The following is a 72089-nucleotide window of genomic DNA, read 5'->3' on the forward strand; positions in this document are numbered from 1 at the left end:
TCTATGGCCTTTAGTACTGTAGAGGTACCACATCTATGGCCTTTAGTACTGTAGAGGTACCACATCTATGGTCTGGCCTTTAGTACTGTAGAGGTACCACATCTATGGCCTTTAGTACTGTAGAGGTGACACATCTATGGTCTGGCCTTTAGTACTGTAGAGGTACCACATCTATGGCCTTTAGTACTGTAGAGGTACCACATCTATGGTCTGGTCTTTAGTACTGTAGAGGTACCACATCTATGGTCTGGCCTTTAGTACTGTAGAGGTACCACATCTATGGCCTTTAGTACTGTAGAGGTACCACATCTATGGCCTTTAGTACTGTAGAGGTACCACAGCTATGGCCTTTAGTACTGTAGAGGAACCACATCTATGGCCTTTAGTACTGTAGAGGTGACACATCTATGGCCTTTAGTACTGTAGAGGTACCACATCTATGGCCTTTAGTACTGTAGAGGTACCACATCTATGGTCTGGTCTTTAGTACTGTAGAGGTACCACATCTATGGCCTTTAGTACTGTAGAGGTACCACATCTATGGTCTGGTCTTTAGTACTGTAGAGGTACCACATCTATGGCCTTTAGTACTGTAGAGGTACCACATCTATGGCCTTTAGTACTGTAGAGGTACCACATCTATGATCTGGCCTTTAGTACTGTAGAGGTACCACATCTATGGTCTGGCCTTTAGTACTGTAGAGGTACCACATCTATGGCCTTTAGTACTGTAGAGGTACCACATCTATGGCCTTTAGTACTGTAGAGGTACCACATCTATGGTCTTTAGTACTGTAGAGGTACCACATCTATGGTCTGGCCTTTAGTACTGTAGAGGTACCACATCTATGGCCTTTAGTACTGTAGAGGTGACACATCTATGGTCTGGCCTTTAGTACTGTAGAGGTGACACATCTATGGCCTTTAGTACTGTAGAGGTACCACATCTATGGCCTTTAGTATTGTAGAGGTGACACATCTATGGTCTGGCCTTTAGTACTGTAGAGGTGACACATCTATGGCCTTTAGTACTGTAGAGGTGACACATCTATGGTCTTTAGTACTGTAGAGGTGACACATCTATGGCCTTTAGTACTGTAGAGGTGACACATCTATGGCCTTTAGTACTGTAGAGGTGACACATCTATGGCCTTTAGTACTGTAGAGGTACCACATCTATGGTCTTTAGTACTGTAGAGGTACCACATCTATGGTCTGGCCTTTAGTACTGTAGAGGTACCACATCTATGGCCTTTAGTACTGTAGAGGTACCACATCTATGGTCTTTAGTACTGTAGAGGTACCACATCTATGGCCTTTAGTACTGTAGAGGTACCACATCTATGGCCTTTAGTACTGTAGAGGTACCACATCTATGGCCTTTAGTACTGTAGAGGTGACACATCTATGGTCTGGCCTTTAGTACTGTAGAGGTACCACATCTATGGCCTTTAGTACTGTAGAGGTACCACATCTATGGTCTTTAGTACTGTAGAGGTACCACATCTATGGCCTTTAGTACTGTAGAGGTACCACATCTATGGCCTTTAGTACTGTAGAGGTACCACATCTATGGCCTTTAGTACTGTAGAGGTACCACATCTATGGTCTTTAGTACTGTAGAGGTACCACATCTATGGTCTGGCCTTTAGTACTGTAGAGGTACCACATCTATGGCCTTTAGTACTGTAGAGGTGACACATCTATGGTCTGGCCTTTAGTACTGTAGAGGTACCACATCTATGGCCTTTAGTACTGTAGAGGTACCACATCTATGATCTGGCCTTTAGTACTGTAGAGGTACCACATCTATGGCCTTTAGTACTGTAGAGGTACCACATCTATGGCCTTTAGTACTGTAGAGGTACCACATCTATGGTCTTTAGTACTGTAGAGGTGACACATCTATGGCCTTTAGTACTGTAGAGGTGACACATCTATGGTCTGGCCTTTAGTACTGTAGAGGTACCACATCTATGGTCTTTAGTACTGTAGAGGTACCACATCTATGGTCTTTAGTACTGTAGAGGTGACACATCTATGGCCTTTAGTACTGTAGAGGTACCACATCTATGATCTGGCCTTTAGTACTGTAGAGGTACCACATCTATGGCCTTTAGTACTGTAGAGGTACCACATCTATGGCCTTTAGTACTGTAGAGGTACCACATCTATGGCCTTTAGTACTGTAGAGGTACCACATCTATGGCCTTTAGTACTGTAGAGGTTACACATCTATGGCCTTTAGTACTGTAGAGGTGACACATCTATGGGCTTTAGTACTGTAGAGGTACCACATCTATGGTCTGGTCTTTAGTACTGTAGAGGTTACACATCTATGGCCTTTAGTACTGTAGAGGTACCACATCTATGGTCTTTAGTACTGTAGAGGTACCACATCTATGGCCTTTAGTACTGTAGAGGTACCACATCTATGGCCTTTAGTACTGTAGAGGTACCACATCTATGGCCTTTAGTACTGTAGAGGAACCACATCTATGGCCTTTAGTACTGTAGAGGTGACACATCTATGGCCTTTAGTACTGTAGAGGTACCACATCTATGGCCTTTAGTACTGTAGAGGTACCACATCTATGGTCTGGTCTTTAGTACTGTAGAGGTACCACATCTATGGCCTTTAGTACTGTAGAGGTACCACATCTATGGTCTTTAGTACTGTAGAGGTGACACATCTATGGCCTTTAGTACTGTAGAGGTGACACATCTATGGTCTGGCCTTTAGTACTGTAGAGGTACCACATCTATGGTCTTTAGTACTGTAGAGGTACCACATCTATGGTCTTTAGTACTGTAGAGGTGACACATCTATGGCCTTTAGTACTGTAGAGGTACCACATCTATGATCTGGCCTTTAGTACTGTAGAGGTACCACATCTATGGCCTTTAGTACTGTAGAGGTACCACATCTATGGCCTTTAGTACTGTAGAGGTACCACATCTATGGCCTTTAGTACTGTAGAGGTACCACATCTATGGCCTTTAGTACTGTAGAGGTTACACATCTATGGCCTTTAGTACTGTAGAGGTGACACATCTATGGGCTTTAGTACTGTAGAGGTACCACATCTATGGTCTGGTCTTTAGTACTGTAGAGGTTACACATCTATGGCCTTTAGTACTGTAGAGGTACCACATCTATGGTCTTTAGTACTGTAGAGGTACCACATCTATGGCCTTTAGTACTGTAGAGGTACCACATCTATGGCCTTTAGTACTGTAGAGGTACCACATCTATGGCCTTTAGTACTGTAGAGGAACCACATCTATGGCCTTTAGTACTGTAGAGGTGACACATCTATGGCCTTTAGTACTGTAGAGGTACCACATCTATGGCCTTTAGTACTGTAGAGGTACCACATCTATGGTCTGGTCTTTAGTACTGTAGAGGTACCACATCTATGGCCTTTAGTACTGTAGAGGTACCACATCTATGGCCTTTAGTACTGTAGAGGTACCACATCTATGGCCTTTAGTACTGTAGAGGTGACACATCTATGGTCTTTAGTACTGTAGAGGTGACACATCTATGGCCTTTAGTACTGTAGAGGTGACACATCTATGGCCTTTAGTACTGTAGAGGTACCACATCTATGGTCTGGCCTTTAGTACTGTAGAGGTGACACATCTATGGCCTTTAGTACTGTAGAGGTACCACATCTATGGCCTTTAGTACTGTAGAGGTGACACATCTATGGTCTGGTCTTTAGTACTGTAGAGGTGACACATCTATGGCCTTTAGTACTGTAGAGGTACCACATCTATGGCCTTTAGTACTGTAGAGGTACCACATCTATGGCCTTTAGTACTGTAGAGGTGACACATCTATGGTCTTTAGTACTGTAGAGGTGACACATCTATGGCCTTTAGTACTGTAGAGGTGACACATCTATGGCCTTTAGTACTGTAGAGGTGACACATCTATGGCCTTTAGTACTGTAGAGGTACCACATCTATGGTCTTTAGTACTGTAGAGGTACCACATCTATGGTCTGGCCTTTAGTACTGTAGAGGTACCACATCTATGGCCTTTAGTACTGTAGAGGTACCACATCTATGGCCTTTAGTACTGTAGAGGTGACACATCTATGGTCTGGCCTTTAGTACTGTAGAGGTACCACATCTATGGCCTTTAGTACTGTAGAGGTACCACATCTATGGCCTTTAGTACTGTAGAGGTGACACATCTATGGTCTGGCCTTTAGTACTGTAGAGGTACCACATCTATGGCCTTTAGTACTGTAGAGGTACCACATCTATGGCCTTTAGTACTGTAGAGGTACCACATCTATGGCCTTTAGTACTGTAGAGGTACCACATCTATGGCCTTTAGTACTGTAGAGGTGACACATCTATGGTCTGGCCTTTAGTACTGTAGAGGTACCACATCTATGGCCTTTAGTACTGTAGAGGTACCACATCTATGGTCTTTAGTACTGTAGAGGTACCACATCTATGGCCTTTAGTACTGTAGAGGAACCACATCTATGGCCTTTAGTACTGTAGAGGTACCACATCTATGGCCTTTAGTACTGTAGAGGTACCACATCTATGATCTGGCCTTTAGTACTGTAGAGGTACCACATCTATGGCCTTTAGTACTGTAGAGGTACCACATCTATGGCCTTTAGTACTGTAGAGGTACCACATCTATGGTCTTTAGTACTGTAGAGGTGACACATCTATGGCCTTTAGTACTGTAGAGGTGACACATCTATGGCCTTTAGTACTGTAGAGGTACCACATCTATGGCCTTTAGTACTGTAGAGGTACCACATCTATGGCCTTTAGTACTGTAGAGGTGACACATCTATGGTCTGGCCTTTAGTACTGTAGAGGTGACACATCTATGGCCTTTAGTACTGTAGAGGTACCACATCTATGGCCTTTAGTACTGTAGAGGTGACATATCTATGGCCTTTAGTACTGTAGAGGTACCACATCTATGGTCTGGCCTTTAGTACTGTAGAGGTACCACATCTATGGCCTTTAGTACTGTAGAGGTACCACATCTATGGCCTTTAGTACTGTAGAGGTGACACATCTATGGTCTGGCCTTTAGTACTGTAGAGGTACCACATCTATGGCCTTTAGTACTGTAGAGGTACCACATCTATGGTCTGGCCTTTAGTACTGTAGAGGTACCACATCTATGGCCTTTAGTACTGTAGAGGTACCACATCTATGGCCTTTAGTACTGTAGAGGTGACACATCTATGGTCTGGCCTTTAGTACTGTAGAGGTACCACATCTATGGTCTGGCCTTTAGTACTGTAGAGGTACCACATCTATGGCCTTTAGTACTGTAGAGGTACCACATCTATGGCCTTTAGTACTGTAGAGGTGACACATCTATGGTCTGGCCTTTAGTACTGTAGAGGTACCACATCTATGGTCTTTAGTACTGTAGAGGTACCACATCTATGGTCTGGCCTTTAGTACTGTAGAGGTGACACATCTATGCTTAGTATAAACTTAACAGAGACCAAGGCCAAAAATAGACTCAGTGTTTCAGTGAACTCATTGCCTGGTTGTGAAGAAGACAGCTGGTGTGTCAGAGTAAAGAACGACACTGAAATACATTGTTCTGTAGTCTTTCGTTTTTATGTTTTTTGTCTTCTATTTTGCAAGAGACTTTCTGTCTCTATTGTTCAAAGTTGAAATAATGTAATTGTTGATTGAGATAATATAGGTATTTTGTCAGGGGGGCAACTTTCAGAGTCGTGTCTTGAGTCATATCAATGAGATAAAATCTCTTTGTTCACTGTTGAAATTATTGAATGTTAATTGCAGGGAAAGTTATTTTTGTAAGAGGGCCAACTTTCAGAGTCATATCTGTTTTAACCTCTTGTAGTTTTGCATTTTAACCGATGTCATCTTTGGGAAATGTGATTGTAAACTAACAGCCACTAAAGTTTTTGTCTCATCACATACGCTGCTTCTATTGTTTATTATCTGTCACTTTATTCCTAGTTATATGTACATATCTAGCTCCATTTCCTCATACCCCTGCACATCCACTCTGTACTGGTGCCCCGTGTATTTAGCCAAGTTATCATTACTCATTGTGTATTTATTATTACTTTTATTGTTACATGTTTTACTTTTCTATTATTTCTCTATTTTCTTTCTCTCTGCGTTGTTGGAAATTTAAGCAAGCATTGCACTGTTAGTCCTCACCAAATCATGTGACAAATACCATTTGTTGTGATTTGATTTGTAAGTCATGAGGGCAACAATAATTCTTAACTATGGGACAGGATGAAATGTTGTAGGTTAGTAAGTTATCCCAGAGGGCTATGTGCAGCCTACAGGGGCAAGGCTTTGATATGGAGTCTTTACAGCTGGCTACCCCTCCCTTTAAGATCAACATGACCTCCTCTTCAGAGAAGGAATTAGTCTGTAAAATAAAAACATGAAGGTCCATGGCCCATGCCCTTCTGACAGCCCTCCCTCCCTGGATGGATGGATGGATGGATGGATGGATCTACTCTGTGTCTATTACATTTCCATGGACTTGTTTGTGTGTTTTTCACATGGACTGTTCCCCGACATGTATTATAAACAAAATTACAGATTCATATCAATCCGTACAATTCTTTATTTTTGTCTTATTACAGTGAGAATTCAATATTCCGGGGCATATTATAGGCCTGCTATGATTAAATAGCTTAGGCAAAAGGAAACATTTTCCATGGATGAAAGGCATGATTAGGTAACTTATTATTTGCGTTGTAAATCATTGTATTGTCTGATGGGTCGTGTCTTCGGTGTATTACGGTAAACTTTCAAATCAATAGACTTGAAACACCCACGAACCTAAATTGTGCGCAACAGGATGCGCAATCCACTGACCTTTACACTGTTCCCCCTGCTTGAACGTGGGTATTTAGGTTCGTCCAGATTGTTTTAAAATCAGTGTTTGTGGTTTTGAAAAATAACCGCCCATCTGGTAGACTTGAGTGAGTTGTTGTGAGTGAGCTGCACAGAAGTCTTGAGAGACCCGACCACATCCCGGCGTTCAGAAGAGTTGGTAACTCTAGGAAAGGACTGGTAGGGTTGACGAGTGGACCCGGGGCAGGCATGGGTTGCAGCCACAGCAAGGTGTGTGGCGGAATTTGCAAAAAAAAATAATTGTATTTATTCATATTTGTTGTGAAATCATCTAGGAAGTTAATTAGCGAACCAAGTGGTATTTTGTTATTGTAGCTGCGGTTGTCGCACCGATTCCTGGCACAACACAGCCGTGTTTTAAAAAAATAGATCACGCAAAACTGTTTGTTAGTTTAGCCTAATTTCCCACGTGCATTAATCTCGTGGTTTTTACAACCGAGATAACACATTCATTAACATCAATGTTTTGAAACGCGTGATTTCGGCTATCAGTCAATTTGTGCAAAGTGTTCTACGTTTTGAAACAACTGAAAATAACTTAAGATATGTAGTCGATTCTCTGATACTGACTATCCCACGAGTTTGAAAACTACTTGTCTATTGTAGCGGTGCAGGGAACTCATCTGATGTAATTCTTCCGAATTACTTATAAGAAATTGCAGTTTGGCCAGACATTGACAGTCAGTGATGACACTGAAGGATGAGATCATTGATACACTGTGTGATTGTATCATCATCACCAGTAAATTGTACATTGTATTTATTGACACCCTGTAGCCTGTGTAGTCATTGGATTACATCTGTCAAAGTTTCTACTTTCTGGTCATATGAGTTGTTGGGTTTTTCTACATGGTTCACATAATCAGTTCATGTTTTCTATGACGTCTACCAATGACTAGAAACTGCACTGTTTGATAGAACGGAAGTGACTTGAGGATATAGCAATTGTAATATTTAATATGCAACTAAATGTAGTTTTTAGGCTACAGTTAATTCATGTACTAGTACTGCCTCTTTGACATTTACAGCCAGTGGCACAGGTTTATATTACATCCAGATATGATAACCCAGATTTGTACCGTCCAGATATGATAACCCAGATTTGTACCGTCCAGATATGATAACCCAGATTTGTACCGTCCAGATATGATAACCCAGATTTGTACCGTCCAGATATGATAACCCAGATTTGTACCGTCCAGATATGATAACCCAGATTTGTACCGTCCAGATATGATAACCCAGATTTGTACCACTTCCCGGAGGCATAGAGTAGGTAGACTAGATAAATTGTTGAGTTGAAAGGGATATCATTTCAATGTGTCTGTTTGCCAGATAAGTGAGACCACTTGCACAGTTTAAAAGCAGAGGGAATGATTTGATTGTTTAGCCAGTATTCTATGTGAGTGGATTCCTTCATTTATCAATGGTACCTGGTGGTGCTTGATATGAACACTCCTAACTCTCCTTGAGATTGCAAATATTTTTCTTCTACAAAAAGTAAGCAAGGACTTAGAGGCAGTGCAAGCCACTGGCAAAGCTGTAAGGCAGCTTCTGCAGGGCAGATCACAAAACCATCTGTTTGGCTGGTTGACGTAAGCAACTGGAGACGTGTGAAGTTCTGCTAGAGAGACACACACACACACACACACACACACACAGCAATATGGCTCCATATGGACCATGATGAAAATGCCACATGAAGAGACTCAGCCAAGTGTTAATGAAATCTCAAGGAACATTTGTTTCTCTGCTAGACCCAACCACAGTCTAAATTAAATATCCCTTAACTAAGTCTGAATGTCCTTTGTTGTATTGAAGATGTGGTTTTAGTTTTCTGAATTTCCTTTTGAGTTTAGGGGCTGTTTTTCTAGTTCTATCAGCCTGGGGTACATGTCTGTCTCCTATGTATGGCCCTTTGAGAGGACACGTCTTTATTCTACACTCTTCTTGGAAAGTTTCTTTCAACTCTTGTGAGCTGAACTAGATGTTTCTCACAAAACATTCAATCTTAACCTTGTACTCTTGGGGCCAGGAAGAACTTGTAAACATTAGGAGTCCGGTGTAGGCTACAGTTTGCCATGGGGCTAGGATGTTCCCTGTGAGTTTAGTCAGTGAAGACATGCCTCCACGTTGCAGTTTCTCCTATGTTTAAAAAGACTGTGGAGATGGGCCCTCTGTCCCAAATGGTACCCTATTCCCTCTGTAGTGCACTACTTTGGGCACTGGTCTATGGGCCTTGGTCAAAAGTAGTGCACTGAATAGGGTGCGGTTTGGGATGTGCATACTGAGAAGGAAGTGAAGATGTGATTTATGGTGGTGTTAAAGAGAGCCTTTCCAGCCCCTCTTCAACATATGCTCCTGGACTTGTGTGTTTAACATCCTTTACTGGGACTTAAAGAAGGTAATAAAACAAACCTCATGCTGTACTGTTCTCTACATTGTCTTCCTGGAGTCACTTGTCTTATTGGAATGTTAGATATTATAGTATTTATTGGAAAATTAGATTTTTTTTATTTATTGGAATGTTACATATTATGGTATTTATTGGGCTAGTGTCCAAAATGACACACTCTTCCCTTTGTAGTGAACTCCCTATGAGACCAGGGTCCATAGGGCTCTGGTCAAAAGTAGTGCACTATATAGGGTGTCATAGGGCTCTGGTCAAAAGTAGTGTACTATATAGGAAATAGGGTGCCATTTGGGGGACATGCTCTGTTTTCCAGGCACAAATAAAACTGGTACACCATGTTGTTTGGTGTGTTTCTATGTGTTTATACAGCGTTAGTGGTGGTGGTGGAATAATGTTGTGTTATGTCAGGAGGTGGCTGGCCTCCATGGACCGCCATACTATATTGTGGCAGGTAGCCTAGCGGTTAGAACGTTGGGCCAGTAACCGAAAAGTCGCTGGTTTAAATGCCTGAGCCGTCAAAGTGAAAAATCTTTCTGTGCCTTTAACTCTAATTTGCTCCAGCGCACCTATCATACTACTATGGCTGACCCTGTAAAACAACACCTATCATACTACTATGGCTGACCTTGTAAAACAACACCTATCATACTACTATGGCTGACCTTGTAAAACAACACCTATCATACTACTATGGCTGACCTTGTAAAACAACACCTACCATACTACTATGGCTGACCTTGTAAAACAACACCTATCACACTACTATGGCTGACCCTGTAAAACAACACCTATCATACTACTATGGCTGACCTTGTAAAACAACACCTACCATACTACTATGGCTGACCTTGTAAAACAACACCTATCACACTACTATGGCTGACCTTGTAAAACAACACCTATCATACTACTATGGCTGACCTTGTAAAACAACACCTACCATACTACTATGGCTGACCTTGTAAAACAACACCTATCATACTACTATGGCTGACCTTGTAAAACAACACCTACCATACTACTATGGCTGACCTTGTAAAACAACACCTACCATACTACTATGGCTGACCCTGTACAACAACACCTATCATACTACTATGGCTGACCTTGTAAAACAACACCTATCATACTACTATGGCTGACCTTGTAAAACAACACCTATCATACTACTATGGCTGACCCTGTACAACAACACATTTCACTACACCTATCTGCTGTTTGACAATACAACTTAATTATTTTTATTTTTTTACAGTCTACACAGTGAGGACAGGACATAATGCGATCTGGTATCCTAGTTATGTCAGGAACCTTGGTATTGTTTGACCGTTTTAGCAATAGCTTGGTATAGAGTTGTGACCTATGCTAGAATTGCCCTATTACAAAAGCACTTATGATTGACCTCACTGTAACTCCTTAGTGTACTAGTCTATGCTCACCTAGTATAGGTTATTCTACAACAACGTAATGTATCTAATGCAGAAATGTTTATTAAGACTCCGTAAGTACTGGTATGATTCGTTTTGAACTAAATCAGTGTATCACATTGTACAAATAGTATGAACACTAGCATGGACATGTTATATAACTTTGAACAAACAAATGATTCATTTCCAGTCATGTGGGTACTAATCAATCCCTGTGAGAGAGCAATATGGGTCAAGCAGCAATCAGAAGCTTTACATAAGCTCCTACCCTGCTTTAGTTTACTAAGTTATGATTTCCCTGGTAACTTCAAAACGTCTCAAATAGTGTTGAGGTATTCTCAGTACTTTGGTATATCTGTAATATGTTGAGATATAGTCATAATGTATTCCTACATCAGACCACACACTCTTTTCTTCTTGTAGAGGAAAAACAAAGTGAAATAGGGTGAGAACTGTCTTTAGGTATTTTGTGTACCATAATCTCCTCTAATTTACCCAGATATGGTTAAATAAGACAATGTTTAATATTGTGTGAACTAGACCAGAGTTGATAAATGACAACATTGTCTTTTCTCTATATTTTTAGAGGAAAAACAAAGCGAAGGAGGAGGAGAAAACGGTGAAGGAAGTCAACAACCATCAAGATGGAGGAGGTGAGTGGTGGGGTTTCCTGTAGTGGTGTAGAAGGAAGGTCAACAACCATCAAGATGGAGGAGGTGAGTGGTGGGGTTTCCTGTAGTGGTGTAGAAGGAAGGTCAACAACCATCAAGATGGAGGAGGTGAGTGGTGGGGTTTCCTGTAGTGTTGTAGAAGGAAGGTCAACAACCATCAAGATGGAGGAGGTGAGTGGTGGGGTTTCCTGTAGTGGTGTAGAAGGAAGGTCAACAACCATCAAGATGGAGGAGGTGAGTGGTGGGGTTTCCTGTAGTGGTGTAGAAGGAAGGTCAACAACCATCAAGATGGAGGAGGTGAGTGGTGGTGTTTCCTGTAGTGGTGTAGAAGGAAGGTCAACAACCATCAAGATGGAGGAGGTGAGTGGTGGGGTTTCCTGTAGTGGTGTAGAAGGAAGGTCAACAACCATCAAGATGGAGGAGGTGAGTGGTGGGGTTTCCTGTAGTGGTGTAGAAGGAAGGTCAACAACCATCAAGATGGAGGAGGTGAGTGGTGGGGTTTCCTGTAGTGGTGTAGAAGGAAGGTCAACAACCATCAAGATGGAGGTGAGTGGTGGGGTTTCCTGTAGTGGTGTAGAAGGAAGGTCAACAACCATCAAGATGGAGGTGAGTGGTGGGGTTTCCTGTAGTGGTGTAGAAGGAAGGTCAACAACCATCAAGATGGAGGTGAGTGGTGGGGTTTCCTGTAGTGGTGTAGACTGTAGTGTTGCAGACTCCTCTCCTGCTGCTTATCAGGTTTTCTTTATTACATCTCTGAGGGTTTTACACATCAATCTGCCTCTTTTGAAGCATTATAAAAGCTAGGCGCCCATACTGACATGTGTCCTCTTTATTATTGGGCCCACTAATAACCACTACATAATAACTGTCCTTTCTGACTACATAACAACGGTCCTCCTGTATAGCTCAGTTGGCAGTGGCATAGTGCTTGCAACTCCAGGATTGTGGGTTTGATTCGTATTTGGGGACTCTATTAGATTGTTTTGTTCAATTCAGTCTGGTATGAAAACGGTATTCACAGTCTGCGGAAAACTGAGTATCTTGGCTATTGAGCTGTGCCTTAAAATCTTTGTGATTTGTTAATGTATATGAGCATACGAATGTATAACGGCAGGCTGAGCCGACGACCTTTTTCAAGATGGCTGCTACCTACATTCCGGCTAGCATTGTGAAGCATAAACTAAATAAACATGGAATACGTCGATACACATCGAAATCCGGGACTCCACAGATCATGAGGATGTCTTATTTATCTGTCTGTGACCTACCGTTATTGATCACCAGCCCCGAGAGTCAAAATGTTTATTTTACACAACGTTTTCACCAAACATCTTACAAGTTAAGCTTCGATTGGGTCTGTGTTTGAGCTATAGCCATATGTGGGGGTATGAAGTTAATCCTTAGGTTGGTAGGAACAGATCCAGTGTATTGTTTAATGTTATCTGATGATGTATGTCTTAATGGCCACGTCGAACGTCCTCCAAGTGACCATATCTTTGCGCATCAAACATATGACGTTGCCTGGTTACGCCCCGTAGGCATCCATTACACACGGGATTGGCTACTATGGCACCTTGACAATCTTGTAGCCAATGAGAAGATTTTCAGGGATATGCAGTTGACCTGGGTGGAATAAAGCAAGGCTTAGTTCGCATTACGTGTAAAAAGGTTATATTGTTACCTGGCTCAGACACGACGCACCAATCACGCTCCATTACATTGTAAACCTATTTCATCGCTTTAACATAAAAGATTGCTTCTCAAGGGGGGGAAATGGTAAGAACTTAGAATATTAAACAGGAAGCTAAAAAGAAAGTCGCTATGAGTAAGTATACCGACATAGAAACTTTGAATAAAATACTGGACGGACTCAGATCAGGGGAGCGATTTGGACAACAAGGATTTCGACTCGGCCGACAAAGATTGCTTTCTGGAAGGATTGGATCCACTTTTAGATCTGTAAGTAAATTATTTTCATGACTTGATATAGCTTATTTACTATATGTATTTGTTTTTTATAAGTTGTCTGCTGTTTGGATTTAGTGTACATAGGCCTATGTAACAAGTCATTTCAATGTTAAATAATTCCAAAGTAGTTATTGTCTATGTTTCATATTAGTTTGCTGTTCTAATTTTCATCCTTGTAACTTTGGAGAGCCCTCTAAACTCTCATGGCCATTGTTTATTTGTGGTTCTCACCTCTGGCTTTGTCTCCAAAGTGTTAGTGTGTGTGTGTGTGTGTGTGTGTGTGTGTGTTTCACACCTATGTGAGTCACTGTACAAATGGTGTTTTTACTTTACAGTAATGTTTTTTGTAAATTTAGTCAACTGTAATTCTGTTTGTCTTCCAACAATATATATCTTTTTATTTTATTAATCACAGGAGGAAGCAGAGGATTTTGTTTGGGAGCCACCCCTCCCCAACAAGCGTCCCCGCTGGTCAAGGTCTTCACCCCCCCACTGCTATCTCAATCATCCCGTCTGATGGCTCTGCATCCACTTATCACAGACCTCTTGAAAAATAAAAAGGAATGCCTCTAGGGAAGTCAGAAATGGCAGTTCACTTTTTGTTTCCTGGTCAGAGAGGGACTGCTTCGAAGACTATCACGACATGCACAAGCTACGGTGAAGGTGAAATCGACTCGTCTACACATGGGATGTAAAACGAATGCCATTTGTAAGTTGTTCAGTTTATTTATGTTTTTGCACATTTTTTTTGTGATGGACACGTGTGTAACCAGGTTTGTGTTTGATAAGACCTTTTTTTTTTATATGTTTTTTTTTTGTTTTGTTTATCTGTTGCTTTTTATATTGTTTTTGTGAACAGTTAATTTGTGTGTGGGACCAATACATTAGATATGCCTAGGCTAAATGTTCAGGCACTTTGGAGAGTGCCCCTGAAACCACCACGATGTTTGAGAGAGGTTGGTGTTGTAGAAATTTAGTTTTTATAGTGAAAAATAGTAGTTAGTTACTTTTAGGCACATCCAGTGTGCAAAAACAGTGCAGTTACCAGATACTTTGGAGAGTTTGAAAGAACACTTGAATATACCATGGATTAACACCACCACAATGTTGGAGTGAGGTTCATATGGTAGAAACTGTGTTTTTATACTGAACAAATAGCATTTAGGAATTGCAAATATGTAATGGCACTGGAATGATCTCATTTATGTGCCACTTTGGAGCGGTTTAGGGACACTTGGAAACATCCCGTGACCACACTTGACACCAGTCACTAAAACATCTGCCCATTTTGATTTGTTAGGTCTGTCAATCCCATGTTTTTTCTGATATTGATCACATGTTGTGGAAGCCGTCTGTGTTTCCAGCTCTGGGCATCAATAACTCACTTATAGCTTGTCAATGAGAGATGACTTTCAAAATAAAAAAATAAAAAAATAGTGGTTATTTTGTGTGTGCTTGATCTTGTGTATTCTGAACTATGTAACTCCTATCTGCTGATTTATTTCCTCATAATCTCCCAGATGTCGTCTTTCCAAATACACCACGTTTTGGCATGTCACAATCGTGTAATTACACAAGAATAGCAGTTACTTTTGGGTATGTTTATTTAGGCGGAAATCTACATTTTGCCTTTACATTTAAACGGTTAACTGATACACACTTTGTCATGATCCCGGTGGTTGAAATGATGTCACTACACCCAGAAACTGGTTGGAATTACTCATTAAAGTGACATCACAATTACCTAATTTCAACCAGTCAGTTTTGGATACTGAGATGTAAACACTGATGTGTCAACACAGCGCTGTCTGCATAAGAATACTCAACAAGTACTGTCTTGTGTACTCTGTTGTACTCAAAGTGTTCTTTGTTGCCATGTAATTATGGGTCTCAGGATCATGCCTAAGAAAACAAGCCTGTGTTAGCCTAGCCTGCTGAGCTAAAACCTAGGCATTAGCTAGTGGAGCTTGCTCAAGTCTCCATGTCTTAGGAAGGTCAATCATCACTCGGAACGTGGTTCACCAAACTAGTTCATTACATGACTTCCTCAGAAGTTGGACCGGCGCTTTTCCCCCCCTACAAATATCAGGGTAGTTAGGAGTATTTTATTTATAGGCGACAGATTGTATATTCTACTGGTGTTGTACTGAGTCTAGTCAGACCAGTAAATGTTGCAGCCAGGTCTGGTTTGGTTCAAACCCTCTGCCCACTGTGTGGAACATACTGAACAAGATACATCTATTATGTAGACATGTAGGATAAGAAATCATATCCGCTCTATTCACAACATTTCTATCTGAGCATTCCAGCAAAGTTTTGCCTTGATAACCACAGCACTGGGTCATATTCAGCTACATTGTAATGTAGCAAATGTAGGATTTTGCCATGTAAAACAAGCATTTGTTATTGGACATGTCCAGGTAGTCCCTCCCTGTTTCTGTTTGTTACCTACTGAATACAACCCTGGTTCCCCCTCTTCCAGGTAGTCCTCCCTGTTTCTGTTTGTTACCTACTGAATACAACCCTGGTTTCTCCTCCAGGTAAAGTCCCTCTGGAGGAGCTGAACGTGGGTCTAGAAACGGAGAAGCAGCTGGGTCAGTATGAGTGGCAGCTGAAGATCCTACGGGAGGTGCTGTCTGCCTCTGGGACCCAGGAGAGGGAGGAGCTACTAAAAGACCCAACCCAAGGAGAGCTCTGTGCCCTGGTCCACAACATCACTGAGAAGGTAGATAACCCCATAGAGCTCTGTGCCCTGGTCCACAACATCACTGAGAAGGTAGATAACCCCATAGAGAGCTCTGTGCCCTGGTCCACAACATCACTGAGAAGGTAGATAACCCCATAGAGAGCTCTGTTCCCTGGTCCACAACATCATTGAGAAGGTAGATAACCCCATAGAGAGCTCTGTGCCCTGGTCCACAACATCATTGAGAAGGTAGATAACCCCATAGAGAGCTCTGTGCCCTGGTCCACAACATCACTGAGAAGGTAGATAACCCCATAGAGAGCTCTGTGCCCTGGTCCACAACATCACTGAGAAGGTAGATAACCCCATAGAGAGCTCTGTGCCCTGGTCCACAACATCACTGAGAAGGTAGATAACCCCATAGAGAGCTCTGTGCCCTGGTCCACAACATCACTGAGAAGGTAGATAACCCCATAGAGAGCTCTGTGCCCTGGTCCACAACATCACTGAGAAGGTAGATAACCCCATAGAGAGCTCTGTGCCCTGGTCCACAACATCACTGAGAAGGTAGATAACCCCATAGAGAGCTCTGTTTCCTGGTCCACAACATCACTGAGAAGGTAGATAACCCCATAGAGAGCTCTGTGCCCTGGTCCACAACATCACTGAGAAGGTAGATAACCCCATAGAGAGCTCTGTTTCCTGGTCCACAACATCATTGAGAAGGTAGATAACCCCATAGAGAGCTCTGTGCCCTGGTCCACAACATCACTGAGAAGGTAGATAACCCCATAGAGAGCTCTGTGCCCTGGTCCACAACATCACTGAGAAGGTAGATAACCCCATAGAGAGCTCTGTGCCCTGGTCCACAACATCACTGAGAAGGTAGATAACCCCATAGAGAGCTCTGTTTCCTGGTCCACAACATCACTGAGAAGGTAGATAACCCCATAGAGAGCTCTGTTTCCTGGTCCACAACATCACTGAGAAGGTAGATAACCCCATAGAGAGCTCTGTTTCCTGGTCCACAACATCACTGAGAAGGTAGATAACCCCATAGAGAGCTCTGTTTCCTGGTCCACAACATCACTGAGAAGGTAAAGTGCCTTCGGAAAGTTTTCAGACGCCTTGACTTTTTCCACATTGTTACGTTACAGCATTATTCTATAATGGATTAAATAAATAAAAAAATCCTCAGCAATCTACACACACTACTCCATAATGACAACGTGAAAACGGGTGTATTAAAAATAAAAATCAGATACCTTATTTACAAAGGTATTCAGACCCTTTGCTATGAGACACGAAATTGAGGTAATGTGCATCCTGTTTCCATTGTTCATCCTTGAGATGTTTCTACAACTTGACTGGAGAACACCTGTGGTAAATTCAATTGATTGGACATGATTTGGAAAGGTCCCACAGTTGACAGTGCATGTCAGAGAAAAAACCAACCCATGAGGTCGAAGGAATTGTCCGTAAAGCTCAGAGAAAGGATTGTGTCGAGGCACAGATCTGGGGGAAGGGTACCAAAACATTTCTACAGCATTGAACACAGTGGCCTCCCATCATTCTTAAATGGAAGAAGTTTGGAACCACCAAGACTCTTCCTAGACCTGGCCGCCCGGCCAAACTGAGCAATTGGGGGTGAAGGGCCTTGGTCAGGGAGGTGACCAAGAACCCGATGGTCACTCTGACAGAGCTCTAGACTTCCTCTGTGGAGATGGGAGAACCTTCCAGAAGGACAACCATCTCTGCAGCTCTCCACCAATCAGGCCTTAATGGTAGAGTGGCCAGATGAAAGCCACTCTTCAGTAAAAGGCACATAACAGCCTGCTTGGAGTTGGCCAAAAGGCACCTAAAGACTCTCAGACCATGAGAAACAAGATTCTCTGTTCTGCTGTGGGGCTGTTTTTCAGCGGCGAGTGGCTTCGGGACAAGTCTCAATGTCCTTGAGTGGCCCAGCCAGAGCCCGGACTTGAACCCGATTTGAACAACTCTGGAGAGACCTGAAAATAGCTGTGAAGCAACGCTCCCCATCCAACCTGACAGAGCTTGAGAGGATCTACAGAGGAGAATGGGAGAAACTACCCAAATACAGGTGTGCCAAGCTTGTAGCGTCATACCCAAAAAGACTCAAGGCTGTAGTCACTGCCAAAGATGCTTCAACAAAGTACTGAGTAAAGGGTCTGAATACTTCAGAAATATGATATTTCTGTTTTTATTTGTAATACATTTCTAAAAACCTGTTTTTTTGCTTTGTAATTATGGGGTATTGTGTGTTGATTGATGAGGGGGGAAAAAAACTATTTAACCAATTTTAGAGTAAGGCTGTAACCTAACAAAATCTGAATCCTTTCCGAAGGCACTGTAGGTGAACCAGGGAATTGAGCTCATAACATTAGACAGTTTAGTCATTTTAACAGATGCTCTTGTCCAGAGCGACATAGAGGAGCATTTAGGGTGAAGTGCCTTGCTCAAGGGCACAATGGCAGATTTTTCACCTAGTCAGCTCGGGGATTCGAACCAGCAACCTTTCTGTTACTGGCCCAAAAGTCAGAAAATACTGCCCTCGTCAATCTGCTGCCACAAGCGGCTGCCTAATCCTGCCTAATGAGCCGTCCGGCCGTGCTTCTCCGTGATGCTGTGGTTCAGAGCACACATAATGTAGTAGTGGATTTATGGTCTATAAAAAGTGGCTTAAAGGGTTACCTATCCATCCTGGTTACCACATCATATCTATCTATTTGGTTAGAACAGAAATGCATCATCTGTGGTCTAAGGCTCGCCCCATTGTCATGATCAGAGCTTTCAAGTTTGTATCCATACATTTTTGACAAGCTGATCATAGTGAAAAAGAAAATACTTCTGCGTTTCCTGCTGTGTAAACACATTGCAAATAGGCTCACGATAACTCCTGATAAAGTTGGGTAGCTGCTATTCAGAGCTTAAATAGCCAAATTGATTGGTCACAGGAATCAAGACTAATAAAGCCAATGCAATGCCTGTTTTACAAATGGTAGGCCTACCACATTATAAAATTCAGTTTCAGGCAACACTGTAGGCTACACCTTGGTAAGCACAGACCCAAGCTGATGCCTTTCAATCGCTTTTTTAATTTTTTTTGGTGCAGTCCGGACCGGCCTTGATTTCTATATCCACAGACATTGGTTTTGGCCCGGTCCAGACATAATCTGAACCAATCATAGACATCCATGTTTGGTTCAGATTTGGTGCGGTCCAGACTGGCCTTGATTTCAATGTCCACGGACGTAGATTTCTGCTCCGGGCCACACCAAATCTGAACCAATCATAGACATCTGATTTCAACATCGGGAAAATACGTATTTTCAACATCGGTAAAATTAGCATTTTTAACTTTTATTCAGAACCAGAAATGAACCTGATTTCAACATCCAGAAAAGACACCTTTTCAACATCCTGAAAAAAATGTATTTAAAACGTACAGAAAATGTATTTTTCACCTTTCATTCAGAACCTAAATTGAACCTAACTTCAACGTCTGGAAAATGTTTTTCACCTGTCTTTCAACGTCATTTTGCTTACTGGGACTATTCTAGTTTTGTGGCAGAACGGCAAGGACCGGCCCTGCTGAGAAGGTAGGTAGTAACGGCTAGCACCCTTCCCTAACCCCAACCCCTCACCCTACCTCTAACCGTCAGCTCACAAGTGTTTCCCAAGCCTCTTCTCCAGCTGGAGTTTTACCTCCAGCCCTTCATATACCCTTTACCTTATACCTATACCCTGTACCATTTTACATTCACCATATACCGTTTATCATATACTGAACTCAGCAAAAAAAGAAATGTCCTCTCACTTTCAGCTAAGTTTATTTTCAGCAAACTTAACATGTGTAAATATTTGTATGAACATAACAAGATTCAACAACTGAGACATGAATTGAACAAGTTCCACAGACATGTGACTAACAGAAATGGAATAATGTGTCCCTGAACAAAACGGGGGGGTCAAAATCAAAAGTAACAGTCAGTATCTGGTGTGGTAGCTGCATTAAGTACTGCAGTACATCTCCTCCTCTTGGACTGCACCAGATTTGCCAGTTCTTGCAGTGCGATGTTACCCCACTCTTCCACCAAGGCACCTGCAAGATATCTGACATTTCTGGGGGGAATGGCCCTAGCCTCCACCCTTCGATCCAACAGGTCCCAGTCGTGCTCAATGGGATTGCGATCTGGGCTCTTCGCTGACCATGGCAGAACACTGACATTCCTGTCTTGCAGGAAATCATGCACAGAATGAGCAGTATGGCTGGTGGCATTGTCATGTCAGGATGAGCCTGCAGGAAGGGTACCACATGAGGGAGGAGGATGTCTTCCCTGTAACGCACAGCGTTGAGATTGCCTGCAATGACAACAAGCTCAGTCCGATGATGCTGTGACACACCGCCCCAGACCATAACGGACCCTCCACCTCCAAATCGATTCCGCTCCAGAGTACAGGCCTCGGTGTAACGCTCATTCCTTCGACGATAAACGTGAATCCAACCATCACCCCTGGTGAGACAAAACCGTGACTCGTCAGTGAAGAGCACTTTTTGCCAGTCCTGTCTGGTCCAGCGACGGTGGGTTTGTGCCCATAGGCGACGTTGTTGCCAGTGATGTCTGGTGAGGACCTGCCTTACAACAGGGCTACAGGCCCTCAGTCCAGCCTCTCTCAGCCTATTCCAGACAGTCTGAGCACTGATGGAGGGATTGTGCATTCCTGGTGTAACTCGGGCAGTTGTTGTTGCCATCCTGTACCTGCAGGTGTGATGTTCGAATGTACCGATCCTGTGCAGGTGTTGTTACACGTGGTCTGCCACTGTGAGGATGATCAGCTGTCCGTCCTGTCTCCCTGTAGCGCTGTCTTAGGCATCTCATAGTATGGACATTGCATTTTATTGCAGTCCTCATGCCTCCTTACAGCATGCCTACAGCACCTTACAGCATCTTTCTATTGGTGTTTTTCAGAGTCAGTAGAAAGGCCTCTTTAGTATCCTAAGTTTTCATAACTGTGACCTTAAATGCCTACCGTCTGTAAGCTGTTAGTGTCTTAACGACCGTTCCACAGGTGCATGTTCATTAACTGTTTATGGTTCATTGAACAAGCATGGGAAACCCTGTTTAAACCCTTTACAATGAAGATCTGTGAAGTTATTTGGATTTTTATGAATTATCTTTGAAAGACAGGGTCCTGAAAAAGGGACGTTTTCTTTTTTGCTGAGTTTATATACCTGTACTATTTACACTGAACTAAAATATAAACGCAACATGCAACAATTTCTAAGATTTTACTGAGTTACAGTTCATGTAAGGAAATCTGTCAATTTTAAATTAATTGATTAGGCCCTAATACATGGATTTCACATAACTGGAATACAGATATGCATCTGTCACAGACACCTTTAAAAAAAATTAGGGGCGCGGATCAGAAAACCTGTCAGTATCTGGTGTGACCACCATTTCTCTCATGTAGCACGACATCTCCTTCGCATACAGTTGATCAGGCTGTTGATTGTGGCCTGTGGAATGTTGTCCCACTCCTCTTCAATGGTTGTGCAAAGTTTCTGGATATTGGAGGGAACTGGAAGACGCTGTCATACACATCGAGCCAGAGCATCCCAAACATGCACAATGGGTGACATGTCTGGTGAGTATGCAGGCCATGGAAGAACTGGGACATTTTTAGCTTCCAGGAATTGTGTCCAGATCCTTGAGACATGGGGCCGTGCATCATGCTGAAACATGAGGTGATGGCGGCGGATTAATGGCACGACAATTGGCCTCAGGATCTCATCACGGTATTTCTGTACATTCAAATTGCCATTGATAAAATGTAATTGTGTTCATTGTCCGTAGCTTATGCATGTCCATACCCCCACCCCACCATGGGACACTCTGTTCACAATGTTGACATCAGCAAACCACTCACCCACATGATGCCATACACGTGGTCTGCAGTTGTGAGGCCGGCTAGACGTACTACAAAATTCTCTAAAACAATGTTGGAGGCGGCTTATGGTAGAGAAATTAACATTAAGTTCTCTGGCAACAGCTCTGGTGGACGTTCCTGTAGTCGGCATGCCAATTGTGTGCCCCCTCAACTTGAGACATCTGTGGCGTTGTATTGTGACAAAACTGCACATTTTAGTGGCCTTTTTTATTGTCCCTGGCACAAGGTGCACCTGTGTAATGATCATGCTGTTTAATCAGCTTCTTGATATGCCACACCTGTCAGGTGGATGGATTATCTTGGCAAAGGAGAAATGCTCACTAACTGGGATGTAAACAAATTTCTGCACAATTTGAGAGAAATAAGCTTTTTGTGGGTATGGAAAATGTCTGGGATCTTTTATTTCGGCTCATGAAACATGGGACCAACACTTTACATGTTGCGTTTTTATATTTTTGTTCAGTGTACATTCACCATGTACCCTTCCCACACTACTTTTTTGAGCAGAGCCTAGCCAACTGTACTGGCCTGGTTATACAGTATATCCTCTATAGTTGCTGGAACCGTGTTGGAGAGGACGATGTGAAAAGGAAATATCCGGGACCAACACACTATTGTTCCAACTGTACTGTGAAAAGGGCATTAGTATTAATTAGTGTGAACCACAAAGCCACTACTAAAGTATATGTGGACATTATTATTACTAAGCAGATCAGAAAAAGTCATTTTGCTCTTCCTGCAGGATTTTTAAAAAGTAATTCTGCTCTTCCTGCAGGGTGAAAAAAAAAACGTCCTTCTGCTCTTCCTGCAGGATTGCATTGTGATTTGCATTTTAATTACACAAAGTATCTTTTTGAATTGAGGTCTCATAGTGGCTGTGTCCAAAATGGCACCCTATTCCCTATATAGTCCCTATGGGCTCTGGTAAAAGTAGTGCACTACATAAGGAATAGGGTGCCATTTGGGATACTACCTATGATTCCAGGATGTGCAGCTTCAAGTCAGCGCAAGCTGAAGGCATAATAACCAGAGCAGCACAGTAACTTGATGTCAAGTCATATATTTTACAGCTGTCGGAGATAATAAACACATGCTTTTCCATTACACAATCTTTGCCTATTTGGTATGTGTGTATTGTGACTGCCTACAGCGGGTGCGTGATGCCTGTGCGACTGCCTGCATAGTTCTCTGGCCATGGACTTGTAAACCTCCTGTCAACAGAGCAAGAGGGTGCCATTGCGGACACAACATATCATAGGGCTCTGCTCAAAAGTAGCGCTCTAAGTAGGGAATAGGGTTCAGTTTGGGTTGTAGCCTAGACCTGTTTGGCTGCTTTGGGATCACAATGCCTTTCCAGAAGGGGGGGGGGGGCAGTGATTTGTGCAAACATAGTTGACAAAGTAAGAACGAGAAGTGAGAAGTCTTAAAGGTTTATGGTGTATTGAGTGATTGGTTGGTAGCAGCCAGTTGGATTGTTAAATGTTGTCTGTCCTCATATTGGCATGGCCTGGTTGAGCAGTGAGTTATGGCTGAGTCATCTGGTATTATACACCTGGTACAACAGTGAGTTATGGCTGGCTCATCTGGTATTAGGCTGGGTTTCTGTACAGCACTTTGAGATATCAGCTGATGTACGAAGGGCTATATAAAAATAAATGTGATTGATTTGAAATTTGATATTATACACCTGGTACAACAGTGAGTTATGGCTGGCTCATCTGGTATTATACACCTGGTACAACAGTGAGTTATGGCTGAGTCTTCTGGTATTATACACCTGGTACAACAGTGGGTTATGGCTGGCTCATCTGGTATTATATACTTGTTTATATAACAAAGATCTCACTGTTTGTTTATATTTGATATTCACTTTGTCTATCTCATTTGACAAGTGTGGCTGTACATGGCTTCAACCCTGTCCTTGTGGTGTTGATCATCTCCAGGTGAAAACAGAGACGGCTGCTGAACTGACTGTTCTCTGTGAGGAGAAGAGCCAGAGGACTGCAGAGCAGCACGAGAGACAGCTGGAAGGCAAGACGAGACCATGTGAAATAACTTCTGTAGATCTTATAACCATATTGATTATTTTGTTTTGGAACTGCATTTTGTTTTCTGTTGGTTCTAGAATGAGTAATCATTGACTGTTTTTCTGTTGGTTCTAGAATGAGTAATCATTGACTGTTTTTGTGTTGGTTCTAGAATGAGTAATCATTGACTGTTTTTCTGTTGGTTCTAGAATGAGTAATCATTGACTGTTTTTCTGTTGGTTCTAGAATGAGTAATCATTGACTGTTTTTCTGTTGGTTCTAGAATGAGTAATCATTGACTGTTTTTCTGTTGGTTCTAGAATGAGTAATCATTGACTGTTTTTCTGTTGGTTCTAGAATGAGTAATCATTGACTGTTTTTCTGTTGGTTCTAGAATGAGTAATCATTGACTGTTTTTCTGTTGGTTCTAGAATGAGTAATCATTGACTGTTTTTCTGTTGGTTCTAGAATGAGTAATCATTGACTGTTTTTCTGTTGGTTCTAGAATGAGTAATCATTGACTGTTTTTCTGTTGGTTCTAGAATGAGTAATCATTGACTGTTTTTCTGTTGGTTCTAGAATGAGTAATCATTGACTGTTTTTCTGTTGGTTCTAGAATGAGTAATCATTGACTGTTTTTCTGTTGGTTCTAGAATGAGTAATCATTGACTGTTTTTCTGTTGGTTCTAGAATGAGTAATCATTGACTGTTTTTCTGTTGGTTCTAGAATGAGTAATCATTGACTGTTTTTCTGTTGGTTCTAGAATGAGTAATCATTGACTGTTTTTCTGTTGGTTCTAGAATGAGTAATCATTGACTGTTTTTCTGTTGGTTCTAGAATGAGTAATCATTGACTGTTTTTCTGTTGGTTCTAGAATGAGTAATCATTGACTGATGTTATTCCGGCCCGTGTAATTAGATATAGAATCCCTATTATCCCTTACAGAACGGCAGAGGATACAGAGTGAAGAGACAAAACGACTAACAGAGACCCACCAGGCAGCTGAGAAAACGTTGAAGGTGTGTGTTTAGTTGTCTCTTTAACTTGATCAGTTTGTATCACCTGTTTTGATGTACTGTGGTCTACAGATCCCGTACCTTCTAACTGTGTAATAGGAAGTACAGTACTGACCAGTAGGTTTTCTTTTCAAGGAGGAGGTAGAGGATAGACTGTGGTCTATACAGCATCCCGTACCTTCTAACTGTGTAATAGGAAGTACAGAACTGACCAGTAGGTTTTCTTTTCAAGGAGGAGGTAGAGGAGCTGACTACAGAGCTCCACGTGTACAATCAGTTAAAGAAGAGAGTTGACGAGTCTACCTTCAAGAAGGACCTGCAGCGGAACATTCAGGGTGTGTGTGTGTGTGTGTGTGTGTGTGTGTGTGTACACGTGTCTGCACAGTGTGTTTTGTTTCTGCGTGGTGTGTGCATAATCCCGTAACCAGTTCACTTAGTTGGACTGTTGCTTTAGACATCTGGTCTCCAGGTTTCGTTAGTATGCTGTTAATTTTATACCCCCCTCCCTTCTCTCTCATTCTCTTTCCCCTCCCTTTCTCGCTCCCTCTTTCCCCTCCCTTTCTCGCTCCCTCTTTCCCCTCCCTTTCTCGCTCCCTCTTTCCCCTCCCTTTCTCACTCCCTCTTTCCCCTCCCTTTCTCTCCTTCTGTCTTTCCCCTCTCCTTCTCTCTCCTTCTGTCTTTCCCCTCTCCTTCTCTCTCCTTCTGTCTTTCCCCTCTCCTTCTCTCTCCTTCTGTCTTTCCCCTCTCCTTCTCTCTCCTTCTGTCTTTCCCCTCTCCTTCTCTCTCCTTCTGTCTTTCCCCTCTCCTTCTCTCTCCTTCTGTCTTTCCCCTCTCCCTTCTCGTCTCCTTCTGTCTTTCCCCTCTCCTTCTCTCTCCTTCTGTCTTTCCCCTCTCCTTCTCTCTCCTTCTGTCTTTCTCCAGGCCCACGGCAGTCCTGGGCCATTCTGGGAGCGGGAGCAGGAGAGTCTGCTGTTTGTCATTGAGATGAAGAGTGAACGTATTCAGACGCAGGGGAACAAACTGCTACAGATGCAGGTTCTGGTAGGGAACAGAGACTGGGACTTGGACTGGGGACTGGCTGACAGACTAGTCCAGGCATCTGACTCTTTGAGATTTCTGCTATAGTCTAATTCAACTCATTCTTTATTTAAACTGCATCATCGAAGTCTCAATACACTTTACAGAGGAAATCAAACAGAAACAAGAAATCTGAGGTGCTCTGCATTGTCAAAAAATACTCTGGGTTATAGTTTCAAAGTCTGTGAATGTCAACATGTTGTCTTCACCACCCTGATTGCTGATTGGGTCCTTACTTTTTTATTTCTACCCTGTCAGGTGGAGAAGAATCTGTCTCTAGAAGACCAGGTCATAAATGTTCTACAGAACAATGAGGACCTGAGGGTTCGGATCGACAACCATCAAAGCCTTCTACAGTAAGACCATATGATATCCACACCGTCTCTGTCTCTCTGTTGGAACAGTCGGTTACCCTGGGGTTGTTGGGAAGAGTCGGTTACCCTGGAGTTGTTGGGAAGAGTCGGTTACCCTGGAGTTGTTGGGAAGAGTCGGTTACCCTGGGGTTGTTGGGAAGAGTCGGTTACCCTGGGGTTGTTGGGAAGAGTCGGTTACCCTGGAGTTGCTGGGAAGAGTCGGTTACCCTGGGGTTGCTGGGAAGAGTCGGTTACCCTGGGGTTGCTGGGAAGAGTCGGTTACCCTGGGGTTGCTGGGAAGAGTCGGTTACCCTGGGGTTGCTGGGAAGAGTCGGTTACCCTGGGGTTGCTGGGAAGAGTCGGTTACCCTGGGGTTGCTGGGAAGAGTCGGTTACCCTGGGTTTGCTGGGAAGAGTCGGTTACCCTGGGGTTGCTGGGAAGAGTCGGTTACCCTGGGGTTGCTGGGAAGAGTCGGTTACCCTGGGGTTGCTGGGAGGAGTCGGTTACCCTGGGGTTGCTGGGAGGGGTCGGTTACCCTGGGGTTGCTGGGAAGAGTCGGTTACCCTGGGGTTGCTGGGAAGAGTCGGTTACATTTACATTTAAGTCATTTAGCAGACGCTCTTATCCAGAGCGACTTACAAATTGGTGCATTCACCTTATAATATCCAGTGGAACAACCACTTTACAATAGTGCATCTAAATCTTTTAAGGGGGGGGGGGTTAGAAGGATTACTTTATCCTATCCCAGGTATTCCTTAAAGAGGTGGGGTTTCAGGTGTCTCCGGAAGGTGGTGATTGACTCCTCTGTCCTGGCGTCGTGAGGGAGCTTGTTCCACCATTGGGGTGCCAGAGCAGCGAACAGTTTTGACTGGGCTGAGCGGGAACTGTGCTTCCTCAGAGGTAGGGAGGCGAGCAGGCCAGAGGTGGATGAACGGAGTGCCCTTGTTTGGGTGTAGGGCCTGATCAGAGCCTGAAGGTACGGAGGTGCCGTTCCCCTCACAGCTCCGTAGGCAAGCACCATGGTCTTGTAGCGGATGCGAGCTTCGACTGGAAGCCAGTGGAGAGAGCGGAGGAGCGGGGTGACGTGAGAGAACTTGGGAAGGTTGAACACCAGACGGGCTGCGGCGTTCTGGATGAGTTGTAGGGGTTTAATGGCACAGGCAGGGAGCCCAGCCAACAGCGAGTTGCAATAATCCAGACGGGAGATGACAAGTGCCTGGATTAGGACCTGCGCCACTTCCTGTGTGAGGCAGGGTCGTACTCTGCGAATGTTGTAGAGCATGAACCTACAGGATCGGGTCACCGCCTTGATGTTGGTGGAGAACGACAGGGTGTTGTCCAGGGTCACGCCAAGGCTCTTAGCACTCTGGGAGGAGGACACAAGGGAGTTGTCAACCGTGATGGCGAGATCATGGAACGGGCAGTCCTTCCCCGGGAGGAAGAGCAGCTCCGTCTTGCCGAGGTTCAGCTTGAGGTGGTGATCCGTCATCCACACTGATATGTCTGCCAGACATGCAGAGATGCGATTCGCCACCTGGTTGTCAGAAGGGGGAAAGGAGAAGATTAATTGTGTGTCATCTGCATAGCAATGATATGAGAGACCATGTGAGGATATGACAGAGCCAAGTGACTTGGTGTATAGCGAGAATAGGAGTGGGCCAAGAACAGAGCCCTGGGGGACACCAGTGGTGAGAGCACGTGGTGCGGAGACAGATTCTCGCCACGCCACCTGGTAGGAGCGACCTGTCAGGTAGGACGCAATCCAAGCGTGGGCGGCGCCGGAGATGCCCAGCTCGGAGAGGGTGGAGAGGAGGATCTGATGGTTCACGGTATCAAAGGCAGCAGATAGGTCTAGAAGGATGAGAGCAGAGGAGAGAGAGTTAGCTTTAGCAGTGCGGAGAGCCTCCGTGACACAGAGAAGAGCAGTCTCAGTTGAATGCCCAGTCTTGAAACCTGACTGATTAGGATCAAGAAGGTCATTCTGAGAGAGATAGCAAGAGAGCTGGCCAAGGACGGCGCGTTCAAGAGTTTTGGAGAGAAAGGAAAGAAGGGATACTGGTCTGTAGTTGTTGACATCGGAGGGATCGAGTGTAGGTTTTTTCAGAAGGGGTGCAACTCTCGCTCTCTTGAAGACGGAAGGGACGTAGCCAGCGGTCAAGGATGAGTTGATGAGCGAGGTGAGGTAGGGGAGAAGGTCTCCGGAAATGGTCTGGAGAAGAGATGAGGGGATAGGGTCAAGTGGGCAGGTTGTTGGGCGGCCGGCCGTCACAAGACGCAAGATTTCATCTGGAGAGAGAGGGGAGAAAGAGGTCAAAGCACAGGGTAGGGCAGTGTGAGCAGGACCAGCAGTGTCGTTTGACTTAGCAAACGAGGATCGGATGTCGTCAACCTTCTTTTCAAAATGGTTGACGAAGTCATCCGCAGAGAGGGAGGAGGGGGGGGGGAGGGGGAGGAGGATTCAGGAGGGAGGAGAAGGTAGCAAAGAGCTTCCTAGGGTTAGAGGCAGATGCTTGGAGTTTAGAGTGGTAGAAAGTGGCTTTAGCAGCAGAGACAGAAGAGGAAAATGTAGAGAGGAGGGAGTGAAAGGATGCCAGGTCCGCAGGGAGGCGAGTTTTCCTCCATTTCCGCTCAGCTGCCCGGACCCTGTTCTGTGAGCTCGCAGTGAGTCGTCGAGCCACGGAGCAGGAGGGGAGGACCGAGCCGGCCTGGAGGATAGGGGACAGAGGAAATCAAAGGATGCAGAGAGGGAGGAGAGGAGGGTTGAGGAGGCAGAATCAGGAGATGGGTTGGAGAAGGTTTGAGCAGAGGGAAGAGATGATAGGATGGAAGAGGAGAGAGTAGCGGGAGAGAGAGAGCGAAGGTTGGGACGGCGCAATACCATCCGAGTAGGGGCAGAGTGAGAAGTGTTGGATGAGAGCGAGAGGGAAAAGGATACAAGGTAGTGGTCGGAGACTTGGAGGGGAGTTGCAATGAGATTAGTGGAAGAACAGCATCTAGTAAAGATGAGGTCAAGCGTATTGCCTGCCTTGTGAGTAGGTGGGAAAGGTGAGAGGGTGAGGTCGAAAGAGGAGAGGAGTGGAAAGAAGGAGGCAGAGAGGAATGAGTCAAAGGTAGACGTGGGGAGGTTAAAGTCACCCAGAACTGTGAGAGGTGAGCCATCCTCAGGAAAGGAACTTATCAAGGCGTCAAGCTCATTGATGAACTCTCCAAGGGAACCTGGAGGGCGATAAATGATAAGGATGTTAAGCTTGAAAGGGCTGGTAACTGTGACAGCATGGAATTCAAATGAGGAGATAGACAGATGGGTCAGGGGAGAAAGAGAGAATGTCCACTTGGGAGAGATGAGGATTCCAGTGCCACCACCCCGCTGGCTCGATGCTCTAGGGGTATGCGAGAACACGTAGTCAGACGAGGAGAGAGCAGTAGGAGTAGCAGTGTTATCTGTGGTAATCCATGTTTCCGTCAGCGCCAGGAAGTCTAGGGACTGGAGGGTAGCATAGGCTGAGATGAACTCAGCCTTGTTGGCCGCAGACCGGAGACCTGGAACTCCACGTGGGTCGTGCGCGCCGGGACCACCAGGTTAGAGTGGCAGCGGCCACGCGGTGTGGAGCGTTTGTATGGCCTGTGCAGAGGAGAGAGAACAGGGATAGACAGACACATAGTAGACAAGCTACAGAAGAGGCTACGCTAATGCAAAGGAGATTGGAATGACAAGTGGACTACACGTCTCGAATGTTCAGGAAGTTAAGCTTACGTTGCAAAAATCTTATTGACTAAAATGATACAGTACTGCTGGCTGGTGGAGTAGGCTAGCTAGCAGTGGCTGCGTTGTTGACTTTGAACGTGTAGCTGGCTAGGTAACCTCGGTAGTTTCAGTACTACACCTTGTCATGATACAAAGCAACTTTGTAGCTAGCTAGCTAACATAACACTAATCAAGACGTTCCTTGTAGTGTATTTAGTTTCAACAATGCTGCTCGTCGGTAATAGTTGGCTGGGTTAGGAAAAATGGCGTCGCGGGGGACGGAAATAGCTGGCTAGCTAACCTCGATGGCTGGCTAGCTAACAATTATCAAGCTATGACAAAGACAACTAAGTAGCTAGCTAGGTAACACTGCACTAGTCAAATCGTTCCGTTGTAAAGTATTAGTATCTACAGCGCTGCTAGTCGGTAACGGTTGGCTAGCTGGCAGTGGGTTAATGATGACTAGGTGTGATGAGTAAGTCTGGCGCCGCGGCTGGCTGGCTCACCTCGATAATACTCAAACTCAAACTACACAATTATCTTAGATACAGAGACAGCAAAGACAACTATGTAGCTGGCTAACTAACACTAACACCACACTAATCAAGTCGTTACGATGTAATAGTTTCTGCAGTGCTGCTAGTCGGTAGAAGTTGGCTAGCTAGCAGTGATGACTAGCTAGCTAGCAGCTAGCAGTGTTGACTACGTTAGGAGGACGAAGATAGCTAGCCTCGATAATTACTCAGTTACTCTAAACTACACAATTATCTTTGATACAAAGATGGCTATGTAGCTAGCTAAGACGGCTATGTAGCTAGCTAAGCAACCCTGGGGTTGCTGGGAAGAGTCGGTTACCCTGGGGTTGCTGGGAAGAGTCGGTTACCCTGGGGTTGCTGGGAAGAGTCGGTTACCCTGGGGTTGCTGGGAAGAGTCGGTTACCCTGGGGTTGCTGGGAAGAGTCGGTTACCCTGGGGTTGCTGGGAAGAGTCGGTTACCCTGGGGTGGCTGGGAAGAGTCGGTTACCCTGGGGTTGCTGGGAAGAGTCGGTTACCCTGGAGTTGCTGGGAGGAGTCGGTTACCCTGGAGTTAATGTTGTTACCAGGAAGTCACATTGTAGAAGAATACATGGCAACAAGGTTGTAAATAGATTAACAACTTAACAAGTTCTGTTCAAGCAAACTCAAATATAGGAAACGGCTATGCATTTACATGAGATGTGAATGTGGCGCCACTTGGTGGAGGAAGTGGAGGGATATTTCTTAGTGGAAGCAAGTTATGGCAGTTTACAGTACTTAAGTGTAAAAGTTACATTTCACCATCCAAACTTGTGTAGTTTATATAGATGCTGGATGAGTTTTTAGTGCTACTTCTACTTATGACAATGCATGTAGGATTTTGATGAAGAATAGTAATTTGAGGTCAGCAAAAGATTGATTATAAAGTACTTTGCTACAGATTAGTTTTTTTTAGGTCATTATCAATGTCTTTCTGTCCTAAACTATCAATGTTGATAAATGTGTTCTCTTCTGATATATCTCCTTCCTGTGCTCCTGTCTGTAGGCAGCTCTCCAAGGAGCACCTGGACCTTCAGGGAGTGTTAGACAGGCAGACCGGTCTCTGTCAGAGGCTCACCCAAGAGAAAGAGCAACTCATGTTTAAACTGAAGCACAGAGACTCCTGTCCTACCTTCCCATCCTTCCCCATAGTGTCTGAGATCTCCCCCAGCTGATCCGAACAGGACAGTCCGGGTTACCTCGGTCTTAATCCTGTCTAGGGTTGTAAGCATGGATCCTGAATCCGGGAACATTCCCCTACTTCTGAAAGTATATATATTTTTTTTCTTCAGAAATCCCTGCTTGGAGGATTCTAAGAATCATGAAGGAATACATAATGAGTGATTCCTCCAACCTGAAATTCTTCAAGTGGGATTTCTGAAAAAGCGGGGGCTTTTGGGAATGTTTCGGGACTTTTTGCAACCCTAACCTTACTTTGACAACCAAAGTCCAGGTACCTTTACATAAGGCTATAGTCACATGTTTGATGAAACCTCATGCCAAATAATGTTTTTAGTCCAGTTTTGTACCTGCTGTGCCTTACAGTACATCATTTTTTCTATAGCAGTATGGTGTTCATACAAAATGACTTTTTTTTCTCTTCCTGCTGTTCAACTGAGATTATCATTCAACTGACATTCTCATAGTTGTGTTACTGTTCAACTGAGAATATTCTAGGTGAATGTGACAGTGTTCACTTTGATGGTTTGACTTGCGGTTGTAGACAGATGTTCACTCATGTAGTACAAACTTAGTAGCTAAAAAAAAAAATGTTTTATCTAGCTTCCTATCGAGACACTATTACGTCTATCAAAATGCAGTGTCAAGGTTTTACATCACTCAGTATGGAATAGACGTTACAGAATATAATGCAATGTATACCATTTAAACAGTTACTTTAGACAACTGCCTTTGTATTGGGATATGTTTATACTTTTTTATAGAATATGGAAAATAGATTGCCATGTTGGCAGTTTGATTTTGTTATTTTTTTCTGCAGATGAGGACAATGGATATTTTTTTGACTTTTTTAAGTAACAAAGAAACAGAAGCATTTCTGTGTTTAAAAATATATATTTTTCTTCTGATGCACTAGCACTTTTAATTAGTATTTTACTAGTACTAAATGTGAGAGGTAGTTCATGTAATTTTGTTATTCTTGCATTTACTTCTGTGTTTTACATTTTGTTGGTTTTACATTTGAATCATTTAGCTGATGCTCCTCTCTTCGAAGGTAGCGGATAGATCTAGAAGGAGAGAGGAGAGAGGAGGTCACAATAAACAGCTGCATCTGAACTGCAAGTGTTTGTGTGAAATGTGTCATTGTCTCCACTAGGGGGCAGGTTGTGTGAAATGTAAATAGTTTTCATTCGTTTGTTTAACTAGGCAAGTCAGTTAAGAACAAGTTCTTATTTACAATGACGGCCTACACCAGCCAAACCCGGATTACGCTGGGACAATTGTCCTATGGGACTCCCAATCACACCTCTAACACTGAGATGCAGTGCCTTAGACCGCTGCGCCACACGAGAGTAATAAGCTAGTGTTAATTATTTTTTAACTTTTTATATTCCATCAGACAAATGGGAAGTCATATTCTCTTGCTGTATTATTTAGTGTTTATTCTCTTCCTATTTATACCAAAAGGCTCTTCTCAGATATATGTTAAAAAACTGCTTTTAGTGGCAAGTAGCACGTGGTTGTTTTTCCATACTGTGTGTAATTCACCGTGATAAACGCTAGGGGGCAGAACAGGACAGTTGGGTGGAAAGAGTTGATGAGTATTGCTTTGGCTGTGTCCTTTTCCGTTTTATCTTCTCTACTGTCACCTTATTTGATTTCACTGGTATGTTTTCGCTGAAAGAAAAAGGCCGTCATAATGAACATTTATGAACATTATATATTCGTCTAATCAATGTGAAGATGTGAATGTGCAACAAAGATGCTGACGATGTTTAAGGTATACTTCATAATGTTGAAAAAGGTTTATAAGTAGTTTAGAAACTGTTAATAAAGTATTAATTTAGTTCATAACTTCTACACTAATTTACCCTGCAGTCATGACCTCATCCACTCCCACTGAGTGTTAGATGTGACCAACAACCACTAAGGGAAGCTGATTGACACATTCATTGGTGGCTTTTGCACCCTGGGGCTTGATTTCCCCCATCCCTTCCTGGTGCTTTGCTCAGGGCAGATGGGGAGCAGAGGAGGTGAACGTGGGACCACTCTCATCCCTTTCACCCGTTCTCTGTCTTGTTGCGGCCGGCAGCGGAACCCTTCGCTCAGCGGATGTAAAAAGGATCAATATGTCAGTGGATGTTTGACAAGCCAGGACAATACCTGGTGGGGCTCCATGCTAACTGCAGGTCAAACCCCTGGCTGTGGTGTCACCCAGTTCCCAGGGCATATCACAGGACTGGAGGAACACCTTTTCTGTGTTTACATCTCCAATGACACACACTGCAGCATCCTATTACAACTCCCAGTCACAATGAGGAGCATGTCAACCCCACCTGCACACAGACAGACACATGCAGCCTGGCTAGCATAACAACTAACCGTAGACCGGAGGCTGAACCTGTGAATGCTGAAATGGTGACCTGTCCTTTGTTACTTCCTCCTCATTTTCATTTTTAATTTTTACTATTATATTTTTCCTATAAATTGTCTTTGTTTATTGTTAGAGGTTAACAACATTAAAGTTATCACCAAGCCAAACACCCACAATGCTTCCTGGTGAAACGGAGTCTCGACAGGGAAGTACAACTGTTCTACCGTTAATCTTTCCTGGGAGGTGGAGTACAAAGAGAGACGAGGAGCAGTGTCTGGTGTCATGACCGTGTTTTGAACACACCTGAATTGTCTTGGTCCCTCTGTGCATCATTAGCTGTGTGAATTTAGTGCCATACCTGTCCCTGTCTCATCATTATTTCCTAATTGCTCAGAAATAAAAGCATATCCCCATATTCATTAACAGACCACTGAAAATAATGTTGCCATTACCTCTGCTCTGTGTCTTGGTGTCTGATTAATAACGTGTGAAATACACTGCTTCTTGTGCCTTTATTTATTAGAATTTCCTTTATTTTATTACAGGCAACGATAACCCCTTAAATTACCAAGTGGGGAATTAAAAACCTCATGCACATTTCTGTAGGTTATTGCCAACTGCTATTTGTGGCAACTGAGGTGTTTTTCATCGCATTTGCTTAGAACAAAAAAGGTGAAAATTGCACCCTAGGGAAAACAGCTTTGAGGAAAAGAAGGTGTAGTCACCCCACCATCTCTTTCACTGTATTCTGCCTGTTCTCGACCCGCCTAGGGTTTTAGTCGATTTTGGTGACATCCTAACAATTATTTTACCTTATTTGTTTTAAATTCAGACAAAAATCGCCAAGTCATTTTCTCCATTCTCTCCAGTGTGTTTCATTTCAGGAATTGATGGCCAATACAGACGGTGAAAAACACATCACAAATTCATTAAAAGCTAATGATATACATTTGACTTGTTTATGTTACACTGTATATCCAGATAAACATCTGTGAGAAAAATACTGAAATGAGGCAAGAAAAACCCTGTCCAGTCATGACCAGCCATTAACCAGCACCAACCCTGTTCATACATGACCAGCCATTAACCAGCACCAACCCTGTTCATACATGACCAGCCATTAACCAGCACCAACCCTGTTCATACATGACCAGCCATTAACCAGCACCAACCCTGTTCATACATGACCAGCCATTAACCAGCACCAACCCTGTTCATACATGACCAGCCATTAACCAGCACCAACCCTGTTCATACATAACCAGCCATTAACCAGCACCAACCCTGTTCATACATGACCAGCCATTAACCAGCACCAACCCTGTTCATACATGACCAGCCATTAACCAGCACCAACCCTGTTCATACATAACCAGCCATTAACCAGCACCAACCCTGTTCATACATGACCAGCCATTAACCAGCACCAACCCTGTTCATACATGACCAGCCATTAACCAGCACCAACCCTGTTCATACATAACCAGCCATTAACCAGCACCAACCCTGTTCATACATGACCAGCCATTAACCAGCACCAACCCTGTTCATACATAACCAGCCATTAACCAGCACCAACCCTGTTCATACATGACCAGCCATTAACCAGCACCAACCCTGTTCATACATAACCAGCCATTAACCAGCACCAACCCTGTTCATACATGACCAGCCATTAACCAGCACCAACCCTGTTCATACATGACCAGCCATTAACCAGCACCAACCCTGTTCATACATAACCAGCCATTAACCAGCACCAACCCTGTTCAGACATGACCATCCATTAACCAGCACCAACCCTGTTCAGACATGACCAGCCATTAACCAGCACCAACCCTGTTCATACATAACCAGCCATTAACCACCACCAACCCTGTTCATACATGACCATCCATTAACCAGCACCAACCCTGTTCATACATAACCAGCCATTAACCAGCACCAACCCTGTTCATACATAACCAGCCATTAACCAGCACCAACCCTGTTCATACATAACCAGCCATTAACCAGCACCAACCCTGTTCATACATAACCAGCCATTAACCAGCACCAACCCTGTTCATACATAACCAGCCATTAACCAGCACCAACCCTGTTCATACATAACCAGCCATTAACCAGCACCAACCCTGTTCATACATGACCATCCATTCAGCACTAGCAGGTCCTACTATACCACCTCACCCAGAGCCAAATGGTCTTGTAGGCAGGGCTCCATGTACAGATGGTCTGCCTCGCACCCTCCTGTCCAACCCCATCTTCTGCTTTCTACATTTACAAATGACTCAAACGTAAATGTCCACAAGGCTTTCAACATACGGGCCATTTAGATTTGACATCTCACATATTTTTTTTCTCCTTTTAGTTCTGTATACTTTGTTCAATATATTCATGTTCATATGAATTGTATACAATGTGTATAATTAATATTTGTTCATATACGTACAGTATTTGTATATACCGGTATGTACTGTTTGTCCTTGCAACATGAGTTCAAGAGAGTTCCTGAGATAAAACACTAGAGGTCTCAGTGTAGTTCCGGAGCGTATTCCAACTGGAGTCTCGTCTTGTGGTCGTAGTTAGCTTCCATCAGCTAAAGACACCGTGGTGTTGTTTGTTCAGCCGTCCCATCAAATAAGGCAGATTAATGGCTTAAACAAGTCAGTTACACTGTATAAATCAACAGGCTTGGAGGCAGCGCTGCCTGCCTTCCAATGAAACCCAATCCCGCTCTGTCCCAGATGCATGTCGTTCCAGTCTGTATCTGTACATCAGTCCTATGACTGATCCGGCCCAGCAGATGATGTAACACTGATGAAGAGGATTTGGGGTTTGGATTTATGGATATGTCACGTTATTAAGATGTTATATGAATTAATCACAACAAGAAAACTTGCATAGAAAAACAGATATAGACATTCAAAATGTAATATTTGTTTTATCCCAGTTTTATACAGAAATACACATACAAATAGGTAGTTATAGGGATACAAATCAGATTTTAACCTTGATATTAGGGCCATGCTAATGTGGAATTAGTTTACAGCTTTTGACGTGATAATGTATTTTATTACATGGCTAAAATCAATCTCATAGACGAAAAGAAATACTTCAAACCTTCTATTATTTATTACTGTAAAATCCCTCAAACTGGAGACAACAATGATGAATTAATTATATTTACTCTCTCATTTGTCTGCCAGAATAACCAGCCAACACTTCTACTGTTCTGCCAGTCACTGGATATGCCATGACACAATTAATGACATATTCATTACGCACACAGATTAACAGTGTAGATTAGATCCTGAACGTGAGCTATTTGTTTCTGTTTCTTGTAGGGGTAAACCTATCAGTCTCCCTGATCTGACAAACTGCCTCATCTCTGGTATAACGTCATGTCTTTGCTTTAAACCCTGGGAAACAGTGAGTTATGACATTTTTGGCATAGCTCTCATACAGGTGTAAACATGTCAGAGAAACAGAGTTTAGCTAATGGTACTACACCTCCTGGAGAAATGTGTCCTCGACAACAACAAGTGTTAAGTAGGCCTCACTAAGAGGCACTTGGCTAATTTCAGTTGGTTGGGGTCTGGAACAAAAATATACCGTCTGTGAGATGTCGTCAATGAATGGACCCCATACTCAAAATATAGACTTTTCGCCACCAAAACGATCTGCATTGTCAATGATAACCCTGCGGTTCCTATTCCTACAGGTAGACGATAAACTAAAAGTTACATTGTCAATGATAACCCTGCGGTTCCTATTCCTACAGGTAGAAGATAAACTAAAAGTTACATTGTCAATGATAACCCTGAGGTTCCTATTCCTACAGGTAGACGATAAACTAAAAGTTACATTGTCAATGATAACCCTGCGGTTCCTATTCCTACAGGTAGACGATAAACTAAAAGTTACATTGTCAATGATAACCCTGAGGTTCCTATTCCTACAGGTAGACGATAAACTAAAAGTTACATTGTCAATGATAACCCTGCGGTTCCTATTCCTACAGGTAGACGATAAACTAAAAGTTACATTGTCAATGATAACCCTGAGGTTCCTATTCCTACAGGTAGACGATAAACTAAAAGTTACATTGTCAATGATAACCCTGCGGTTCCTATTCCTACAGGTAGACGATAAACTAAAAGTTACATTGAATAAGACGTAAAGTATCTGTTACTTTACCATAGAAATTAGATGTAATCTAATGTGACGTATAACTTGCGTCACTATAATGACATACTATAGTTAAATGGCAACTTCTGACATTACTAGATCTATTCTGGAAACATATTTCTCTGTCTAGAATCCTTCTGGTTCATGGTGAAGGATGTGGTGAATCTATAGCGTTCTCCATGACATCCCCAACGACGATAGGCTACAACTTGGCCAATGATAGGGGCTAATTATTATGGAAACAGGAAGTCTGTGAGCCCATCATGACTGTTCCAGCAGAGATCTTCCTCCTCATGGTCTTTATGGACTATGAGCTCTTATAGAGCACCATATACTTCTACAATAGGATGAAGAAGACAATACACAACAATGCACTGTGTGGTCTTGTCCGGTTTGATTGTTTATGTCCTGTATTGTCCTATTTTGTTCACAACACTACAAGCAGAATCTCCCCAAAGGGATAATAAAGTGATTCTAATCAAATCTAATCTACTCAGCAGAAGTGTCTGAGATGACTTATGTCACACACACAATGCTGAAGAGAACCCTCCTCTGCCTCTAACACCATAGTGACTGAAGAGAACCCTCCTCTGCCTCTAACACCATAGTAACTGAAGAGAACCCTCCTCTGCCTCTAACAACATAGTAACTGAAGAGAACCCTCCTCTGCCTCTAACACCATAGTGACTGAAGAGAACCCTCTGCCTCTAACACCATAGTGACTGAAGAGAACCCTCTGCCTCTAACACCATAGTGACTGAAGAGAACCCTCCTCTGCCTCTAACACCATAGTAACTGAAGAGAACCCTCCTCTGCCTCTAACACCATAGTAACTGAAGAGAACCCTCCTCTGCCTCTAACACCATAGTGACTGAAGAGAACCCTCCTCTGCCTCTAACACCATAGTAACTGAAGAGAACCCTCCTCTGCCTCTAACAACATAGTAACTGAAGAGAACCCTCCTCTGCCTCTAACACCATAGTAACTGAAGAGAACCCTCCTCTTCCTCTAACACCATAGTAACTGAAGAGAACCCTCCTCTGCCTCTAACACCATAGTGACTGAAGAGAACCCTCCTCTGCCTCTAACACCATAGTGACTGAAGAGAACCCTCCTCTTCCTCTAACACCATAGTGACTGAAGAGAACCCTCCTCTTCCTCTAACACCATAGTGACTGAAGAGAACCCTCCTCTTCCTCTAACACCATAGTGACTGAAGAGAACCCTCTGCCTCTAACACCATAGTGACTGAAGAGAACCCTCCTCTGCCTCTAACACCATAGTGACTGAAGAGAACCCTCCTCTTCCTCTAACACCATAGTGACTGAAGAGAACCCTCCTCTTCCTCTAACACCATAGTGACTGAAGAGAACCCTCCTCTTCCTCTAACACCATAGTGACTGAAGAGAACCCTCCTCTGCCTCTAACACCATAGTGACTGAAGAGAACCCTCCTCTGCCTCTAACACCATAGTGACTGAAGAGAACCCTCCTCTTCCTCTAACACCATAGTGACTGAAGAGAACCCTCCTCTTCCTCTAACACCATAGTGACTGAAGAGAACCCTCCTCTGCCTCTAACACCATAGTGACTGAAGAGAACCCTCCTCTGCCTCTAACACCATAGTAACTGAAGAGAACCCTCCTCTGCCTCTAACACCATAGTAACTGAAGAGAACCCTCCTCTTCCTCTAACACCATAGTGACTGAAGAGAACCCTCCTCTTCCTCTAACACCATAGTGACTGAAGAGAACCCTCCTCTGCCTCTAACACCATATTGACTGAAGAGAACCCTCCTCTGCCTCTAACACCATAGTGACTGAAGAGAACCCTCCTCTTCCTCTAACACCATAGTGACTGAAGAGAACCCTCCTCTTCCTCTAACACCATAGTAACTGAAGAGAACCCTCCTCTGCCTCTAACACCATAGTGACTGAAGAGAACCCTCCTCTGCCTCTAACACCATAGTGACTGAAGAGAACCCTCCTCTTCCTCTAACACCATAGTGACTGAAGAGAACCCTCTGCCTCTAACACCATAGTAACTGAAGAGAACCCTCTGCCTCTAACACCATAGTGACTGAAGAGAACCCTCCTCTTCCTCTAACACCATAGTGACTGAAGAGAACCCTCCTCTTCCTCTAACACCATAGTGACTGAAGAGAACCCTCCTCTGCCTCTAACACCATAGTGACTGAAGAGAACCCTCCTCTGCCTCTAACACCATAGTGACTGAAGAGAACCCTCCTCTGCCTCTAACACCATAGTGACTGAAGAGAACCCTCCTCTTCCTCTAACACCATAGTGACTGAAGAGAACCCTCCTCTTCCTCTAACACCATAGTGACTGAAGAGAACCCTCCTCTTCCTCTAACACCATAGTGACTGAAGAGAACCCTCTGCCTCTAACACCATAGTAACTGCAGTCAGATAGTTGAGAGGACAGTGGTGTGGTGCATGGTGTGACCTTCCACATTGATTCCCAACATTATCTAAACCATCTCACAACATATGTCCCATCACTCACTCACACGTAGACAGAGGTTTCCTCCCCACTATCACAGATGTAGGTACTGATACTCAAAGTCATTTTGAAAATGAAAAGCTGTCATCAGAAGGGACTGGCCTGCCTGCGGCCTTGTGGGTAAATCAGTGTATATAAGTGGCACTTTCCTCAGAACAGTGACAGACCAGGCCTGACCACATTCTGTCCGTGCACAACATCACAGAGACACGTCTTTTACCTCATCATTCCGTGTGCACAACATCACAGAGAGACTCATCATTCATTTGAGTTCACTCACTCTGTCAGTCAGACAGACATCTCCCAGGCATTAGGATCAGTTTGGAGGTAAAACGTCATTCCGTCAAGGAGAAATGTACCGTGTTTCTTTTCTGTGACAATTGATATGAACACCTGTACAGGATTACGTTATGGGTTATTAGATCATGACAATTGCATTTAGTGATGTGATATAATATGACGTTATGCTAAACATTTGACATTACGAGAAATTACAATTATATTTTGTAATGCCAATTACAAGATATACAACTTTATTAAACATAATGACAAAAGAAGAAAAGATAACTAAGCCTGATGTGTTTTTAAGCGTTTATGTTTTTCTAATTCATCGAACAAAAGAAATTTCCTTCCTTCAAATACAACGGCGTTAAACAAGCGAGAGGACAGACAGACAAACAAGTCATCAACATAAAGACCAGCTGCAAAACAAACAGAGCAGAAGCACTGAGGTGTTTAAGGCTTAATGTTGTTCCCCGGGGACCCGTTTGGGCTGGTTAAAGCCCCATAACCTCCTGGGAGAGAACTGGAAACATACGCCACCACAGGAACACCCTAGGGCCTTCAGGAGGTGGAGGAGGAGGAGATGCATCCTTCCCTCCTTCACGCCTTCCCTCTGGCTGGGGGAAGACAAAGGGAGAGGCGGTTTTCTGGGCCCTGACGGCCCTGACACCTGTCAACACATTAGGTGTCAAATAAACAGCCTTTCAACCTGGGCCAGCAGGTAAACCCAGTAGATAAAAGGGCACGGCTCCTGACTGGCTGGGCTAGGTGTGTGTCTGGCAGATCACGCTAAAAGACCAGGTTGTAGAACGATGATCTGGCCTAGAGAGCATGCCAGAGAGACAGAGAAGAGCTGTGATAAGGTGTGTTCTGTTCAGATTCAGTCTCTGACGAGAGAGCCCAGGAGACTGGTAGTAAGAGACAGGCCCATAGAGACTTGTAGTAGGAGACAGGCCCATAGAGACTGGTAGTAAGAGACAGGCCCATAGAGACTGGTAGTAAGAGACAGGCCCATAGAGACTGGTAGTAAGAGACAGACCCATAGAGACTGGTAGTAGGAGACAGACCCATAGAGACTGGTAGTAAGAGACAGGCCCATAGAGACAGGTAGTAGGAGACAGGCCCATAGAGACTGGTAGTAGGAGACAGGCCCATAGAGACTGGTAGTAAGAGACAGGCCCATAGAGACTGGTAGTAAGAGACAGACCCATAGAGAATGGTAGTAAGAGACAGGCCCATAGAGACAGGTAGTAGGAGACAGGCCCATAGAGACTGGTAGTAGGAGACAGGCCCATAGAGACTGGTAGTAGGAGACAGGCCCATAGAGACTGGTAGTAAGAGACAGGTCCATAGAGAATGGTAGTAAGAGACAGAGCCATAGAGACTGGTAGTAGGAGACAGACCCATAGAGAATGGTAGTAAGAGACAGGCCCATAGAGACTGGTAGTAGGAGACAGACCCATAGAGACTGGTAGTAAGAGACAGACCCATAGAGGCTGGTAGTAGGAGACAGGCCCATAGAGACTGGTAATAGGAGACAGGTCCATAGAGACTGGTAGTAGGAGACAGGCCCATAGAGACTGGTAGTAGGAGACAGGCCCATAGAGACTGGTAGTAAGAGACAGGTCCCTAGAGAATGGTAGTAAGAGACAGACCCATAGAGACTGGTAGTAGGAGACAGACCCATAGAGAATGGTAGTAAGAGACAGGTCCATAGAGACTGGTAGTAAGAGACAGACCCATAGAGACAGGTAGTAGGAGACAGGCCCATAGAGACTGGTAGTAAGAGACAGACCCATAGAGACAGGTAGTAGGAGACAGGCCCATAGAGACTGGTAGTAGGAGACAGGTCCATAGAGACTGGTAGTAAGAGACAGACCCATAGAGACTGGTAGTAGGAGACAGACCCATAGAGACTGGTAGTAGGAGACAGACCCATAGAGACTGGTAGTAGGAGACAGACCCATAGAGACTGGTAGTAGGAGACAGACCCATAGAGACTGGTAGTAAGAGACAGACCCATAGAGACTGGTAGTAGGAGACAGACCCATAGAGACAGGTAGTAAGAGACAGGCCCATAGAGACAGGTAGTAAGAGACAGGCCCATAGAGACTGGTAGTAGGAGACAAGCCCATAGAGAATGGTAGTAAGAGACAGACCCATAGAGACTGGTAGTAGGAGACAGACCCATAGAGACTGGTAGTAAGAGACAGGCCCATAGAGAATGGTAGTAAGAGACAGACCCATAGAGACTGGTAGTAGGAGACAGACCCATAGAGACTGGTAGTAGGAGACAGGCCCATAGAGACTGGTAGTAAGAGACAGACCCATAGAGACTGGTAGTAAGAGACAGACCCATAGAGACTGGTAGTAAGAGACAGGCCCATAGAGACTGGTAGTAAGAGACAGGTCCATAGAGAATGGTAGTAAGAGACAGGCCCATAGAGACTGGTAGTAAGAGACAGACCCATAGAGACTGGTAGTAGGAGACAGACCCATAGAGAATGGTAGTAAGAGACAGGTCCATAGAGACTGGTAGTAAGAGACAGACCCATAGAGACAGGTAGTAGGAGACAGGCCCATAGAGACTGGTAGTAAGAGACAGACCCATAGAGACAGGTAGTAGGAGACAGGCCCATAGAGACTGGTAGTAGGAGACAGGTCCATAGAGACTGGTAGTAAGAGACAGGCCCATGGAGACTGGTAGTAAGAGACAGACCCATAGAGACTGGTAGTAGGAGACAGGCCCATGGAGACTTGTAGTAGGAGACAGGCCCATAGAGACTGGTAGTAGGAGACAGGCCTATAGAGACTGGTAGTAGGAGACAGGCCCATAGAGACTGGTAGTAGGAGACAGGCCCATAGAGACTGGTAGTAAGAGACAGGCCCATAGAGACTGGTAGTAAGAGACAGACCCATAGAGAATGGTAGTAAGAGACAGGCCCATAGAGACAGGTAGTAGGAGACAGGCCCATAGAGACTGGTAGTAGGAGACAGGCCCATAGAGACTGGTAGTAGGAGACAGGCCCATAGAGACTGGTAGTAGGAGACAGGTCCATAGAGACTGGTAGTAGGAGACAGGCCCATAGAGACTGGTAGTAAGAGACAGACCCATAGAGACTGGTAGTAGGAGACAGACCCATAGAGACTGGTAGAAGGAGACAGACCCATAGAGACTGGTAGTAGGAGACAGACCCATAGAGACTGGTAGTAGGAGACAGACCCATAGAGACTGGTAGTAGGAGACAGACCCATAGAGACTGGTAGTAGGAGACAGACCCATAGAGACTGGTAGTAAGAGACAGACCCATAGAGACTGGTAGTAGGAGACAGACCCATAGAGACAGGTAGTAAGAGACAGGCCCATAGAGACAGGTAGTAAGAGACAGGCCCATAGAGACTGGTAGTAGGAGACAAGCCCATAGAGAATGGTAGTAAGAGACAGACCCATAGAGACTGGTAGTAGGAGACAGACCCATAGAGACTGGTAGTAAGAGACAGGCCCATAGAGAATGGTAGTAAGAGACAGACCCATAGAGACTGGTAGTAGGAGACAGACCCATAGAGACTGGTAGTAGGAGACAGGCCCATAGAGACTGGTAGTAAGAGACAGACCCATAGAGACTGGTAGTAAGAGACAGACCCATAGAGACTGGTAGTAAGAGACAGGCCCATAGAGACTGGTAGTAAGAGACAGGTCCATAGAGAATGGTAGTAAGAGACAGGTCCATAGAGACTGGTAGTAAGAGACAGACCCATAGAGACTGGTAGTAGGAGACAGACCCATAGAGACAGGTAGTAAGAGACAGGCCCATAGAGACTGGTAGTAGGAGACAGGTCCATAGAGACTGGTAGTAGGAGACAGGCCCATAGAGACTGGTAGTAAGAGACAGGCCCGTAGAGAATGGTAGTAAGAGACAGGCCCATAGAGACTGGTAGTAGGAGACAGGCCCATAGAGAATGAATAGTAGAACACAGCAGGTTTGATTTACTCCAAATACCTGTTTTTTAGTCAGAATCGTTATGAGATTATCTTAAAACAACGCTCATGGCAAGTGTTATAATGCATTATAATAATGTTTTAATAATTATAATAAATTATTTATTTAACTTATATAACACTTTCATTATGGACAAAATCTCAAAGCGCTTGTTAAGCAAAATAAACAACAAAAAGTATTTAAAAAATAAATGTAGGCTACAAAAGTATCCAGATCAGCTAGATCAAGTCTGTTTGAGTGCTTCTAGATCAAGTCTGTTTGATTGCTTCTAGATCAAGTCTGTTTGATTGCTTCTAGATCAAGTCTGTTTGAGTGCTTCTAGATCAAGTCTGTTTGATTGCTTCTAGATCAAGTCTGTTTGATTGCTTCTAGATCAAGTCTGTTTGATTGCTTCTAGATCAAGTCTGTTTGATTGCTTCTAGATCAAGTCTGTTTGAGTGCTTCTAGATCAAGTCTGTTTGATTGCTTCTAGATCAAGTCTGTTTGAGTGCTTCTAGATCAAGTCTGTTTGAGTGCTTCTAGATCAAGTCTGTTTGAGTGCTTCTAGATCAAGTCTGTTTGAGTGCTTCTAGATCAAGTCTGTTTGAGTGCTTCTAGATCAAGTCAGTTTGAGTGCTTCCACCCTGTGCAATTGGGTCTTGGACTTTCTGGCGGGCCGCCCCCAAGTGGTGAAGGTAGGAAACAACATCTCCACTTCGCTGACCTTCAACACTGTGGCCCCACAGGGGCTCAGCCCTCTCCTGTGATCCCTGTTCACCCACGACTGCGTGGCCATGCACGCCTCCAACTCAATCATCAAGTTTGCAGAAGACACAACAGTAGTGGGCTTGATCACCAACAACAACGAGACAGCCTACAGGGAGGAGGTGAGGGCACTCAGAGTGTGGTGTCAGGAAAATAACCTCTCACTCAACGTCAAGAAAACAAAAGAGATGGTTGTGGACTTCAGGAAACAACAGAGGGAGCACCCCCCCCCCCATCCACATTGAAAGGACAGCAGTGGAGAAGGTGGAAAGTTCCTCTGCGTACACATCATGGACAAACTGAAATGGTCCACCCACACAGACAGTGTGGTGAAGAAGGTGCAACAGCACCTCTTCGACCTCAGTTTAGGCTGAAGAAATTTGGCTTGTCACCCAAAACCCTGACAAACTTTTACAGATGCACAATCAAGAGCATCGTGTTGGGCTGCATCACCACCTGGTACGGCAACTGCACCGCCCACAACCGCAAAACTCTCCAGAGGGTAGTGAGGTCTGCACAACGTATCACCGGGGGCAAACTACCTGCCCTCCAGGACATCTACAGCACCCGATGTCGCAGGAAGGCCAAAAAGATCATCAAAGACAACAACCACCCGAGCCACTGCCTGTTCACACCGCTATCATCCAGAAGGCGAGGTCAGTACAGTACAGGTGCGTCAAAGCTGGGACCGAGAGATCTCAAGACCATCAGACTGCTAAACAGCAATCACTAACTCAGAGAGGCTGCTTCCTACATTGAGACCCAATCACTGGCCACCTTAATAAATGGATCACTAGTCACTTTAAACAATACCACTTTAATAATGTTTACATATCTTACATTACTCATATCACATGTATATACTGTATTTTATATTGCACCTTGCCTATGCCGCTCGGCCATCACTCATCCATATACTTATATGAAAATAATCATGGCCTCTAAACCTTCAAGCTGCATACTGGACCCTATTCCAACTAAACTACTGAAAGAGCTGCTTTCTGTGCTTGGCCCTCCTATGTTGAACATAATAAACGGCTCTCTATCCACCGGATGTGTACCAAACTCACTAAAAGTGGCAGTAATAAAGCCTCTCTTGAAAAAGCCAAATCTTGACCCAGAAGTTATAAAAAACTATCGGCCTATATCGAATCTTCCATTCCTCTCAAATCTTTTTGAAAAAGCTGTTGCACAGCAACTCACTGCCTTCCTGAAGACAAACAATGTACACAAAACGCTTCAGTCTAGTTTTAGACCCCATCATAGCACTGAGACTGCACTTGTGAAGGTGGTAAATGACCTTTTAATGACGTCAGACCGAGGTTCTGCGTCTGTCCTCGTGCTCCTAGATCTTAGTGCTGCTTTTGATACCATCGATCACCACATTCTTTTGGAGAGATTGGAAACCCAAATTGGTCTACATGGACAAGTTCTGGCCTGGTTTAGATCTTATCTGTCGGAAAGATATCAGTTTGTCTCTGTGAATGGTTTGTCCTCTGACAAATCAATTGTAAATTTCGGTGTTCCTCAAGGTTCCGTTTTAGGACCACTATTGTTTTCACTATATATTTTACCTCTTGGGGATGTCATTCGAAAACATAATGTTAAATTTCACTGCTATGCGGACGACACACAGCTGTACATTTCAATGAAACATGGTGAAGCCCCAAAATTGCCCTCGCTAGAAGCCTGTGTCTCAGACATAAGGAAGTGGATGGCTGCAAACTTTCTACTCTTAAACTCGGACAAAACAGAGATGCTTGTTCTAGGTCCCAAGAAACAAAGAGATCTTCTGTTGAATCTGACAATTAATCTGGATGGTTGTACAGTCGTCTCAAATAAAACTGTGAAGGACCTCGGCGTTACTCTGGACCCTGATCTCTCTTTTGAAGAACATATCAAGACTGTTTCAAGGACAGCTTTTTTCCATCTACGTAACATTGCAAAAATCAGAAACTTTCTGTCCAAAAATGACGCAGAAAAATTAATCCATGCCTTTGTTACTTCTAGGTTGGACTACTGCAATGCTCTACTTTCCGGCGACCCGGATAAAGCACTAAATAAACTTCAGTTAGTGCTAAATACGGCTGCTAGAATCCTGACTAGAACCAAAATATTTTATCATATTACTCCAGTGCTAGCCTCCCTACACTGGCTTCCTGTTAAGGCAAGGGCTGATTTCAAGGTTTTACTGCTAACCTACAAAGCATTACATGGGCTTGCTCCTACCTATCTTTCCGATTTGGTCCTGCCGTACATACCTACACGTACGCTACGGTCACAAGACGCGGGCCTCCTAATTGTTCCTAGAATTCTAAGCAAACAGCTGGAGGCAGGGCTTTCTCCTATAGAGCTCCATTTTTAGTCTCAACCTTTAAGTCTTTACTGAAGACACATCTCTTCAGTAGGTCCTATGATTAAGTGTAGTCTGGCCCAGGGGTGTGAAGGTGAACGGAAAGGCTGGAGCAACGAACCGCCCTTGCTGTCTCTGCCTGGCCGGTTACCCCTCTTTCCACTGGGATTCTCTGCCTCTACCCCTATTACGGGCGCTGAGTCACTGGCTTACTGGTGTTCTTCCATGCCTTCCCTGGGAGGGGTGCGTCACTTGAGTAGGTTGAGTCACTGACGTGGTCTTCCTGTCTGGGTTGGTGCCCACCCTTGGGCTGTGCCGTGGCGGAGATCTTTGTGGGCTATACTCGGCCTTGTCCCGGGATGGTATGTTGGTGGTTGGAGATATCCCTCTAGTGGTGTGGAGGCTGTGCTTTGGCAAAGTGGGCGGGGTTATATCCTACCTGTTTGGCCCTGTCCGGGGGTTTCATCGGATGGGGCCACAGTGTCTCCTGACCCCTCCTGTCTCAGCCTCCAGTATTTATGCTGCAGTAGTTTATGTGTTGGGGGGCTAGGGTCAGTCTGTCACATCTGGAGTATTTCTCTTGTCTTTTCCGGTGTCCTGTGTGAATTTAAATATGCTCTCTCTAATTCTCTCTTTCTTTTTCTTTCTTTCTTTCTCTCTCTCGGAGGACCTGAGCCCTAGGACCATGCCTCAGGACTACCTGGCTTGATGACTCCTTGCTGTCCCCAGTTCACCTGGCCGTGCTGCTGCTCCAGTTCCAACTGTTCTGCCTGCAGCTATGGAACCCTGACCTGTTCACCGGACGTGCTACCTGTCCCAGACCTGTTGTCCCAGACCTGCTGGAACCCTGACCTATTCACCGGACGTGCTACCTGTCCCAGACCTGCTGTTTTCAACTCTCTAGAGACAGCAGGAGCGGTAGAGATACTCTCAAAGATCGGCTATGAAAAAGCCAACTGACACTTACTCTTGTGTTACTGACTTGTTGCAACCTCGACAACTACTATGATTATTATTGTTTGACAATGCTGGTCATTTATGAACATTTGAACATCTAGGCCATGTGCTGTTATAATCTCCACCCGGCACAGCCAGAAGAGGACTGGCCACCCCTCATAGCCTGGTTCCTCTCTAGGTTTCTTCCTAGGTTTTGGCCTTTCTAGGGAGTTTTTCCTAGCCACCGTGCTTCTACACCTGCATTGCTTGCTGTTTGGGGTTTTAGGCTGGGTTTCTGTACAGCACTTTGAGATATCAGCTGATGTAAGAAGGGCTATATAAATACATTTGATTTGATTTGATGATATGTACATATTCTCATTTACCCCTTTAGATTTGTGTGTATTAGGTAGTTGTTGGGGAATTGTTAGATTACTTGTTAGATATTACTGCACTGCCGGAACTAGAAGCACAAGCATTTTGCTACACTCGCATTGACATCTGCTAACCATGTGTATGTGACAAATACATTTTTATTTGATTTAATTTCATTCTAGATCAAGTTTGTTGGAGTTTTTCTAGATCAAGTGTATGTTTGATTGCTTCTAGATCAAGTGTATGTTTGAGTGCTTCTAGATCAAGTCTGTTTGAGTGCTTCTAGATCAAGTCTGTTTGAGTGCTTCTAGATCAAGTCTGTTTGAGTGCTTCTAGATCAAGTCTGTTTGAGTGCTTCTTGAAACCTCCAGATGGGCAGCCGTGGACATGAGAGGATCTGGAAGCTCATAGCTAGATGGAGAGTGTGGTTATCCGGTCAGCATGTCCAAGGGCAGGCAGGCAGGCAGGCAGGCAGGCAGGCAGGCAGGCAGGCAGGCAGGCAGGCAGGCAGGCAGGCAGGCAGGCAGGCAGGCAGGCAGGTAGGTAGGTAGGCAGGTGGCTCCAGGTAGGCAGGTAGACAGGCAGCTCCATGTCATCAGGGAATCTCCCTCGTCTGCAGATTCTCTGTATTGACACTCTGTGATGAAGTTTGAGCTCCCCACAGAGTACAGCCCACTCCTTACTTTAAAAGTATCCTCCAGGAGCAATGAAAAAGCTGCCAACTGGATGCATAGCCTCCTCTTGGATCACTGTTGGTAAAAACCAACCCCAAGTCTGTAGGTGTAGTTCAAATAAAAACACACACCAATTATCTAGCATTAACTAGCTTGTTGACAATGTTGATTTTCATACATTTACAGGCAGGAATCCAATTAATGATATAAGACTTGATCTGCACTCATTTAGCTATTGAAAAAACAAAAGTATGTTAAACTATTTAGATACAAATTCTTAAATATGATGAAATATGTACAGAATTGACATGAGCTCTCTGCCTAGGCTGCCACAAGGTGCCATGACAACTACAGCATAATAGTTATTCATTGTAGTTATAATGCAGAAGAATGTGTTACCATTATATTTTTAATAATAATGTTCCTGTCTCTCTGTCCAGTATTTATTTTTCAAATATGCTTTTGTCTGTTTGTCTAAATGCCATTTAAGCTAAGCAGCCTCCTCACGTCTGCCGCATAAAACCCTCTTTTCCACTCTGAGGAGCTGAGGGGATGATGCCTGAAGCCGTCACAGATTGCCTAGTCAGGTATAACACTAACTCTGGGTTTATGGCTACTTAGGTGGTAATATATCGTTCCAGAATTCCACAGGTGTCTCTTTCCATCCCAAAGTGGTCTGGATCAGATAAGGCCCCTCTCCCAGCCAGTCCCTCTGCTCTCCACCCTCAGACACAGACACCATCAGCGGCTGCTCGACTGCTCTGCACCCCCGGCCCCCTGCTCCAGGCCTAGCTGTGTGGAGAGAGAGGTAGTATCAGGCAGGAAGGAAATGTGAAAATAATTATACATTTAACAGTCAGACACCTTCCTATAAATCCACAGACACATGGCTGTTACTCAAACGGCACACTATTCCCTGTGTAGTGCACTACTTTTGATCAGGGCCCATAGGGTAGGGATCAAAAGTAGTGCACTATAAAGGCAATAGGGCACCATTTGGGACTCAGACACAGACAGACAGTACCTCCAGCTAGTGCATTAGAGGTGATGTGTTTCTACAGATGTATGGAAATGACCCAATACGTGCAGAGACAGCAACAGAAACTAGGTTGGCGGTAGGTAGGTATTTTCTTCATACCTTTACGCTTTAAATACAGGTATTTTACAGTGATGAGTTGATGATTGTAGTGAAAGGTATTGGAAGGGGGAAGGCAGGCTGCATTACGTTTACTGTAACATATGCCAGTTGCGACATGATGTGGCCGCAAATCATTTCCTAAGAAGTCTATTTACCTGTGGTTGTTACTTTTAGACAAATGACTGCATCCCAAATGGCACCTTATTCCCTACATAGTGCACTACGTTTGACCGGAGCCCTACAGTATGGTCCCTTGTCAAAAGTGGTGCACTCAATAGGGAATTGTGTGCCATTTGAGAAGTATATTTTTTGACTGTTGTTGTGGCCCAATCAACATATTTCAGTGACAATAACAACATTTCCATCCACAGTTTAAATCTGAGTGAAGTTATATTTACCTTCTTGCCCTTTGTGCTGTTGTCTGTGCCCAATAATGTTTTGAGGCTGCTACCATGTTGTGTTGCTACCATGCTGTGTTTTCGTGTGTTGCTGCCATGCTATGTTGTCTTAGGTCTCTCTCTATGTAGTGTTGTGGTGTTTCTCTTGTCTTGATGTGTGTTTAGTCCTATATTTTTTATTTTATTTTTAATCCCAGCCCCCATCCCCGCCGGAAGCCTTTTGCCTTCTGGTAGGCCGTCATTGTAAATCAGTGTTCTTAACTGACTTGCCTGGTTTAAGGTTAATAAAAATAAAAAAATATATTTTTTTTTTGTATGCACTACCTCATCACTGATTTTTATCTGCAGAAAGTCAGTTTGATGAAACACATCTCTGGTGGGAAAATACACATATTCTTTTTATGCAGATTTTGAATATTCACATGAAACTCTTTCGCCAATTAGATGGAAGCCTAGCTTGTATCCTAAATACACGTAGTAGCGATCACATGTTCCTCAGAATACACATATCTGACCGAGACAAATATTGACTATGGTTGCCACTTGCCACTAATCAAAACAAATACAAATGTTATGCTAGCTTAATGCAGTTCCCAAACTGTTTTGCTACGTGACCCACCAATTGAGGTGTCTTTTGAGTTGAATGGTGAAAAAAACATACACAGACCAAAGAATAGAAAATATTATCTTGGCAGCGGATGGAAAATGTTGCAGTTTGAAAGCTAACATTCACATCCTGCCATGGAGCTCAATTTTTTTTGTTGTTGTTGCAGTTTTACAGCCAATTTCATACAATTCTACACATTTTTACATTTTGACATGGCTACTGCTGTGTTCTTTATATATATATATATATATATAGATACAGTATATTTATTTTGCAATGCACAGACAGTGTCGTCCCGCTCCCCACCTGGTCCCTGCTGCAACCCACTAGCGGGTCGTGACCCACAGTTTGGGAACCACTGGCGTAATGTCTTGTTGCTAACGTAGATTTCGACATTGTGGGCAGATGTGCTTACTTTATTCGACAGGCTTTGGTTGGAAAACTTCCTCGTGTACACTAACAGCAATACTTTAGTGTGTCTAACTCTTCCCTAAGATGCCACGTTGTGCATCAATAGCATGTTTTTTGAACCTTTAGCAGAGATGGTAGTATGCCAAGGTGTCAATCATCTATCTACACCAACACTAAACTGCTTAACACACACCTGTGTTCTGGAGTGAACCCAACTCAAAGAAAATCATTGTGTCAAAACCTTTTAACAGAACAGGATAACAGGATGTCATTTAGGTACCAATGAACACAATACAACTAAATATATCATACCACAATGATGTTGGCTTGAGACTTTGTTGAAACTAGCTTTTGATCATGCCTATCATTCGTCTTAATGAAGATACAGTATAACTTTGGGTAGACTGGAACTCTGTTACAAAGGCAACACTACCGAGAATGAAGCGTTCTATTAGGATGTATGTACTCACATTCTAGTCTGGTGGCGTAGTCTCACACCTAGTCGTTATAGAATCATAACTCCGAAGGAAGATTGGGAATGATCGCTTAAAAAAATAAAATCTGCTATTGTTAATTGTATGACGCCAAAGCTCTGACGTTTGGTCAAACATATGAAATGACTGCTGAATAAATCCAGCCACAGATTTCAGGGAAACCTAGATGTTATTTAGCCAGAAGGGATATTAGTCACACTGAGATGATCTTAAATACAGTTGTATCATTAATACATTGGCTGGCTTGTAGAGCTCTCATCTCAGGCCCAAACTTGCACTATTTACCTCAACATCAACAGACTATTGACTATTTAGCAAGTAATGTTTCAAATTCAAAAACCCTTCAGTGTCAGGTGGTATGGCGTCTGACAATTCATAACTGACAGATTAGCTTCAGAAAAAAAAACCAACTGTCTCCATTCTCTTGCTCAAGGCTCAGTCATCGTTTTGCTCCAGACTTCTCACTTGTCGGCTTAGTTAAGATAATATGGTGACATGGTTGAGCAACCAGCTAATTCCAAGGTACAAGTCTAAATGGAGGATCGCATTACACACATGTCAAACTTACGATGTATTTACAATGATAGGAATATATTGGTATTGTATTTACAATGATAGGAATATATTGGTATTGTATTTACAATGATAGGAATATATTGGTATTGTATTTACAATGATAGGATCATCTTGGTATTGTATTTACAATGATAGGATCATCTTGGTATTGTATTTACAATGATAGGAATATCATGGTATTGTATTTACAATGATAGGAATATATTGGTATTGTATTTGATCTCGTGTCTCACTGTATTTACTACACATCTACATTGAAGAATTCAAGACCTCAACATGTATTTACCATGATAGTAGAGTATATAGACCCCATGCAGCAGAAAGACCTTAGGTTGAGAGGATATTGACCCAATGCAGCAGAAAGACATTGGGTGGAGAGGATATTGACCCCATGCAGCAGAAAGACCTTGGGTTGAGAGGATATTGACCCCATGCAGCAGAAAGACCTTGCGTTGAGAGGATATTGACCCCATGCAGCAGAAAGACCTTGGGTTGAGAGGATATTGACCCCATGCAGCAGAAAGACCTTAGGTTGAGAGGATATTGACCCCATGCAGCAGAAAGACCTTGGGTTGAGAGGATATTGACCCCATGCAGCAGAAAGACCTTGCGTTGAGAGGATATTGACCCCATGCAGCAGAAAGACATTGGGTTGAGAGGATATTGACCCCATGCAGCAGAAAGACATTGGGTTGAGAGGATATTGACCCCATGCAGCAGAAAGACCTTGGGTTGAGAGGATATTGACCCCATGCAGCAGAAAGACCTTAGGTTGAGAGAATATTGACCCCATGCAGCAGAAAGACCTTGGGTTGAGAGGATATTGACCCCATGCAGCAGAAAGACATTGGGTTGAGAGGATATTGACCCCATGCAGCAGAAAGACATTGGGTTGAGAGGATATTGACCCCATGCAGCAGAAAGACATTGGGTTGAGAGGATATTGACCCCATTCAGCAGAAAGACATTGGGTTGAGAGGATATTGACCCCATGCAGCAGAAAGACATTGGGTTGAGAGGATATTGACCCCATGCAGCAGAAAGACATTGGGTTGAGAGGATATTGACCCCATGCAGCAGAAAGACCTTGGGTTGAGAGGATATTGACCCCATGCAGCAGAAAGACCTTGGGTTGAGAGGATATTGACCCCATGCAGCAGAAAGACATTGGGTTGAGAGGATATTGACCCCATGCAGCAGAAAGACATTGGGTTGAGAGGATATTGACCCCATGCAGCAGAAAGACCTTAGGTTGAGAGAATATTGACCCCATGCAGCAGAAAGACCTTGGGTTGAGAGGATATTGACCCCATGCAGCAGAAAGACCTTGCGTTGAGAGGATATTGACCCCATGCAGCAGAAAGACATTGGGTTGAGAGGATATTGACCCCATGCAGCAGAAAGACCTTGGGTTGAGAGGATATTGACCCCATGCAGCAGAAAGACATTGGGTTGAGAGGATATTGACCCCATGCCGCAGTTCTTAATGATACATGACGACAATGCATTTGTTTAAACTCGGCTGGTGCCACTCAACATTTGCATATTCTGTGACGGCTGCTGAAAATGGAGCACTTTAAAACCCATCAGTGACGCTACTATAGCTCTTTTCAACTGCACCCAGTCGTCCAAATTACGTTTAGTACTTCATCTAAGTACTTCATCTAAGACCAAGCGACACCAGTAGAAGCACACGTTGGTTACTTTCCAAATGGCACCCTATTCCCTACTTTTGACGAGAACCCTTTGGGCCCTGGTTAAAAAGTACTGCACTAAACAGGAAATATAGTGCCAATAGGGATGCAAGTGTGTGTTTTTACTTTATGAGCCTAGACATCATTTGTCGTGTTGATTGACTAGTGGAGGTTCTAAGTATGCATTTGGACAGGAAAACGTCAGTTGTAATTTTATATTTCCTAATGGCCAGAGCATGGTGTTTGCAACGCCAGCATGGTGTGTGCAACGCCAGGGTTGTGGGTTCGATTCCCACGGGGGGCCAGTACAATATATATATATATATATATATATATATTCCCCCAAAAATGTATGCATTCACTACTGTAAGTCGCTCTGGATAAGAGCATCGGCTAAATGACTAAAATGTAAATGTAAAAAATGGAGCAACGTTGGATTGCAGAAACTGTACGTATGTCAAGTAAAGAGATAGTAATATGGTGACGGGTGACAGGGACTGTAACGGATGGAACCTGACAGTGATCATCTGTCAGTACAACTCCCTGGCTTTATGATACCCTCATCATCATCTGTCAATACAACTCTCTGGCTTTATGATACCTTCATCATCATCTGTCAGTACAACTCTCTGGCTTTATGATACCCTCATCATCATCTGTCAATACAACTCTCTGGCTTTATGATACCCTCATCATCACCATCATCTGTCAGTACAACTCTCTGGCTTTATGATACCCTCATCATCACCATCATCTGTCAGTACAACTCTCTGGCTTTATGATACCCTCATCACCATCATCTGTCAGTACAACTCTCTGGCTTTATGATACCCTCATCACCATCATCTGTCAGTACAACTCTCTGGCTTTATGATACCCTCATCACCATCATCATCTGTCAGTACAACTCTCTGGCTTTATGATACCCTCATCACCATCATCTGTCAGTACAACTCTCTGGCTTTATGATACCCTCATCATCATCTGTCAATACAACTCTCTGGCTTCATCAAGTGAGATCAAACTTTATTTGTAACATTCGCCGAATACAACAAGTGTCGACCTTACCGTGAAATGCTTACTTACAAGCCCTTAAGGATCGGCCCCTTTTTTTCAATTTTCGCCTAAAATGACATACCAAAATCCAACTGCCTTTAGCTCATGCCCTGAAGCAAGGATATGCTTATTATTGGTACCATTTGAAAGGAAACACTTTGAAGTTTGTGGAAATGTGAAATTAATGTAAGAGAATATAACACATTACTTCTGGTAAAAGATAATACAAAGAAAAAAACAACTGTTTTTTTGAAATGCAAGAGAAAGGCCATAATGTATTATTCCAGCCCAGCTGCGAATTAGAGTTTGGCCACTAGATGGCAGCAGTGTATGCGCAACATTTTAGACTGATCCAATGAACCATTGCATTTCTGTTCAAAATGTTGTATCAAGACTGCCCAAATGTGCCTAATTTGTTTATTAATATCATTTCATGTTCAAAGTTTTGCACTCTCCTCAAACAATAGCATGGTATTCTTTCACTGTAATAGCTACTGTAAATTGGACAGTGCAGTTAGATTAACAAGAATTTAAGCTTTCTGCCAATATCAGATATGTCTATGTCCTGGGAAATGTTCTTGTTACTTACAACCTGATGTTAATCGCGTTAGCCTACGTTAGCTCAACCATCCCTCAGTGGACCCACAAATCCTGAAGACGTTTTTTAATTAACCAACAGTGCAGTTCAAGAAGAGTTAAGAAACTATTTACCAAATAAAGGAAAGTAAAAAATAAAAATAAATAAAAAGTAACACAATAACATAACAATAACGAGGCTATATACGGGGGGTACCGGTACCGAGTCAATGTGCGGGGGTACAGGTTAGTTGAGGTAATTTGTACATGTAGGTAAAGTGACTATGCATAGATAATTAACAGTATCAGCAGTGTACAAAACAAATGGGGGGGGGGGGGTCAATGTAAATAATCCAGTGAATACCCTCATCATCATTTAGTCATTTGTTGGAATAAGGATGTGTGATATCTTGAATTACTACGATCAACTAAATGATCTGACAGCAAATTGAGCTTTCGGTTAGACTGCATTATCCTTGTCCTCACCTCGACACTGAAGTAATGCCAACAGTAATGTACTATTACACTGTGACAGACAGACAGGTTGAGACAGACAGGTTGAGACAGACAGGTTGAGACAGACAGGTCAGACAGACAGGTCAGACAGACAGGTTGAGACAGACAGGTCAGACGGACAGGTTGAGACAGACAGGTCAGACAGACAGGTCAGACAGACATGTTGAGACAGACAGGTCAGATAGACAGGTTGAGACAGACAGGTCAGATAGACAGGTTGAGACAGACAGGTCAGACAGACAGGTCAGACAGACAGGTTGAGACAGACAGGTCAGACAGACAGGTCAGACAGACAGGTTGAGACAGACAGGTCAGACAGACAGGTCAGACAGACAGGTTGAGACAGACAGGTCAGACGGACAGGTTGAGACAGACAGGTCAGACGGACAGGTCAGACAGACAGGTCAGACAGACAGGTTGAGACAGACAGGTCAGACGGACAGGTTGAGACAGACAGGTCAGACGGACAGGTCAGACGGACAGGTTGAGACAGACAGGTCAGACGGACAGGTTGAGACAGACAGGTCAGACGGACAGGTCAGACAGACATGTTAAGACAGACAGGTCAGACAGACAGGTTAGACAGACAGGTCAGACAGACAGGTCAGACAGACAGGTTGAGACAGACAGGTCAGACAGACAGGTCAGACAGACAGGTCAGACAGACAGGTTGAGACATATAGGTCAGACAGACAGGTCAGACAGACAGGTTGAGATGGGACAGAGACAACACACACCACCTCTTAGTTTTCTGTCATAACTGTTGTATTTTGATTGGGTGTCTGGCTGGCTGCTTCACCCTGGATGAGCGCAGTTAAACAAAGTCCAGAGGAGCTGTGAGATCCGGCTCAGTATAACGCTTTCATTTGTGGTTATGCTACGAGCCTCACTGGAAACCAGCAGGCCCTATTGAGCACAGACATTGGGAAGTCATCACGCCCTTCACCCTCTGCAAACACAGGGAGGATTAAGGAATCAAAGATGTGAGAACTGACTGTGACTGAAATGAAAAGCGACTCTGTCAACTCTCTCCTCAAACATCAGCAACGCTAAACAGAAACCATAGTAATGGGACGTGGTAATGGGTGTGTGTGTGTGTGTGTGTGTGTGTGTGTGTGTGTGTGTGTGTGTGTGTGTGTGTGTGTGTGTGTGTGTGTGTGTGTGTGTGTGTGTGTGTGTGTGTGTGTGTGTGTGTGTGCGCACGTGTGTGTGTGCATGCATTGCCCTGTATCCGTGACGAGCTATAGTCCACACAGACTGAAGAGAGATTTTTTTCCCCCCTTTAGCTGTGTCACTCAAAGAGAGAGAGAAGGAGAGGGAAATAATTCATATTTAAGCATCCTAAATGCGACCTTATTCCCTATATAGTGCACTACTTTTGACCAGAGAACAATGGGCCCTAACCTTATGGGCCCTAACCATATGGGCCCTAACCCTGTGGGCCCAATCCCTGTGGGCCCAAACCCTATGGGCCCTAATATTATGGGCCCAAACCCTATGGGCCCTAACCCTATGGGCCCTAACCCTATGGGCCCTAACCCTATGGGCCCAAACCCTATGGGCCCTAATATTATGGGCCCTAACCCTAAGGGCCCTAGCCCTATTGGTCCTAACCCAATAAGCCCTGGTCAAAAGCAGTGCACTACATAGTGAAATAGGATTCCGTTTGGGGCGCAACCTTGTTGAGTCCCTCAAAGCCCAACAGGTAATCAGGGATGAGCTTGACTAAAGCCTTCGGTCGTTGGAGGTGAGAAGTGTTAATCCTGAACTAAATGATCTGGCACGATACAAAATACAAGACAATTGCAGGGATAATTATACCAAGCATACACACAGTGCCTGTGGGTTACAACTATCATAATACAGTAGACTTCACACATAGCATAGCTGCTTCAGGGACAGGGTCTCCACTCTCCAGGTGTGGCTGCTGCAGTGGAGGGGCCCAGACACCTACTGTAGAGAGATGGAGGGGACCACAGACCTACTGTAGAGAGGTGGAGGGGACCACAGACCTACTGTAGAGAGGTGGAGGGGTCCACAGACCTACTGTAGAGAGGTGGAGGGTGGAGGGGACCCCAGACCTACTGTAGAGAAGTGGAGGGGACCACAAACCTACTGTAGAGAGGTGGAGGGGACCACAGACCTACTGTGGAGAGGTGGAGGGGACCACAGACCTACTGTGGAGAGGTGGAGGGGACCACAGACCTACTGTAGAGAGGTGGAGGGGTGGACAGACCTACTGTAGAGAGGTGGAGGGTGGAGGGGACCCCAGACCTACTGTAGAGAAGTGGAGGGGACCACAAACCTACTGTAGAGAGGTGGAAGGTGCAGGAAGGAGGGGACCACAGACCTACTGTAGAGAGGTGGAGGGGACCACAGACCTACTGTAGAGAGGTGGAGGGGACCACAGACCTACTGTAGAGAGGTGGAGGGTGGAGGGGACCACAGACCTACTGTAGAGAGGTGGAGGGTGGAGGGGACCACAGACCTACTGTAGAGAAGTGGAGGGGACCACAGACCTACTGTAGAGAGGTGGAGGGGACCACAGACCTACTGTAGAGAGGTGGAGGGTGGAGGGGACCACAGACCTACTGTAGAGAGGTGGAGGAGACCTCAGACCTACTGCAGAGAGGTGTGTGTGTGTGTGTGTGTGTGTGTGTGTGTGTGTGTGTGTGTGTGTGTGTGTGTGTGTGTGTGTGTGTGTGTGTGTGTGTGTGTGTGTGTGTGTGTGTGTGAGAGAGAGAGAGAGAGAGAGAGAGAGTGTGTACATTGAAAGTGATAAACCAATTTAGGTACCAAAAATGATCATATCATCATTTACTTGCATTTAAAGTCATAGTTGTATGTAATTCAATCTCAAAAACAGCCATTCAAAATGCAGTGTTTTCCCAATAAGAGACAGTTTGTTTACACCTGCAGTAATGTATTTCATTCCTCATTTAGAGAGCAATTGTCAAAGAAGATCCCTACAGTAAATACTGAGACAAACACACACACCACACATACACCTCTCTCTCTCTCTCTCTCTCTCTCTCTCTCTCTCTCTCTCTCTCTCTCTCTCTCTCTCTCTCTCTCTCTCTCTCTCTCTCTCTCTGTTTTCTGATGCTTTGGTTGGGTCTAATTGTGTTGCTGTCCTGGGTCTCTGTGGGGTCTGTTTGTGTTTGTGAACAGAGCCCCTTCTCTGTAGGTGATGGCTTTGTTATGGAAGGTTTGGGAATCGCTTCCTTTTAGGTGGTTGTGGAATTTAAAATCTATTTTCTGGATTTTGATAATTAGCGGGTATCAGCCTAATTCTGCTCTGCATGCATTATTTGTTGTTTTGCGTTGTACACTGAGGATATTTTTTAAGAATTCTTTCTACAGAGTCTCCATTTGGAGTTTGTCCCATTTTGTGAATTCTTGGTCAGTGAGCAGACCCCAGACCTCACATGTCAGGTCCTGACCATAGAAAGCTGTTATTTTCTATGGTAGAGTAGGTCAGGGCGTGACAGGGGGGGTTTCTAGTTTAGTTGGGATGATCTCCAATTAGAGGCAGCTGGTCATCGTTGTCTCTAATTGGAGATCATACTTAAGTAGGTGTTTTTTCCCACCTGGGTTTGTGGGAGATTGATTTGGAGTACGTGTATGTTAACTCTTCATCACGGTTTGTTGTTTGTTGTTTAGTCAGTTTATTTTTGTATGTATTGCATAGTTTCACAGTTCAATAAAATATGTGGAATGATAATCACGCTGCACTTTGGTCTGCTTCATCCTACGACAACCGTGACATCACAACCAGAAAGGGCAATGGGTTCTATAACTGATTCAAGTATTTTTAGCCAGATCCTAATTGGTATGTCAGATTTGATGTTCCTTTTGAAGACATAGAAGGCCCTTCTTGCCTTGTCTCTCAGCTCGTTCACAGCTTTGTGGAAGTTACCTGTGGCGCTGATGTTTAGGCCAAGGTGTATACATAGTTTTTGTGTGCTCTAGGGCAACGGTGTCTAGATGGAATTTGTATTCGGCAAATGGACAACTTTTTTGTAACACCATTATTTTTGTCTTACTGAGATTCGCTGTCAGGGCTCAGGTCTGACATAATCTGTGCTGAAGATCTAGGTGCTGCTCCTTGGTTGGGGACAGAAGCACCAGATCATCAGCAAACAATAGACATTTGACTTCAGATTCTAGTAGGGTGAGGCCAGGTGCTGCAGACTGTTCTCGTGCCCTCACCAATTCGTTGATATATATGTTGAAGAGGGTGGGGCTTAACCTGCATCCCTGTCTCACCCCCTGAGCCCTGTGGAATAAATGTGTGTTTTTTGCCAATTTTTGTGTACATGGATGGGATTGGGAGGCTGTGCAACTCTCTTGCTGTTGTTGGGCTCAAGAGTTTTCACACATCTGACTTCACACTTCAGTGCTAATTGAAGGTGCTGCCAAGTCTGTTCTGTCCTAGCAGCTTGGTAGCTTAGCATACTTACTTACTTAGCTTATTTACTTAGATTATTGTCTTTAACTTTTTGGCTTCAGAAGTAGCTTCAGACGGAACATGACTCAGTTTGTGTTGGATGGTATTTCCAGGTTTCCTCTGTGTTTCTTCTGCGGGTTTTGGTTTGCTAGAATTTCTTTAATGCTAGTCCTTGGTAGTAATAGTCCATTCAGGTAATTTAGTCCAAAATCAAGGTTTAAGGTATGGAATTTGGATGCAGATTGAAGGTTTTAATGTTGAGGTCAGTATCCTGTTTAAGTCCTTGTGAAAAAAATAAAGTTTAACTACATTTATCCAACTCTAATTCTATATTTTTTGCAGAAGAACTTAGGAGCCCACGAGCTCTCTCTCTCTCTCTCTCTCTCTCTCTCTCTCTCACCCTCTCTCTCAGTTCTAACAGAGATCCTATGCGATTATCAAACAGAGTCATTTCTTTCAAGACTACTGGTATCACTGACATGTACAGTGCATTCGGGAAGTATTCAGACCCCTTGACTTTTTCATTTTTTCCCCATTACAACCTAATTCTAAAATTGATTCAATTGCTATTTTCCCTGATCTATCTGCACACATTACCCCATAATGACAAAGCAAAAACAGGTTTTCAGGAATGTTTGCATATTGATTAAAAATAAAAACTGAAATGTCACATTTACATAAGTATTCAGACCCTTTACTCAGTACTTTGTTGAAGCACCTTTGGCTGCAATTACAGCCTCAAGTCTTCTTGGGTATGACGCTGCAAGCTTGGCACACCTATATTTGGGGAGATTCTACCATTCTTCTCTACAGATCCTCTCAAGCTCTGTCAGGTTGGATGGGGAGCATCGCTGCACAGCTATTTTCAGGTCTCTCCAGAGATGTTCAATCGGGTTCAAGTCCGGGCTCTGGCTGGGCCACTGAAGGACATTCAGAGACTTGTCCCAAAGCCACTCCTGCATTGTCTTGGCTGTGTGCTTAGGGTCGTTGGAACGTTGGAACGTGAACCTTTGCCCCAGTCTGAGGTCCTGAGCACTCTGGAGCAGGTTTTCATCAAGGATATCTCTGTACTTTGCTCTGTTCATCTTTCCCTCAATCCTGACTAGTCTCCCAGTCCCTGCCGCTGAAAAACATCCGCACAGAAGGATGCTGCCACCACCATGCTTCACCGTAGGGATGGTGCCAGGTTTCCTCCAGATTTGACGCTTGGCATTCAGGCCAAAGAGTTCAATCTTGGTTTCATCAGACCAGAGAATCTTGTTTCTCATGGTCTGAGAGTCCTTTGGGTGTCTTTTGGCTGGCTGTCATGTGCCTTTTATAGAGGAGTGGCTTCCGTCTCACCGCTCTACCACAAAGGCCTGATTGGTGGAGTGCTGCAGAGATGGTTGTCCTTCTGGAAGGTTCTTCCATCTCCACAGAGGAACTCTGGAGCTCTGTCAGAGTGACCATCGGGTTCTTGGTCACCTCCCTGACCAAGGCCCTTCTCCCGCAATTTGCTCAGTTTCACCTGGCGGCCAGCTCTAGGAAGAGTCTTGGTGGTTCCAAACTTCTTACATTTAAGAATGATGGAGGTCACTGTGTTCTTGGGGACCTTTAATGCTGCAGAAATTGTTTGGTACCCTTTCCCACATTTGTGTCTCGGCACAATCCTGTCTCTGAGCTCTACAGACAATTCCTTCAACCTAATGGCTTGGTTATTGCTCTGGGACCTTATATAGACAGGTGTGTGCCTTTCCAAATCATGTCCAATCAATTGAATTTACCACAGGGGGACTCCAATAAAGTTGTAGAAACATTTCAAGGATGAACAAAGTGTCTGAATACTTATGTAAATAAGGTATTTCAGTTTTTTCTTTTCAATAAATTTTCTTTAAAAAAAATCAAACCTGTTTTCGCTTTGTCATTATGGGGTATTGTGTGTAGATTGATGAGGATTTTTTTTTTTTTAATCCATTTTAGAATAAGGCTGTAACGTCACAAAATGTGGAAAAACACAAGGGGTCTGAATACTTTCCCGAATGTACTGTATTTCCAACGAGAGCAGAGCAGCAACTGTCTGTCCTGCGACCACCATATCACCATCTGTACAGCAGCTTGGCATCAGTCATTAGCCACACTACAATTATCTACAGAGAGAGACGAGTACTTTTAGCCATATCCCAAAACACCTGTCCCTGTACTGCTTAGTTTACATTTAGTGACACTAGGGTCGCAGTTTAGGGACACTTTTGCTGATTTCAAATTAAATTATAAATACACAGGGACTCATTCCCATTTACTTTCATCTAATTTGTTAGTGCTTATTACACTGCCTAAGCAGCAGAAATATGTTTTTAATAGTTATGGTTGTAATGTTGGCAAGGACATCTGAAGCCAGTCAGCGACAGCATATGGAAACACCTCAACTTGTCTTAGTATTTGCCTAGTGCTGTGGCACTTGGATTCATTTGCAGTTTATATGCCTGTGATAATTGTAGGTGTCAACTTCCACTGTAAGCAATTTGCCAGAACATATAATATCAAATGAACATGTCAAATACTGCCTGTGTCTTTAGAGCTTATGTCTACTTCCTGAATGGACAAACCGTGTCACGATTGTCGTAAGGAGTGGACCAAAACGCAGCGGGAAAATGTATACTCATCTTCTTTTTTATTTGAAGAAGGAAAAACAAAATAAACACGTATACAAAAACAAACGACTCCAAACAGTCCCGTCAGGTGCAACAAACACTAAACCAGGAAATAACTACCCACAAACCCCCATTGAACAAACACCCCTATAAATAGGACCTTCAATCAGAGGCAACGAGAAGCAGCTGCCTCCAATTGAAGGTCAACCCAATAAACACCACCTAGAAATAGACCAACTAGAAATAACATAGAAATACACTAACAAAGAACATAACCCAAACAACCCCGAACCACACTAAACAAACACCCCCTGCCACGCCCCTGACCAAACTACAATAACAAACAGCCCCTTTACTGGTCAGGACGTGACAAACCGGTGTAATTCATATGATGGCCTAAAATGTAACAAGTGCCCAGAAACCTCACATGTCAAGTACCTGAGTCTTCACAGCAGAGACAAACCTCACATGTCAAGTGGCTGAGTCTTCACAGCAGAGTCAAACCTCACATGTCAAGTACCTGAGTCTTCACAGCAGAGACAAACCTCACATGTCAAGTGGCTGAGCCTTCACAGCAGAGACAAACCTCACATGTCAAGTGGCTGAGCCTTCACAGTAGAGACAAACCTCACATGTCAAGTGGCTGAGCCTTCACAGCAGAGACAAACCTCACATGTCAAGTGGCTGAGCCTTCACAGTAGAGACAAACCTCACATGTCAAGTGGCTGAGTCTTCACAGCAGAGTCAAACCTCACATGTCAAGTGGCTGAGCCTTCAGAGTAGACACGAGAACAACCAGTTGGAATCTTAATTGAGTGCACTATTTATTTTGGCCACCAGCGCCTTGACAACCGAGCAAACCTGGGTCTGGCCCGGGTCTGGCCTGGGTCTGGCCTGTGGATGGTGGAGAGAACAGGGTGGATGACGGAAAGAACAGGGTGGATGATGGAAAGAACAGGGTGGAGGGTGGGGAGAACAGGGTGGATGATGGAAAGAACAGGGTGAATGACGGAAAGAACAGGGTGGAGTGTGGAGAGAACAGGGTGGATGACGGAAAGAACAGAGTGGAGGATGGAGAGAACAGGGTGGAGGGTTTAGAGAACAGGATGGATAATGAAGAGAACAGGGTGGAGGGTTTAGAGAACAGGGTGGATAATGAAGAGAACAGGGTGGAGGTGGACATTTGTTTCCTAGGGGATTCAGGATCAATTACTTTTTAAGCCCCATTTATACTTGGTTCTAACATGCATCCTTTTGTCCTGATCTTGTCCACATTCTGATTGTGGACACATTTTCAGACAGGTGTAGACGATTAAAAGACACATTGTGATTTGATTGTGATCAGATCTTCCTGTCCACCTCTGGAGGTAGTCATGCACGTATTGTGTCTGGATATCTTACAAGTGTAGACAGATCTGGACAGAGAAACCATTTAAAATCATCAGTATCCCGCCCTCTAAAGTAATTGACAGGTGCCACCATTGACTTATGGCATCAATATATATAACATGTAAAAAATTATATATATAATATATTTTATTATTATTATTTATAAAAAATAGCTATCACATCATTTGCAGGAAATCTGTCACAATGTGGACAAAGTGGATGAATATGAGACACATTTTAATACCATGTGTAGATATAGTTGAGAAAATGTGTCCACAATCAGAATGTGGACAAGATCAGGACAAAGGATGCATGTTAGCAGCAGATAAAAACAAGGCTTTAATAAAAAGTATACTGCTGAGTGACTCGGTCCAGTTGTCATTACTGTTGTGAGGGATGTGGACAAGGTCCCCTCCACTCTGTTCTTTCCTACTTAATAATATAACGTGTAGGAGACAACATATTACATCAAACAGGTTTTCATTTCTTTGAGTTTGAGTACATTTTTTATGTTTACAGGGACAGTGTACGTTAATCAACGTTTCAGTAAAAGTGTCGGTTTTAGCCAGAAGTCCCTGGGAATATTAAATCAACCAAAGGGCAATATTGGACATTATTGTAGCACTGGAAAAGGTTATTTATATTTTCAACATTTCACTTTACAATACATGTAAATACATAGTCAGTTTTAACATTTAAATGTTATAAAAAAAAGATAAAAAACTTTTTCTACAAAGTTGTAACTAATCCGTTTGTCCTCTCTTGTTCCGAGTTCCTAGTCCATCGAAGCGACGCCAGCTAAGGATAACATCATTTTGCGGTCCAATCAATATGGGGAGACTGCAGTCTGTCAATTAAAGCTGCTAGTCAACTAATCCCCAAGGGCATTGTGGGAGTTTGGAGGGAATAAAGGAAGAAAAAGCGAAACGCTTTAATACCATCTAATGACGTTACCAAACGAATAGCCTCATACCGATGGGAACAAGCTAATCCAACCCTGGTCCTTTTCTAGTGGTCGTGTTCAAACCAGCCGCCTCCCCTCCTACTCCTTAACCCCTTATGGAGAGTCGCCTCCCCTCCAACTCCTAAACTAAACCTCTCATGGTGAGTACACACAATAGGCACCTGCAGGAGCCCCCTGTCAGCCCCGACTCTCACAACACCTCACTCCTTTACTGGGCCGTGACAGGGGGCTCAGGGTCTTATTTTCATCAATTAGTAAAAGCTTGTATTGGTCACTTCCTCTCTGCCCTGAAGGTGAGTGGAACATTCCTGTATTCATAGTGTCATTAGCAGAGTTATCAATGCCAACAAAGCTTTGAAAAGCTGTTTTTTTTTGTTGTTTTTTTTACTTTCGGGACTATGCAATTTAACGAAAAATAGACAATGTTGAGTCTATTAGTAAATCTTTAAAGACATCTGTTATAATAATTAAACTAAAGTGAGGTCAGTGGAATGGGACATCTTTGCTATCTTATCGAGTGATTACAACGTGGACTCATTATCAACCCCACCAACCACCATTTCCAGTATACTGAATTACACATTAACTCACTATATGCATTTCATGTCACAGACAGCGTGTACTGTCTAGCTTGAACACAGACAGTTAAATAGACAGAGTGAAGCAGGCTCTCAAGAGTCCCTCGTCTCCCATTCAGTCCAAGCTATAGCAGTAGCCCTCATTAGCAGCTAGCCATTATAACCCTGAAAAGAGACGGAGACTAAGGCTTTGATTGAACTTTTCCTCTCATTTCCTCTCCAGTGTTTAACTCAATTTTTTTGTGGCATTAGGGACAATCTGGGTGGAGTAGAGTGGGGATGATAGGTTAGGATGAATTATAGGAGGGTATTACTTACATTTACATTTCAGTCATTTAGCAGACGCTCTTATCCAGAGTGACAGGAGCAATTAAAGGTTAAGTGCCTTGCTCAAAGGAACATCGACTGATTTTTCACTTAGTCAGGGATTTGACCCAGCAACCTTTCACACATGCATATTAATGAACACTTGTACATGTGTCAAATAGGACAAATATAAGCACCTACCAAATTATTTTAATTATCCTTATTATTGTTACTGGCCCAATTCTCTTAACCGCTAGGCTACCTGCTGAGGTAACACACCAATCACATACTAATGCCGCAACTATATGCCACAATTTTCCTAGTATTTTTAACATGAATAGGGCTAACGGTCAGACCAACTTTGTGGTGTGAACAGAATAGTGCATAAGCCATGTGTGTCGGATAATATTCAGTTGATTTCATATGCTGGCAGTGTCATAAGCACCATATATGGACCATTTTCACACTAAGATCTGTATTTTGTCCACTTTACAATGTCACACATGTGGACTTCCAATGATGACTGTTTTCTTCCGTCCCTCTACTTTTGGGATTACAGTTGGATGAGCAGTTGACACTTAACTTGTCTGTGGAGACTCCTTTATTTCAGAAAGTCGTAGAAGAGTGGCTTGTCCCTCCGTGCCAAGAAAAGCTCTCGCTGCCGAAGAAAAGAGACAGATGGCTATTCCATTTAAAAACAGTGGCTCAGCGCACAGCGCTTCTCTAGACTCTGTAGATACTCTGCCGTTCAGTTTGCTAGAAGTCACGAGAAAGCAGATGCCGTTGCATATGGTTTTCTTCAAATGATCCGCTTCACTGGTGGGAAGGATGGACACTTCAAAACAAAGTTGTTATTGTTTTTTCTTCCCCCACAGTCTAGTCTGTGATCTGTTCCGTCTGTGATCCAAGACCCAAGGGTCAGGTATCTTTTGATTTGGTAGAAGTGGTCTAATGTTGGGTACTAACAGTGTTTGAGCGGGTGGATGGGTGAAACAAGGAACAGGCAGCCCCATTAAAAAAGCAATTAGTGAAGGGGAAGTGGGTGGATCACATCCCAACGGAACACTGGGAACACAACGAAACACTGGGGACACTACGGAAAATTGGGAACACTACAGAACACTGGAAACACTGGGAAAAGTACACTTGGAACACTACGGAAAACTGGGGACACTACGGAACACTGGGAAACATTTCAGAACACTGGGGAACACTATGGAACACTACAGAACACTATGGAAAACTGGGGGCACTACGGAACACTGGGGACCACTATGGAACACTGGGGACATTACAGAACACTGGGAACACTACAGAACACTAGGAACACAAGGAACACTACAGAACACTACAGAACACTGGGGAACATTATGGAACATTATGGACACCTGGGAACACTACGGAACACTGGGAACATTATGGAAACCTGGGAACACTACAGAACATTGGGAACATTATGGAACACTGGGGAACACTACAGAACACTGGGGAACATAATGGAACACTGGGAACACTATAGAACACTAGGAACACTACGGAACACTGGGGAACATTATTGAACACTGGGGAACACTATGGGACACTGGGAGCACTATGGGACACTGGGAGCACTACAGAACACTGGGGAACACTACCGAACACTGGGGAACATTATGGAATACTGGGAACACTACAAAACACTAGGAACACTACGGAACACTGGGAACATTACAGAACACTGGGAACACTACGGAACACTGGGAACACTACGGAACGCTGGGGAACATTAAGGAAATCTAGGAAAATTACAAAACACTGGGGAACGTTATGGAACACTGGGAACACTACAGAACACTGGGAAAACTATGGAGCACTATGGAAAACTGGGGGCACTACGGAAAACTGGGAACACTACGGAACACAGGAAACACTACGGAACACTGGGAACACTATGGAACACTGGGAACACTACGGAATACTGGGAACACTACGGAACGCTGGGAAAACTACGGAACGCTGGGAAAACTACGGAACGCTGGGGAACATTAAGGAAATCTAGGAAAACTACAAAACACTGGGGAACGTTATGGAACACTGGGAACACTACAGAACACTGGGAAAACTACGGAGCACTATGGAAAACTGGGGGCACTACGGAACACTGGGGAACGTTACGGAACACTGGGAACACTACGGAACACTACGGAACACTGGGAACACTACGGAACACTGGGAACACTATGGACACCTGGGAACACTACGGAACATTGGGAACATTATGGAACACTGGGGACACTACAGAACACTGGGGAACATTACGGAACATTATGGACACCTGGCAACACTACGGAACACTGGGAACATTATGGAAACCTGGGAACACTACAGAACATTGGGAACATTATGGAACACTGGGGAACACTAAAGAACACTGGGGAACACTACTGAACACTGGGGAACATTATGGAACACTGGGAACACTGGGGAACACTACAGAGCACTGGGGAACACTACGGAACACTGAGAACACTACGGAACACTGGGAACACTACAGAACACTGGGGAACATTACGGAACACTGGGGAACACTAAAGAACACTGGGGAACACTACCGAACACTGGGGAACATTATGGAACACTGGGAACACTGGGGAACACTACAGAACACTGGGGAACACTGGGAACACTACGGAAAACTGGGAACACTGCGGAGCACTACGGAACACTACGGAGCACTATGGAAAACTGAGGGCACTACGGAACACTGGGGACCACTATGGAACACTGGGGACATTACAGAACACTGGGAACACTACAGAACACTAGGAACACTACAGAACACTAGGAACACTACAGAACACTAGGAACACTACAGAACACTGGGGAACATTATGGAACATTATGGACACCTGGGAACACTACGGAACACTGGGAACATTATGGAAACCTGGGAACACTACAGAACATTGGGAACATTATGGAACACTGGGGAACACTACAGAACACTGGGGAACATAATGGAACACTGGGAACACTATAGAACACTAGGAACACTACGGAACACTGGGGAACATTATGGAACACTATGGGACACTGGGAACACTATGGGACACTGGGAACACTATGGGACACTGGGAAAACTACAGAACACTGGGGAACACTACCGAACACTGGGGAAAATTATGGAATACTGGGAACACTACAAAACACTAGGAATACTACGGAAAACTGGGAACACTACGGAACACTGGGAACATTACGGAACACTGGGAACACTACGGAACACTGGGAACACTACGGAACACTGGGAACACTACAGAACACTGGGATCACTGGGAACATTATGGAAACCTGGGAACACTACGGAACACTGGGAACATTACGGAACACAATGGAAAACTGGGGGCACTACGGAACACTGGGGACCACTATGGAACACTGGGGACACAACTGAACACAGGGAACACTACAGAACACTAGGAACACTACAGAACACTAGGAACACTACAGAACACTGGGGAACATTATCGAACATTATGGACACCTGGGAACACTACGGAACACTAGGAACATTATGGAAACCTGGGAACACTACGGAACATTGGGAACATTATGGAACACTGGGGGACACTACGGAACACTGGGAACACTACAGAACACTGGGAACACTACAGAACACTGGGAACACTACGGAAGCTCTGGACTGGGAACTGTCGCCAGAAGCTCTGGACTGGGAACTGTCGCCGGAAGCTCTGGACTGTGAAGGCGCAATGGAGGCCTGATGCGTGGGGCCGGTACAAGTGGCACCGGACTAGTGACACACACTTCAGGGCGAGTGCGGGGAGGAGGCACAGGACATACTGGACTGTGGAGG

The 72089-nt window shown here is 44.0% G+C and overlaps 1 protein-coding gene across 2 annotated transcripts; it reads left to right on the top strand.

Moving 5' to 3' along the window:
- The first annotated feature begins 6869 nt into the window (after positions 1-6869).
- Positions 6870-33118, top strand: LOC106604205 (coiled-coil domain-containing protein 69). 2 transcript variants are annotated; one of them, XM_082975019.1, is made up of 10 exons: positions 6870-7122; positions 11339-11405; positions 15932-16116; positions 19659-19697; positions 23994-24081; positions 25024-25097; positions 25327-25425; positions 26013-26135; positions 26430-26527; positions 31830-33118. In XM_082975019.1, the coding sequence occupies exons 1-10, from the start codon at positions 7102-7104 to the stop codon at positions 31996-31998; spliced, it is 963 nt and encodes a 320-aa protein (XP_082831145.1). In that variant the 5' UTR covers positions 6870-7101; the 3' UTR covers positions 31999-33118. The 2 variants fall into 2 exon arrangements, with proteins under 2 accessions (XP_082831145.1, XP_082831146.1); XM_082975020.1 differs by lacking the exon at positions 19659-19697.
- The last annotated feature ends 38971 nt before the right edge of the window (positions 33119-72089 follow it).

Source organism: Salmo salar, chromosome 05 (genome assembly GCF_965601325.2).
Source record: "Salmo salar chromosome 05, fSalSal1, whole genome shotgun sequence".
Lineage (NCBI taxonomy): Eukaryota > Metazoa > Chordata > Actinopteri > Salmoniformes > Salmonidae > Salmo > Salmo salar.

Bases quoted from the DNA above. Each gene is read 5' to 3' on its own strand.
- LOC106604205 (XM_082975019.1), top strand. From the start codon at position 7,102: ATGGGTTGCAGCCACAGCAAG. The intron at 25,426-26,012 runs CAGGGTGTGTGT...TCTGTCTTTCTC, and splicing joins AGGACCTGCAGCGGAACATT to CAGGCCCACGGCAGTCCTGG. The intron at 26,136-26,429 runs GTAGGGAACAGA...CTACCCTGTCAG, and splicing joins TGCTACAGATGCAGGTTCTG to GTGGAGAAGAATCTGTCTCT.